The sequence below is a fragment of the Camarhynchus parvulus genome, chromosome 2, assembly GCF_901933205.1.
Source record: "Camarhynchus parvulus chromosome 2, STF_HiC, whole genome shotgun sequence".
Classification (NCBI taxonomy): domain Eukaryota; kingdom Metazoa; phylum Chordata; class Aves; order Passeriformes; family Thraupidae; genus Camarhynchus; species Camarhynchus parvulus.
In genome coordinates this window covers 106100677-106161624 of record NC_044572.1, presented here as the reverse complement: position 1 = coordinate 106161624, position 60948 = coordinate 106100677, and the positions used below count along the sequence as shown (strand labels likewise).

Sequence of the window (60948 nt, the reverse complement as noted above, 5' to 3'; positions counted from 1 at the left end):
TTTCATTATTATTCCATACAATAGCCAATGCAGAATGGAAATTACAAAATTCTGTGAAAAAAAACCCCCAACAATAAGGCAAGAAGCTGGCAGAATAAATTCAAGACAAATTTATTCTGTTAGCATCATCCCTTTTAGGAAGCAAAAAGAACCATTTACCCTAAAAACCACTCTGATATTGTTGTGTATTTTGATAACAAGTTGCTGGGTTTTAAACAAACAGAATTTGAACATCAATCATTTACATAGGCAGACCTTCAGGTGCAAGCTTCATTTTGCCACAAGATGAATTAACACAGAGACTGGGCATGTAGAAAATCCCAAAAAAAGTTATGAGATCACCAAGTTCAGTTGGTAAAGAAATACTAAACCAAAAATGGCATTTTTTCCATCTTCTTTTTCATCTGTAGGAAGACCTTTCTTCCTTGGGATCTACTCTGTTACCTGATAGTATTGTTGATCATACAAAACACCAGCATAAACACCCTCTCTCTTTTTTTTTTTTTTTTTATTTCAAGATGAAAAAAGAGTCTACCCTGAAAAAGAGGCTCAAATTCACCACTATCCTATCTATTAGCAGTAGATCCTGAGTTATCATCCTTACTATAAAGTGGGTGGGTTGCTGTCAGTTGGAGTGAGGTCACAAAATTAGGTGCTCTCACCAAAAAAGATGTTAAAAGCTTTGACTAAGAAACACCTGGCTCACTGGAAGAATCTTTAACTTTCATATCAAGACTTGTAGTAATGAAGGTTTTTAAGCAAGAGTTACTACCACAAAATTCTTTGTTGTCCCTTTCTTGCATTTATAGCTTCATAAATACTATGTTTAACTTTTTTTAAATTTTAAATGTAGATTTGAAAATGTTAATGAATCAGTGATGATTCATTAACATTTATAATAATGAATCTAGTGGATGGAAATGTCCGTGACTCAGTGGAAATTCAGATAATACAAGTGGCAGAAAACAACTTGTTACTGAGAAATATGAGTTGGAAACATAGGAAAAAGTCTTTCAGAAAAGGACTGATCCTCCTCTGTCTGAATTCTTCTCTCTCCAAAAATATGACATACTCAAATGCAGATCAACAAAAAAGAAAGACTACACTGACAAAAGTTGGAATAGAGGTGGAAATAAGATCTCATTGAAACATATTTGCATTTGAAACTCTTGATGATGACTGAGATTTACGCATCTAAATTACAATTAAATAATGTTAAGGTTGTGAGTAACTCACAAGAGCAAAGAAATGCGCAATTAAAGGGAAAATGTACCATATGTCCTTTTATATCCAGGCATATTGCAGTGCATTAAGGAAGTCATAAAAGAGACACCCTGTTGTGGTTATGTGTTCTGAGACATGTGGCACATTTCCATTGTAGCTATCTATTTCCCTGCTTGTATGCATCTGGCCATTATTTAAATGTTGATTTTGAATGTGAATTTCCCTTTGCATGGTAAAAAAACCCCAAGAACCCCAAGCTTCAGACCGGCTTTTTTTGAATGTTTGTTTAGATTTGTTGCTATTTATGAATGTGGCACTCCAAAATGTTAAACATATGAATGAAAAAACGTCACAAATGGCAAAAAAAATTATTTTAATCCTCAGACAAAATGAGGCAAAGGAGATAGTTTTAACTATGAATGAATGATCTTATATCTTCCCTCTAGAAACTGACAGAGTTGCATTCCAAGCACTGCTCTCCTGTATTTTGCATGGAAATAGGAATGTACTAAAAGAATTCACATATTTAGTTTGGATCATTTGTGGAAATAAAATGGGAAATTACTCCTTTCGTTTTAAGGTTCCTCACCTGTGGCTTCTCACAAGCTTTTTTTTTTTTCTTCCTCAACTCAAAAGCCAACCTGAAAGTGTGGAAGAACAAAATGGAACATTCAGATCCTAAGAGCAGTGTTTATGTGGCTGGCATCTAACCCACAGTGTCTCAAACACTGCGATCACCAAGACACCCCAGTGCAAAATCCTTTATACACAAGGGTCGGGTAACCAGAGCATGGCATCTGGACGTCACACTTAAAAACCATTTTGTGGCATTCCCAGTGTTCAGTGTTATTTCATGGGAACATGTTTGCTATGCCTGCAGCCTTGGGACACTTTCAGACACCTCACCACTTCTCTAGGGACAAGTATATGCTAAAAAAACCAGTCTTCATAGTTCTGTTACTAACTGGATGGGAGATGGTTGGTTCTGATTACACTGACTTAGCCATGGCCGTCATGCATTAACTCATAGGGTCCTTTGCTGCTGTCTGCAGTAACTAAAAAAGCACCAATTTGAGCACACAGGTACTACAACAGTTACTCTCTAAGCTCACCCCAAGACCATGTAATAATAACCACAGATCACCATGAAGCATATCAACTTTAGAAAAATATTCTAAAGTTTTCTTCAATTTTCTGAAGTATTCTTCAAATTTTCTTTATTTATTTTTGGTTTCCTACAAGTATTATAGTAGTGACTATGATGATGATGGTGATGATAAAGTGTGTAGCAGACAGAAAAAAATGGACCAAAATAGTCTAAAAAATGGACCCCAGTGATGAGTGAAATGGTTAGAAACACAAAGTAATGGACACGCTGGCATTGCTCCATCTTAGCATAACCTACAGAGCGAGCACGGAGAGTGCTTTCTTGGAGAAAAGGAATCCAGATTAGCATCACATCAACTCTGGATCCTGTATAATCTGAAGAGACAGGGAAGAAGAAGTGTCATTCTGGTAACACAGAGCATCAGGCCCAGGTGGCGAGCCCTTGGGGAGTGGGATGCTGTAGGAATGCAACAACAGCTTGGAGCCAGCGAGCCTGGGAACTGGCTGCCAAGGGGAAAAAGCAAGGGTCAGTCACAGCACATCCTCAGACAGCAGAGCCAGCACAAGTAATCATCATGGGGCTGGGGACAGGAGGCAGCCTAGACCCAGTGCGAGGAGAGAACATGCCAGTGGGAAGCAGCTGCACAGCCACGGGTTGGCCATTTATGCCACTGACAAAAGCGGGCTGTGACCAAAAGGGCTGGCTAGGGCTGGAGGGAAGAGCCAGGGCCTTCCACCAGCACTGCTGAGAAACAGAGCAAGCAAGGAAGGATCAAGATTCTTGTGGCTGTGGTATCCTGTCAGTGTCCTGCCAGTGAGGGAAGCACACACACTTCGGCCAGCTGCAAGAGCAGCCCCCAGTTGGCCAAAGGCAAGGGATTCTGTACCCACAGCCTGTAGTGTGGCACGGGAATGCCACACAGGCTGAGCAATGGATGTGCCCGGGAAAAAGAAGGCTTAAAATGCTTTGGCTGGGGACTTTCAATGTCCCTGTACCAACTGCCCGTTGCAATTCTTCATTCTTCCAAAAACTGTCTTAGACTTTGCAAACTTGTTCATGAAGCTCGGCGGCGACACCAAGATTCCCTCCAGTGGCTGCACTGAAACAAATCAAGGCTGATTTCAGGGCTCCAGCGTTTGTAATTTTATGTTTAATGTTGCAGCCGAGCTTCTTCTTGCTCTGTGTCACTTTCAGGGCAGGGAACCTGCAGCTGCCCAACTCATCGGGGAAAGCCGTCCCAAGCCCCTGGGCAGCCTGTTCCCGTGGTCTGCCACCCTCCATGTAAAAAAGTCCTTCCTCATGTCGAAGTGGAAACTTCTTGTGTTATAGTTTATGGCCATTGCTCCTTGTCCTGTCGCTGGGCACCTCTCTCTTGGCACCCTACTTTGAGATGTGTAAATGCATTAATGAATCGTCTCTTCTCTAGACTAACAGGGCCAGTTCCCGCAGTCTCTCCCTAGCAGAGATGCTCCAGACCAGGTCCCCTCCAACTCCCTCCACCGCCTCCCTTCAGGGCCTCCCGTCCCGTCCCGCTCCGCCCCGCGCCGCCGCCAGAGCGGACTCCCCGGGTGCAACCAACTGCGGCGCTGGGCAGAGGGGGGAGTAGAGACTGCCGCCCGGCACAGCCCGAGCGTGTCCCCTGCAACGTGCGCGCCACAGCACCTTCACCCCCCTCCCAGTCGACCGTACCACTTCCCTGCTAGGAGGCTTGTCGGGCAGGAACGTACCAAGGCGGAGGAGGGAAAGGGATAGACAAGAAAGGCGCGTGACAAGGCTGTGTGTGGGGGGATCACTTTCGAAGCGGCTTAGGGTCGGCTCTCGGTCCAGTTGTTCTGGCCGGGCCGTGCGGAGCGGCCACGGTCTCATCGAGGCGCCCCCTCGCCAGGGGGAAAAGCAGCGAGGAGCCGCCGGTCCTCTTTAACCCCTTCCCCCGGCGGGATGGGGATGGGCCGTCCCACTGGGCGCGCGCCCCCGCCCCCCCGCGAGCCGCGTTCTTTCCGGATCGCCGCCGCTGCTGGGTCCGCGGGGCGCGCGCGCGAACGGGCGGGAGCGGACGCGGAGGCTCCCGGCACCCGCCAGACATGTCGGTGGCGTTCGCGGCCCCGAGGCAGCGGGGCAAGGGCGAGATCACGCCGGCCGCCATCCAGAAGGTGAGGAGGGCGCGAAGAGGAGGGCCCGGCCCGGCCCGGGCGGCCCCGGGGGCTGCAGCTGCCGCTTCCTGCCGCGCGGGGAACGGGGGCGGCGGCGGCGGCTCAGGCCCGGAGCGCCGAGGCCCCGGCGGGGAAGGGAGGCGGCCGGGCCGCACTCGCTGTGCTCGGGGCTCGGCCCCGGCGGGGCGCTGCCCCTCTCTCTCTCTGCGCTTGGACACTTGTTGGAGGGTCCCGGGGCCGGCGGGAGGCGCCGGGCGGAGGCGGGCGATGTCCCCGGGCGCCTCCAGCCCTCATTTTCCTTCCTCCACTCGGGCTGCCCCGATCGCCCCCGCGGGCCTGAATTAAGCCGAGAGGACTCGGCCTGGAAGTGGAGGAGTGGAGTAAGTGCTTCCTGCGGGGGAACTCTGACAGCGGGACCGCAGCCCGGGTGTTCCAGACCCTCTGCTTGACTCCGCTGGCGCTGCGGGGTAGGAGGCGGCTCCAGTTCCCAAACTTGGTCGACCTGGTAGTTAAGGCTGCCTCCCAGTAAGCCTTAGGTGTGATTGAAGAAGAATATCGCGTTCGGAGCCAATGACAGCCGCTCCGGACGACTCCACCTAAGCTTGTGTGGGAGGGAGCAAGTTAACTCGCTAAAGCGATCAAAGAAGAGCACATACAGAATTAATAATAAAGCACAGCAGCAACAGAGGAACATGTTCAAGTTCACTGGTAACTGTGTGGTATTTAGGAACTTAAGACTTGTACCATCATTGATGTGGGTGGCCGTGGATCAAGTAGATTTCAGATTGGTACCAGCTCCTTATGTGAAGGAGTCCTTTAGGTAAATAGAGCCTCTGATTTAGTAAAGAATTAGAACTTCTACAAAGCAGCTGTTGCAGTGATACGGACCTCAAAGAGACCCTAGAGTTGTAATGGGAACCTCCGGAGTACTGTAGGAGAAGTCAGTGCTTGGGAGCTATAGATGAAAAATACATATCCCTGGGTGGAAAGCTGCGCAGAGGTAGTCAGTAGAGGCTTCAGGATGCTGAGGTGCACATGGAGAATACAGAAGATGTTCTCCTGGGTCTGTAGTCAAACCATTAGTTCGATGGTGGTGTGCTGGCAAAACCCCAGTGTTAAAGTTGAAGAATTTTTGTAATGTACCTAAGTTGTCAGAAGCCCTGAAGGTATTTTCATCCAGCTGGAAACTAAATTCTCTTTCAATGGTAGGTGTTTATAACTATCCCAATTTTCTATCAGCAAACACTCAGTTAAACTTGTGAAAAACAGTTGTCTGCAGCCCCACCAAGGATACAGTTATATTCCTTCTTGTTCCCTTTCCTCTTAGCCCTAGCATTCCTGCCCCACTCCGGTCCTTTCCTCCCCAAGAGGTCTGGCTTACATGGCTATAATGAAGAATGCAACCATCTAATGGGCAGTTTCAAGGTCTACTTGTCTGCTAAGCCTTAAGAATCTGCTGCTTCCCTCAGGACTGTGGGAGGTATTCTGAGGAGAGCCTTGATTCACAGCTTCCTTTGCAAGTGCTCTATTAGACTTTGATATCAGAGGTATTATCTCCTTTTTTCCCTTTTCTGATGAAAATGGGCACTGTGTTTCTTATAAAACTTGAAGTTAGTACATGTGCTGTGTGCCAGTGTAGCAGTGGGTTTGTGATCCTCTTCAGAGAGTGCAGTTGTAGCTTTGCCTGTTTTCTGAGGCTCACATAGTAGCTGAAAATACTGCAGTTATGTCTGTGCTTAGTGCATGTGTTTCCAGATCCAGAAGTTTCAGGCAAAATACTTGCACTGGGATCATTCTAGTCCATTCTGGTGAATTACTGTTTAAAGTTGAAGAAAACTTGGCTGACTGGCTCATTCTTACTAGATAGAAGTCCTGAGCGAACTGCATAAGGTTTCTGACTCCATACTCTTTTCATAGTAGACATGGATTAGGTACAGAAAAAAGTGTCACTACCCTTTTTTTTTTACCCCCTCCCTGTAGAATTTGTTAATGAAATAAAGGTTGTGGAATGATGTTGTGCTTTCCTTGTGGAAGGATGAGTCTAGTCATGACTGGTTTCAGCCATGTTTTGAAGAAGGAGAAAATCTGTGGGATGTTGTAAGATTCTGCTAGTTTTGTGAAATTCAGCAGCTGTGTAAAGGGATGTAAACTAGTGTTCCAGTGAGAGAAAGCAAAGGAGTAAATTGATGCTAAATTTTGCATTTGGCAGTAAATATTCCATTTCTGTGAGTTCACTTGGATAACTTGGCTGGAGGCTGAGATTAGCCATGGTTCTGCTGAATCTTGCCTGATCAGAGTGCAGAGCATGAGCTAGAAAGATGAGTGTGGGCCACATGCACTCCAGGATGCCAGGTTGTGTGGTTTTTCCCTGTTTACAGAGCTTGGAACACTCTGACTTCGTGAACATTTTGTAGAAAGCTGTGAAATTGGCCATTGCCCATGATTTTTAGAACTACTCTTTTTTGGTGAGAAAATTAATTGGCAGGTGTTTATTTTCATGGACACTGCTGAAGTATGATAGATTTATTGTATCCATTTGTCCTGGCTCTGGCCACCACAGGATTAATTCCTGCAGTAGCCAGGAGGGCTCATGGCTTGGACCCGGTGGTTATTCTGTAGCACCTCACGCCATTTTCCAGGCCTGGAGGAAGGGGTCACATATTGTGATGTCCTCAGGTATTGTTGGGGGCTATGTGTGATGAGCACTTGCATGTGAATCATTTGCCCTCTTGTATCCTCCATTAGTAGTATTTTTTGCTGTTATTGTTTGCTTCTTATCTGGTGATCTTAACCTTTTGTACCTCCAGTTCTCTCATCCACCCTACCAGAGGGGAGAGGGATGCATGGTTTGGAGTGTTTCAGTGGGAATACTAAATTGGGCAATACTATTCCTAAACCATAATGTGCCATTATACCAAATATTTATAAAATGCAGCTTAGTTAGAGATTCTTCATGTAAATATTGCCCGGCTTTCCAGTGCATTTGTTTTGAACAAATCTGGTCAGCTCAGTTTTCATCAGTAACGATTTTGATGCCTTTTAAAATTAAATTTATAAGCAGTTGCAGGCTTTAGAAGGAGAAGAGAAGCTTGGTGCATAGACTTCTAAGTGAATTTCTTGTTAGCAATCAAATGAAGGAATGCAGAAGACTTTTAAAACTTTCTAAGAACTTGGTGCAGAATCAGCATAGGTGTTTGAACAGGACACTTCACAAACGTGGCTGCTGATGGTAACACTGTGAAACCCTTAAGCCAAAACCTGTAAAATTGATCAGAGGGGGAAAATGGGAGCAAATCAGTGTTCTGCAAATAGATGAAGTAGAACTTTCTGGATAACAATATTTTTTGTTGTTTTTTAAAACTAAGAAGAGGAGCATTACTCAAGACTCAAACTTATCTTCAGTTTCTTTCCAAAAAGAACATGGAATTTACTTCAAACTTCTTCTTTATTGTTTCAGATGCTGGATGAAAACAACCATCTTATCCAGTGTATAATGGACTATCAGAATAAGGGAAAGACTTCTGAATGCTCTCAGTAAGACCTTAATCTATACCTACTGTGGACTGGGTGAATTTCCATCTAGACCATCATTCTTGATTTGTTTAGCTTACCTTACAGGACAACTGTGCTGTGAAGAAAAGCATTGCTACGGATACTACACTTGAAATTCTTGTGGGGGGTGGATGGGTTTTATTTGCTCTATGAGTATAATTTCTGTCACTGAAATGTTGCAACTTGCCTGCTGCAAGTTGATGTCATGATGATGATGCTCATAAAAATAAGGACTGTCTAACAAAGATCTTTTTCTTCTGTCTTGTAATTACATTGGTGGAAAGACGTAGTTTTGTTTGAAAAATTCTCAAAATCATGTAGGAAAATGGACCTTTCTGCTTCCTGATGGCATGTTTGAAAACTACCTGCTTTTCATGTGCCCAAGAACAAACAGGCTTGTAGAAGTTTGGCTTGCCAAAATATCCACTTGCTGTCTAGTGGGGTCTTTGGAGAGTGATCTGAGAGAACTATAGAAGGAGTGAATTGTTAAGGAGTGTTATTTTCCCATTACTCTTTACTGGCATGACGTGATGATGGCACCCATGTAATCAGACAAATATGGACAGATAGGACGTCTTACTCCCTTGCCAAGAGAACTGGTAGTCTGGGAATAGGAGTGGGATCATAAACAATGGGTGCTTTTGTTTTAAGGGACTATTTTTGTTTGCAAGCCTGTAGTTATGTACTTGTCATCTGCTCCAGCTTTCAAGGTTGTTTTTGTGACTGTGGGCTAGGTACTGAGAATCAGGACTGTGGTTCTCTAGCAGAAAAATTATTCCATAGGAAACTTCCAAAGCTCAGGATCCTGATGAAATGTGGTCATGTGAATCTATGATATCTTGAATATGGGGACATAATAAACAGCTCTTTCTCTAGTGTTTGTGATGCAAATTACACCAGACACAAACACACTCCCTGTATGTATTCCAGTGTTTTAGTTTAAGGCAGGAAGTGAAATAAGTGAGAACAGTGTCACTCAGCTTTAGATTTTTTTCATAGCAAGACAGTAGTACAGTTAGGCACAGATATGATGGAGACATTGGGAAAGATTGGATAATAGATACGTGTGAGGCAAAAGGCTTAAGATTCCTAGTAATGGTACTTTTGTAAGTCTCTTGAGTCTCATTTTGCATAAGTAGCTTTCTTTACATTTGTGGAATTAAAGTAAATTCTGATGTTACTGTATTTATGAATTAAGATTTGTTTTGCTTTGTTTATTTTGATAGATACCAGCAGATGCTGCATACAAACTTGGTTTACTTAGCCACTATAGCTGACTCCAACCAGAACATGCAGTCTCTACTACCAGCAGTAAGTACAAAGTAGTGTAAGAGTAGGGAATATATTTCATTTGGATTCCTGAAGGTAAAAAAAAACCCACCCAAACCAAAAACCAACAAACCAGATGTTTGAGATAATGACCAAACACTTGGCCTCTGATACACTGTATGGTAAATACATGATACTGCCTCTTTATGCTGTATGCTGTATTTGGAGTAATCTCACTGCTTAGGTTTGCTTAAAATCTGACTTGTTTAAATGTAGACTCTTACTGTGAATTAGATATGCAATACTCAACTATCTGGTCTGCTTCAAAGACAGAATTTTTTTTCCTCTTTTGTTTTTCCCCGTCAGCTGAGAACTCTAGTGATATGGTTCCTAATCAACTCCTACAGCAGTACTCTTTTTCCTCTTAGATTAGGGAAAGGCGAGGGAATGGGATTTTTTGTCTTTTTATTTTTCACTGGAATATTATCCATTCTCTTGCCCCAGTGGAATGAGGCTGGGTAAATTTTTTGCTGCTTCTCCACCTTTAGGTGAGTCTCAAATTCTTTGCCTTTCTCCTGTATTGGAAAACAACCTTGTTTTAAGGTGGATTCTGATAATATGAAAGAAGTAAGAGCCCAAAGGCCCTTGAAACAGTGCATCACTTTACATGTCTTGGATATTACTTGCTATCTTTTTTAGTCTGAATTTTTTCTGAATCTGTATTCCTGAACTCTGTATTTTACAAGATGCCTCGAATTTTGCCTCTTTTCCATTGTTTGTGCAGCAGTAAGAAAAGAAACAGCAGCATAAAGATAGCTTGCTGTCTGTTTGCTTTTTGTGCTAATCAGAAAGCTTGGGGAGTTCATTGTGAGTAACACAAGGAAGTTCTTTGTTTTTTGGCAATAAGACTTTTCTTGAATTAATGTAGTCTTGATTCATTTCTGCAAAATGAAGCTAAAAAAATGTCTATAAAACAGCCATTCCTAGATACTAGTTTTCACCAACTGAAATTGAATTACTTTTTCTTTGGTCTCTGGAGAAGTGTTCTCCAATCATTGCTACTAGCGAAGCATCCTTTCAAGTTGGTACCTAGAGGACTATAGAAACAGTGCTTTATTATGTCCAACCTGTTGTGCCTGTAGAGGTTTCTCTTTTATAAATCCATGCTTGTAGCTGAGGGGGAGGGAAAGAACTCTTTAAGAGGGTTGTGTGTGTTCCTCAGCTAATATGTTTTTGGAGGCTTAATTCATATCGTGGTTCTGATGACGACTGGAAATGAATTTGACCTTATCCTAGTCCCTGGTGGACAGCCCTGTTGTTAAAGTTGAATGTGATGACATTCTCTTGCTAAAAGAAAATGAAGATAGGGCTGGGAAAGGCTTTTGCAGATCTGGACAGAAGTGTGTTTCTGATCTTCAGTGACAGGAATATTCCATGGTACTGAGAGAAATAGCATAGTGTGTGTGTTTGAGTGGCTAGAGGAAGTCTCTTTTGGACAGGTGAGGAAGGGAATAAAGGTTTGATGGCAACAAAGGTTCTTGCGTTTCTTTGGGTTTTCTTTCAAAAATACTAAAAGAAATTTAGATCTTCAGTCTTACCTAAATGTAGATGCTCTGACCTACAGCCTTTGAAGATTGTCCCAAAATGTAGCATAATCAGATTGTAGCATAATGATTTTTGTTAGGGTTTATAGGAAAATATTCTTTAAGTTCTTTCTGTCTTGCTAGTAAATTTTAGCTAGCAGAATTTGGGAACATGTGAAATACCATGTTATCTTTTCTCAATGCAAGATGAACTACTTCGGGGTCTTTTCCTCCGCTGGCTTTCCATGTAGGAGATGATGAGGCTCATGCTGACTTGGAGGTAGTATGATTCTCTTCACCATGCTTATGTATCAGCAGTTGATCAGTCTTCAAGATGTGGATGGTAACAGTAAATACAGAACAGGATACTGTGTGTGTGTAGACATCTACTATTTTTAATACTAAAATATATCAATTTTATGCTACTACTATTGCAGTTTCTTTCCACAGAAGTTAGGAGACCTTGAGTTTGGATACCTTCTGAAGTTGAGTTGTGTCTCATCTATTCATGTCTGGAGAATTGTTCCTCCTGGTAGACTAAATTTTCTTTTTTGCTTAAGTTTTATCCTGTTATTGTTTTAATCAGGTAAATAAGCTCTCAAGAAATTTCACAACTTTTAAAGCATTTCATAAAAAGTAATAGTTATGTGTTAAAGTGAGGTTGGAAAGAGAATGCTTCTCTTCAGATATCATTCACACTGAACAAAAGACATAAGTTACCAGGTTAATTGAAATTTTTAATATGAGCAAAAATTACTCAATGCTTTTTATTGTTAGGAGAAATGCTTGTAGTCAGCTGTTGTGCCTTTTCCCTTGCCTTTCAGAATTCATTGTTCTAATGGAATTACTGATGTTGTTTCTGAAACTCTGGTGTTACCTTAGAGAACAAAAAGTGTAGTGATCCAATAGTGCTGCACAGAGAAATGTTTATATAACTGGGACCTGGAGGTGTAGAAAGGTGAAACAGATGAAGCAAGCACTGCAGAGTATGGGTGAAGGGAGCCAGGAAAACTTTGATAATCCAGTGTCATAACAAAGCTCCTGTGGTCTTGCATGCCTACTAGAGTACTAAATTATTACTTTTGGGTAAGACACCTTCTTTCACATTAAAAGACAGTGTGAGGTTCTTGATTCAAGTCTTTTCTCAGCTGTGTGAACAGCAGTGTTCTTAAGGGCAGGGGCTGTTATGTGGCATCTTTCCAGCTGGATTAGAGCAGTGGCTAAGTTCACATGTTAAGTTGATGCAACATTTTGCTGTCTCTTTCTGAGTTGTGGCAGGTATTCTTGGATCACAGTCAAGAGTCTCTTTACCATCACCTTATGAGATAAGCTAGCTTCCCAGAAAGGGCTTTTGCACCATGAGGAACACAACGCTTTCTTGTGATTTTTCACTGGTGCTGCTTTGGAGGGAGGCCTACAGCAAGACATTGATGTCCTTGAGCTGTAGAGAGCAAAGATGCAATTGAAGTGGTGGTGAGGTATTGTGTGTTTTTGTTTCTAAACACATGAAATTTCAAACTGCAGAACAAGCATCCTCCTTGACTTATATTTTTTTTTTTGTTTTCTGAAGTGTTTTTAGTACCCTTAAAAAGTCATTGAAGACTACTGAATTAAAAACCCCCAGCTTTTCTATTTGGACATCTTCCCTCTCTTATATGTCTTCATTTTGCCAGATATTTTTAAGGAAACAACCCATAACCGTCACTTTATTTGGTATGTAGTGGGAAGCTCTCCATTTTATAATGGGTACATATTGAGATCTGCAGGAATTATGTGGGAGCACTGGTGTGTGGGTTTTTATTGGTTTTTTTGGGTTTTGTTTTGTGGGGGATGGTTTTTTGGGTTTGTTTTTTTTAGTGTAGGCAGTGATTTTTTTCAGTTTTTCTTACATTTTGTCAGCATTCAGAGCATGAGATTTCAGTGTATATTTCAAGGTGTTGAAAATAAGTGCTTCTGATTATTACTCACTTGTGTAACATAGAGCTTTCTTTTATGTTGGAAGTGCCAGTTTCTTCCAGTACTAAGTTACAGTCTGTATGTGTAATGACTTCCAAGAAAACTTCCTGTGTCCAAGTAATAGAAGAATCTGGATATTGCATTAAATAGTTTTTCTAAATTTCATAATGTCGTAAAGGTTATTAATAAACTTTCTAATTACAAACCAGAAATATCTTTTTTTCTTGAGCTATTTCTTTAAAAAATTAAGCTTTTTGTAGCACTTGTGAAATCTCTTATTTTGTGCTGTTCCCAAACTTGTCACAAAGATTAAGGAGGAGTCCATGTCACTTTAGTTATAAAATACTTCTCTAAAAGATAATGATAGCTTTTTGTAAACACCTAATTTCAACAAGCACTGAAATCCTGGTTCTTTCCAAAATAACTGCTTCAAGAGATAGGAAAAAACACAAACCACAGCAAAGCAAACTAATGCAAAAAAGTCTCTCAAACCAAAACTAAAGACAACCACTGCCCATACACAAAATAATAAAATACTTCAAAAAATTAACTCGAAGACAAGCTTTCATGAAGTGTTAGTAATTTTGTTTAATGGTTCTAAGTTGTGGAGCTCTGCAGGCTAAATAGGAATCTTCAATATAAGCATGGTTTCACTCAAACAATGAAAACTCATTATTTTACACACTTTATTTTTCAAAGGGGTAACGTTCAATCTGTGGTTTTAATGTACTTGTGTTGTGGTTGTAGAAAAAAATGTGAGTCTTAAGAAATGAGCTGTACACTCTGGTTTTTTAGTAGCCATTATTTTGCAGGCAAAAGTTGTCTAAAATATGTGTTAATTGAATTACCTTGACTTGGCTTTTCTTGAATAAAGCAAGGTGGCATCCTGAGAATAAAAATATAGTTCAGTTTTCACACTTTAAAATGAAATTGTGGAGTAAAACTTTTATTACTGATGATGAGAGGAATCCTAAATTAATGAGATTCTTGTCCAGTTATACACCAAATGCCTGGTAAAGTTTGATAGCTATGGTGGTGGTGTAGTTTAACCCCAGCTGGCAACTAAGTACCATGCAGCTGCTTGGTTATCCCACACACCTTCCTTCCCCTTGCAGTGGGCTGGGCAGGAGAATCAGGAAAAAAGATGAAACCTATGTGTTGAGATAAGAACAGGTTAATAATTGAAATAAAATACTACAATAAGATTATAATTGTAATTAAAAATGAGACAGTAAAACCACAGACCAGTGCCCAACCTGAGTCTGATGCTCTGTGGTGGGGATTATCCCTTTGGCCAGTTTGGGTCTGCGGTCCTGGCCATGCTCCCTCCTGGTTTCTTGCACACCTTGCTGGCAGAGCCTGGGAAACCAAAAAATCTTTGATTGCAGAGTAAGCACTGCTTAGCAGCAACTAAAACACAAGTGTGTTATCAACATTATTCTACTGAATCCAAAACCCAGCCCTGCACCAGCTACTGGGAAGAAAATTTACTCTATCCCAGCAGAAATCAGGACAGGTAGCATAGCAGAAAATCTGTTTCTGGTATGTGGAGTATGCTGCATAATTTTGCATTAACCTTTCAAAGCACAAGTCCATGCCCAGTTCAAGTTCAACTATTTGTAAACTGAATTAATAGAGAACAGAGCAAAAGGAAGGTTGAATGTTTCCTGTCAAGAGGCAAGGGAGCTATTAGTGATTATTGGAGCTTGGATTTTGAAGAATAATTGCTCTGATTAAATGTTAAATAGTTTTGAAAAAAACCATAATTTCTTAAGATGTTACAAAAGAGAAGGTGGCTGTGTTGGCACAACTGAAAGGGTACTGTTGGAAATGAAGAGTCACTGGTGGGAGCTTCTCAACCCAGCAACTACCCTAAGAAAGAAATAAATACAGGAATTTCTGTTGAGGAGTGAATTCAGAGCCCAATAGCTGCCATTTTAAACCAAAGGGTTGCTCTGAGTTCTGTAAGCTACTTTGCATGTATTGTTAATCAGGTGTGTCCACACGGGGAGCTAGTGCACTGTACACAAAAAACTATTTCTATTGCTGCTGAACTTCTGTGGCTGATTTAGAAATCAGTAAAATTTGCTGGCAGTCTGAATGAGGAGTATGCTCTAAAGTGTAATTCTTTCATACTCACAGATGTCATTTGCCTCTCTGTAGTGCAGTATCTGCACAATAAATACATTTTCAGTTGTAGGCTGTTTCCTGAGAGCTGTACCAGGTAGTCTGGTAACATAGGTGCAGAGTCTGTATGGTTTTGCTCTTTCCCAAATGCTTTGCTGTGAGGGTTCTGCTGGATTCTTTCTGCTTTAGGTGAGTTTACATAAAGCCTTTTAGGTAGAACAGAGGTGGATTTTTTTTTCTCTTAGACTACTAAATGCAAGCAAAACCTGTGAGTATCAGACCAAACATTAAACCATCTTAAAAGCAAAAGAGGCAAGGGCTGTGGAACACAAAGCTTCTGAGGACAGATAGGAACTGCATTTTATGAGGGAGTTACAGAGGATCTCACAAGTTGTCTAGTTTCTATAATTCAGTGATCCTTGAGTTAACATCCACAGTTAACTGATTCATGGTCACTTTTAATAAACCCATATGAATCAATACAGTTTTTAAAATTTCTGATTTAAGTAATTTTTAGTTCTACTGAAGCCTCCCAAAAAGATTTTTAGGGGATTATTTTTGTAAGTATCAGAGTAGCTATTGCTAAGAGGACATCAGATATTTTAGGGTTAAATTTTGTTTGTTAAAATTTTGTTTAAGAATATTGGGACAGCAAAATATTTTTATGCAGTGACATATGCAATTTGAAACAATTAAAGATTCCAATTTTCTCTTTAAACAGAATGTTTAGGTACTAAGTCAGAATTTCTCTCATTTTTGAAGGTGCTGATGTAGATCAAGATGTATTAACTAGTTGTCATTGTAAATTTAAAATTCCTTACTCTGAGTCACAACTGGTAATCCAACAGTGAGAGCACAAATTACATTTATAATTAACTTCACTATTTAGACATGATTGTAAATGTTTTTCCTGTAGAAATCCTCCCTACCCTCAAATATTTCACTAGCTGAAAATTGATACGGGGTCTTTATTTTTTCATTGAATACACTCAGTACCAGAATACCCTGTACCTTGTAGAGGAAGAATTGTAGCCCAATTAAATCTCTGCTTTTTCAAATCTCAAAAGCATATTCCTTTACGATCTTATTTCCCAGTCTGACACCTCAGTAAGTACTCCACAGGTGCCATCACCACCTATCAACAGAGTACTGCTCTCTGAGACTGGGACAGGTCCTGTGATATTAGCAATGTGATGTGAGCAGGGCAGAGTACCCCCTGGGAAGGGGTGTTTTGCTTTGCAGAAAATGCTATTTGAGAATTGAAAACAAAGATGATTGATTAAATCCTGAGTTAAGGCTTCTCTTGGAAAGAAAAGAAGGCTATTTATGTTTGCAGTTCCTGTAGCTTTTAATTGTTATTCTGAGAGAATTTCAAGAAAATTGTATTTTTGGTAGTGTACTTTAAGTATCTATTGCTAGTTGTATTGATTAGCAATATTGTGTTTTAATGTGCTTAACAGTATTCCATGGTTTTTGCCTTTTTTTTTCTTTTTTGCTGACTGAGTTGATACTCCTCCTCAGTTTTCATAACAATACATGTTCCCTAAACAAATCTTTGAACCTGCTGGTGCTGGTAAGAAAAATCTTACCATCTTCAGGTGCACATTTTCACCCTAGGAGGTTTTATTGTTGCATCTTGTATTTGATCTATTTTATTATTTAAAAGAAAATCCTCTAAAAAATGCAGTATAGCGGTTGTCTTTAATGCATGCTTTCAAATAACTTTTGGATTTAGTAGGATTTTGTTTGCTGGAACTTGTCAGTTAAAATCTAATGTTTTTTCATGTGTCTTTTTTTGTTGCAACTATTGGGTCAATTTCAGTCTTTTTCCAGTTAAAATTTCTAGAGTTTCAGTAAATAGCTTATAATTATTTTTTTTCATGCTCTGCTAAATTTTAAATGCTCATAGCCACTGTAAGTGTAATCTGTGTGTTTGGGGAAATGAGCCAAAAGTTAGCGTTTAGCAAATGAAGCTAACATTTTCTAAGTCTTTAATTTACTTTTTACTGAAGTAAAATATTTAACATTTTCTGCTACATAATTGGAATAAAATCAACAGTGATTTTAATTTTTATTCCTTTTTGTCACACTTCCAGGAAAAGGAGGGAAGTAGCCTTTCCTTTGGTTCTGTTAACCTAACTGTGTTTGGTTGTCATTTAACCCTTTGTATCTAGGCTTAATGGCTAGAATTCATTTTGGGTAGCTTTTCTTTTGCACAGGGTGGGTTGTTTCGTTTGAATACTGTGTGATCGTTTTGCATTTTAAGAAGTCTTTGCTATTTGTAGTGCATGTTCCTGGGGATAGTAAATTTTCTTAATTTCTGTAAGGAACAAAAAAGCTTAAATAATCTAGTTTATGTAGCTGGGTGGGCTTTTTTTGTTGTGGGATTTTTAAATTGAAGTTAATTTAAAGAAGTTTATTATCTGTAAGAGTCTGGACCAAGTCCGATAGAAATCGAGAAGTTACCATTTAAAAACAGTTTTTTCTTGTTTTCTTCTGTCTGCATCCACTACAAAAATACTCTGGAGGAATTTCACTGGGGAATAATTATATCTGCAGGAGACATTTCACTATCAGATAGTGATTGGTTTATGATCTGACAAAAAGGCTTGTAATGCTCTTTTAAAATATCCTATATAATATCCTATATAAATGTTTCTATTGCATATATGTATGCGTAATTATCTCTTAATCTTATTTAAACTTAGTTCTAGCGTAGTGTGTTGATGAATAACTAAGATTTCTGTGATTTATGGCATGTCTTGTATGTTTAATGTTATTCTTCAATTTACTGACTATTCTCCTGAGGTTTTCTTTCTTGTTAAACCATAAATTGGATGATCTACTTTTTGTATGTATCATACATTAAATTGTCTTTCTGTCATATCCTCTTAAGTTATATTCCTTTATATGCAAAAAAAAAAATCTGTCCTTTTTGCTGTTTCAGGTGTAAACAGTCAGAGTTTTTAATCACTGATTGCCTCTCTTTAGAATCCTGCTATTTTTACAGTATCTTTTTGAGATTATTTTGCCCAAATCGAATGTGTATTATGGTATCAAAAACATCGGCATTTTTTCTTTAGTATACTACCTGACTTTGGATATTACTGAAGATAATCAGAAAGTGACCACAGGTATTATGCATAGATTTTATGGGGTTTTGAGTTTTCTGTTTGTTTTGTTCAGTTTTTTTATTTTGGTTTGGGATTTTTTTTCCCCACCAAACTCTCTGGATTGTGGTAAAATCTTTTTTGCTTGTTACTTTTTTTCTGGATCAATGGCAATAGGAGCTTCCTCTTTCTGAAGAAAGTGGTTTACAGTTCCATGTAGTTGCTATATATTTATCCACATCACTTGGCATCTTCTGCTTATTCTTTCTTCCACATTTTCAGTAACGTTACAGTAGCTTCATATGTTGACATTTACTAAAATATTTTCAGGAGAGCTCTGTATGTTCCTTTACTCTTTGAACTTCCCTTTGGGCAGTTTCTGATCAGTGCCATTGGACAATATATTGCTCCAAAAGGCTTTGTCAAAAAACTTGTGTTAAGGGGCTTCTGTTAATTATGCAGCTAGGTGGTTTAATTTATATTTTTAAAAATTTCTAGTAAATTAGAAAGGTTTGACTTTACTAAATTGGTCCTACTACTTTTCTTATAAGTAGTGTTTGTCTACCTTCTATTTATCTGATAGGGTTGTTTCTTTTAATGGAAGATTGATTTTTTTTTTTAGCATCTTCGACCTTTTTCTTGTATTATTTTCAAGAATCTGATATGGATTCACACAGGCCTTTGGGCTGTTTCCATATCCAGAAGCTCCTCTTGATGAATTACTTTCTAGTAGTACCTCTTTGAGTGTTTTTAGTTGCTCCCTCAATTGACTTAATTCCCTGTGGTTTGTGAAGTCTCTTGCAGGTTTTTGTATCTAAAGTCTTTAACAATTTTTTGTTCCCTGTCCTTGCATGTCTACAGTCTCTCATGCTGTCTTTTTGATAACTGCAGTGTTTTTCTTGAAGGATAGTTGTTTTGAAAACTTCAGACTAAATAGAGTTGGAATATATATAGTTTTGTTTAAATAATCCTTGGAGCTTTCTTTGTCCCTCTTCCCACAGATAAGGCATGCCCGTGTTTGTACAGTGCAGGATAGCTGAAACCTAGGTATGAGCTGATCTTCTTTAGTACTTCATTGGATTTCTAATGTTTCATACTTGGAATTGAAGAAGTTCATTTTAATTCTAAAACCATTTCAGCTTGGATGATTTTTGACTTTGCTTTCAGTTTGCTGGCATGGGACTTCTTTGGGGCTGACATGGGACAGGCTCTGAGCTCTGACTGTTCACGTGGAGGTTACGAAGTGTGTTGGTTTTGATAGTATTCCTGAACATACTTTGCAAATAAAAATGAAAATTGTCTGTTTGTTTTCTTTTTTGTTTGTTTCTTTGTATTTCAATTTTAGATCATTTCTGTTAGATTCTCTTAAATGCAAAATTAGGATAATAGTGAGTTTTGAAGGTGAAGGGGCAGAAGACTCTTAACTGAGGGGAAGCAGCCTTGCCTTGGTTGCTCACTAGTGGAGGAAGAGCAAGCAGAATGGAGCAGCATTTCAGTCAGTGTTCAGAGGGTAGAGCTGCCTTTCACTCTTACCTTCTTTACCTCCTGCCACTTCTGCTATAGGCTGAAGAAGGAACTTTGCTTATAAAATGTTATCATCTTCATCATGGAGGAATGAAAGGAATTTAGTAAGAGAAGTTGCCTACTTGCTTATATTTTTCTTTCTACTTCCTTCTTCCTGCTAAAAAAAAAAGCCTTCACTAATTTCCTGAAGAATTTTTTTAAGTACTGCAGGGAAAATAATACCTGCTTGAGGTATTTGAAGAAATGTTGAGACAGCAAATTACTGCCATTCACTCCCTTCCCCTGGCAAGTGAATATATGTGTGTGTCTGTGTTACCCTGCTGTTACCATCTCCAACATACGCTCACTGGGAAAGCCTTATTCTTTACTACTGTATTGTGTTTTGTCTTTATGAACCTGATGAATAGTGTAGGCATAGACGGGGACTGGGCTAGAGAGGAACTTAGGGTTCACCTGCTTGGTTCTGTCTGTGAAGAGAAATGTTGAAAAATGCACATGTGGTTGTCTCATGGGGACAGTTTTTCATGAATAGTTATAACCTGTAGGCAGAGTCCTCAAAAGCCAGAGGGCCAGGAATTTGCTCTCACTGAGATGATTTTTACTCCCCTGAAAGTGCTTGGCTAAGGTATGTGAGAAGGATCGTAGAGTCTCACAGGTGTTTTTAGTAGGAAAACAAAGCTGGTTACTAGCAGTTTCTCTGTCTCCTTACATTGCTATGAGTAGAACCTACCAGTAAATTCCCCCTTGTATTTATTGTTTTTCTAGCTCTCCCTCTTTGCACTCTCAAGGTTATTCAGTTATTTTCCTCACAATTTCATTAGGAAATTTGCCAAAAACATCCTTTCTAGGCAGCTGTCTCTGGACCTTTGGAGGCCAGCACTAATGTGCTTCCAGTCTGTAGGGGGTGTTTGGCATGGAATTATGAACTAGGCCTTCATTGCTTTGGGGGAGAGCAGGGAAGAGATCGCTAGTGTTTTACCACACCCAGGTGCAAATTTTTTGCTGGTCTATGAGCATTCAGAGGCTTTCATCTCATGTTGTACCTGTTTTGTCCCAGTGCAAGGTCTGTTAACAGCAACAAATAGTTGATGTGAGAGAATTACAGAGAACACTTATTTCTCTGTTGAATGAAAGATTTTTTTGTCTGTATAAGGGATTGACTCCAGCAGTCTTAAACTGCTCAGATGTAATTTTTTAATGAGGCATTGATTTGGTTTTTTTTTATTTTGAAGTGGTGCTCAAAGGTGCCATGGTGTTGTCTGCATGTAATACTTCATGTGAAATTGATTAAAATGTTAAACGTTTTGCCAGAATTAATGTCGGGAGGAGTTAAACATATCAGATAGAGAATGAAATGCGTTTCAGTGCTCTCTTTCATACACAGCAATATAGGCAAGTGCTGTACCATATGTACATATAATATATTTGTCAGACTAAGTGCTCCTCGTGTTTGACTAAACTGTCTCCTTTCAGCCACCCACACAGAATATGCCTATGGGTCCGGGCGGGATGAGTCAGAGCGGCCCTCCCCCACCCCCGCGCTCGCACAACATGTCTTCAGATGGTATGGTAGGTGGGGGCCCTCCTGCACCACACATGCAGAACCAGATGAACGGCCAGATGCCTGGTAAGTTTTTCTCCTCTAAGACATTAACACCAGCGTTGCCTGGCAACTGAAACGACATGGGGGCTCAAGGGATACTAGATTGTTGATGACAAAACTGCTTTGAATGCCCCTGAGTACAAGCTCTCTTAGAGTTTGTTAGCTACAGAGCTACGTGACCTGTATTCAGTGTTTATCAGGCTGCCCTTGGGCTTTGATGTAGCTGACACACAGCATTCCTCTGATGAACAGAACTGGCTAAATTTAGTCTGTTTGAAACCATGCAGTACAGCTGGCTTTAGAGGGCTTACTGGGGAAAGGTATTGGCCTGTGGCTGAGCGAACACAAATCCTTCCATAAAAAGATAATGTGAAATCATTGTAGCTAAATAATTAGATAATAATAAAATAGATAAATCTGAAAGCGGCTGTTTCTGATTTGGGTAAATGTTTAAAAGAAAAAAAGATTGCTTTTATACAGCTTCCACTAATCTCCTGTGTTCTTTATTATTGAAGATGTGTTGAATGGTAAGGGATTTGTAAAGAAATGGCCTCCAGATTATTGTTCTAGGTGTAAATTTTAAGTCAGTTTCTATGCCATCCTGTTTTGTAATAAAAAGAAATGTACTTGGGAAGACAGAAACAAAGCAGAGAAGATGATAAAATTCCACATTGTACCTACCAATACTGGCTTCGGGGTAACTATTCCCTTTAGCAGTCAGATCAGAGTGGAGTAGGCAATGGAAGAGCATGCTTTTTATATAGAGGCTATTTTCCTGAATTTCCACTTGTAAAATCATACTGCCTATTTCATGTGAAATGGCTTTCAGCTTAAAATTGCATTCCCAGGATTGCTTTTGTTCAGGATCCCTTCCTTTTTTTTTTTTTTTTTTTTGGTTATGGAGAAACTTTTCATACAAAAGCTCCTCAAGGCATTGATACTTTCAAAAAAGGAAACTACTGTCAAAGGCTCTTTGAAAATTAATCTCTCACTGGTGTCAAGGATAACCTTCCTGACAGAAAACACAGTAATAACTATGCAAAACTTAATACAAAGTAAAAAATATAACGATTGCTGTAGTCTCTAATTTCTGTGCAAATCTTAATAAAATGGACTTGATAATGGTGGCTTTTCTGAAAGAGTACCTTGAATAGCCTCCAGAGGTTGTGTGTAAGAAGTGCAATAAAAGATCTAGAGAAGTTAGTTTCATCATATATGTTGGTCATGATCTGCATTTGGAAGTGTAAAGAGCAATATATGCTGCTCCCTAAGTAGGGCAGAGATATTCTGATTATGGTGTCCTTTATCCATGTAAGATCCATCAGTTCCCATGGAGAATAGCATTGCCTCTCAAAAATCAGTCTCTTTGACCCTCAAGTGTAATCATATTATTGTTGTTATAGTGATCTTTTCCAAGGAGAAGGATTACTAAGTCACAATGTGAGCATAATGACTTCACTGCAGAGCCACGGGGGAGAAAAGTCACTCCTTAAACATACATATTTTGTAATTAGATAGAATAAGAAAAGAGCTCTTAGGAAAATATATGAAAGGTAAATAGCTTTGTTTTGGTATTCACCTAGACAGGTACTTAAATACAGTTTCCAACTAAGCTTTAATTTAGCCTTTCCTCCAACATACTCCCTTTCTTGAATGTCTGTTCTTTCCATCTCAGTTTGAAGTTTTCTCTGAGGATGTGAAGATAAACAGCTTAGGATGAGGGCATCTCTAATATCAGAAAGGCTTGCTAAGATAATTTCATAGGTTGGAAAAAGGGAAACAGAATCATCTTGGTAAGCGTGTAGCTGAATTACACATAACGTTTCAAGTGTGTGTTAGTTTACCTGCTTGTGAGCCTTTCTGTATTTCACAGATAAATTTCTCTGTACTTTCTCTGTTTCTATTTCTAATAATTTCTGCATTGTATGCATTTGATTTCTGGTTTTAGGGCACTTACTCTGAGATTACAGAAAACATTTGTACTAAAAACTAGATACAAAATCTTAAATATCTGTAGAGATCTGTATAAAAGGAGTAAAGTTAAGAATCTTAAACCAAGAGAATCCAGGACTGACATCAGTTGACCAGCATGGAAAAAATAAAATGCAGACTCTTAAAAATGCCAGCTAAGGATTTCAGGTATTACCCGAGTAGAAGCTTCCACACATCTGAGTATGGGCAGAAGAGAAGGGTTGATGAGAGGATTAGAAGAACTGCCTAGTGATCATCAGGGCATGAGTAATTTAAAGTTCTACTACAGACCTGTCCCATTGCCTGAAGGGCAAAGGATGATTTTTCTTGTACTTGTGTCCTGGTTAATACAGAATCAGAAGTGCTGTTGGGGCCTTTAATTGCATCCCCTGACAAATGTGTGTCTGTATCCTCTTGCCAGGGAAGACAGTTGTGACAAACCTTTTTCAACTGGTGATACACTTGAGTGTTATTTGTACCTGTGACAGATTGTGGTTTTTAGCTGAAAAAACTGCTGTCTGAAGAGTTACTTTGACTGAGTTTATGTGATGCAAAGTAAGGGTGGTCTTCTGGATTTGGAAAGAGATGTGCTGGGGGCAAGTTTTCTTCCTGATTTCTTCAGGTTGTTTTCTTATATATACAAAGTTGAAAGGTAAGACTAGCCATGGGGGTCTTCATCCTTTGTCATGGCACTAGTAGGTGACCTTCCTGAATAACAGATTGTCCTGGTTCCAACCAGAACAGGGTCAAATTTTGCAGTAACCAGGAAGAGGCATGGCCAGGACCTGCAGGATATTTTGGGGATTCTGTGTGGTGAGCAATTGCCTGTGAATCCTTTGCATCTTGTACACTGTTATTAATGCTGTTGTTGTTACTATTCTTTCACTTATTTCATTGCTGTTTCCAGTAAATTTTTCTTATCTCAACTTGTAATCTTTACTTTATTTGCCTCCTGTTCACCTCTCCAGCCCAGCTCAGGAAAGGGGATACAGGGGAGCCAGCAAAGTGGTGTGTGGTTTGGAATGCTGGTAAACTGGGGAATAGCATTTCTAAACCACAACACAGGTGTTTGTGTGTTCCCAACAAGTTCTTTCAAAATCTTTCCTTCCTGCAAATGTAGTCTCAAATGTATTTAGTTTGGATTACAGCTTCTTGGAGGTAAGATGTGTGCATAGGTGGTTAAGAGGAAAAAGGACTTCTGTTTATACTCAGGATAGATAGTTACTCTACTAACTTCATTGTAACACAAGTCTAATTATAAATGTATATATCTAAGTGTAGCATTTAAAGCAATTACTTTAAAGTGGAGATGCATACTTCATGCCTCATTAATTCACTCTCAGTTCATTCATATTCTCTTCTTCCTATTTCATTTATCTGTGTAAAAAAGAAAATAAATTCTTTTGTCCTTATATGCAAGAGAACTCAATGAAGTGTTTTGACAAACTATAAAAAAACTTATATGTAAAGTGTGTTTTTATTATTTTTCATTTGCAAGGTTTTTGATCCTATGGTCTTAGCTTTATCTCTGTTCTTGTTTTCTAGCTTCTCACTAACAAACCCCTAGATTTTCACCACAGAAAATACACATACTTCACATTTCATATGACAGCTTTTTCTTATGAGTGCTCTCTTCTGTTTTAATGCTATCTGAGACGTGAATATAAACCAGCCTTTTAGAGAAGGTGTGTTATTTTTTCAAGCTATCTCTTGTGATGATTTTTGCTTTCCTCATTTTGCTTCTTACATTACCAGTTTTTGAAAACTTGCTCCCTTGTGTGCTTGCCTAACTCTCTGAAGTCTATCACTGACAATCTTCCTTTAATCAGAAAGAAACAAAGCTACTCCCAGGCCCTAACTTTCTGACACTAACCCTAACTTTACTTAGGAGAATAGTCTTCTAGCAGCTCTGCAACAGTTGCTTGGCACTACAGTAGGAAGCTTTTCTTCACTGTAGCTTTTCCTCAGAGCACATTCATGATTGAGCTCATGGTTAGAGACAAGCTCACTTTTTCATAATTAAACTGTCTCCATGTTCTCATTATTACAGAATTAAGCAGCGTTGGATTGAAGAGGGGCAGCATAGGCATCTGTAGTACTCTTGTGGGCATAATCCTATTCACTGAATTACTTTTTCTGTATTTGTGGTGGATCTGCCTTTGTACATATCAGCAATCTCTGCTCACCTTGTTTAGCACAAACAGTGAACTGCATGTTTGATGCCTTTTTCAGCTTTGACACTTTCCTTGACAAAATAGGTTTGTGTTTATTTCAGTAAGGTGTCTTAAGGGCAAGAGGATAAGCATATTTTAAAACTTATTCTTTGCTTCTTTACTTTGACTTTAGTAGCCATGTTCATTTATCATTGTTATCTTTTTCTTCTGCATCTTTTTGTTTCAGTCAGTTAGTATTGTATCTGTGACCTTGTGTGCAGCTCTCTGTGTCCTTATTTCTGCCTTCATTCTTCCCTAGATTAGTGCATTTTTTTTTCATTAGCCAAGGACACTTAGGAGCTGTTTACATCTGAAGGCAGAGGGGTGTGTGTGTGTGTGTGGCTCTTTTTGTTTTTAAATTTTCACTGGGAGATATGTAAACAAATCAGTACCTTCCTACAGCTCTACTAGGAAGGTACTGTAGAGCTTTCTTTTAGGTTGCTCTTCTTAGACTTTTCTAGCTGAACAAAAATCTGTATCATGTTAAGCCACAGCAGCATCTTCTTGCTGAAATCAGCATTTGCCTTGTTTACAGTTGACCTGGTCTGTCATGTCCTCAGGTTCTACATACTTTCACAAGGTGTTCATGTGGTGCTTATCATGGCCATAATCCATGCATTTCGTCTACTTTTTTACTTGTCATAGTTATATCCAGTCCCACTTCTTACTAATTTTAGTTCTAGTAGCTGTTCACCTGTTCTACCTAAAGTAATGAGTTAACTGATCAGAGAGTATTATAATGTTGTACTTGTTAAAGTACCCATTGAGAGTAGATTGAATTCAGAGAATCATCTGAATTCATCCTCTGTTGTCAGGAAGAAGGGAAATAAAAGGTGAAAAGATGTTGTTGGCACATGGGTGTTGGAGCAAGTTGCTTTTCCTTTTCATCTTCACAAGCTGAACTGATAATTTGTAGACTGTCCTTCCAGTCATCATCCCCCACTCTAGAAATCTGCAAATACAGTTGCAGAATATCGGCTATATAGTACATGATAAAAAATGTTAAATAGTTCTTCAGCCATTTTGATTCTACATTGTTTCATACTGTCTGAATCACTGTAATGCTAGGTCCATTAGAAATGAAAATAATTGATTTTGTGTTGTGTTAAATTTTCCACTTTATTTACAAGTAGAGAAGATGCAGCACATTGCCTGTAACATTTTCCCTTTGTTCCTTTTTTCACACCTTTCTCTGATATCCAAGGTTGTTCTTTTATGTATTCACAGCAAAGGTGATGTGTTTACCAGCCTAGGTCACTAAATGCTTTCCATTTACATGTCATTCTTATAAAAAAGTCATGATTGAAGTATTGAAAAAAAAGTCTTGATGTCTTTCTAAAAAGATTTGTTCTCATTCCTATCTCAGGAGATGAGATAAACTCAGGAGTTGTCTCCTTGTCATGAGCAACTTTTGGTTACATTTTTATCTACAAGGGCATTAAAACACCTGTGAAGAATGAGTTTGGCTCACAGGAGTGTTTGTCACCTTCTCTTTCTTCTGTGGGTGACTGTATAATAATGTGAATGAAAATTAGCCTAAGTTAGCCTTTTGTGGTGGACTTGGCAGTGTTAAATTTGTTGTTGGACATGACAACCTTAGTGGTCTTTTCCAACCAAAGTGTTTCTATGATTCTATGTAATTATACCATGTCAATGTTAATACTGCCTGCATTTAAAAATAATAATAATAATAATAATAATTGTTAGTTTCAAAAATTGTCTAACATGGGTTGTTTGAATACACAGAAATGTTACATCCATTGTAACAATTACAGGTCTGATGAAGTTTCAAGCTCTCTGTTACACTGGTCATCTGCCATTCAGAACGAAATTCAGGCTGTATTATGCAAGTACTAAAAAGACTAGTTTTGTGTGTGATATGGATAGAAGATGAGCTATATGATAATTCACCTTTGTTTCAGTAGCTTCACTTACTCAACAAAAAAAATGTGTTTCATAGTAGAGATGAACTTTATTGTTCACTTTGTTTTTTATAAAGTGAGGAAATCATATGCAAACTGTATTTTAAATTTATTTTCATGTAATTGTATTTAATGACTTCTGTTTAGTTTTGTGATTCAGTATGACTGTTTGCACCTGCTTTTATGATAGTTAATGTACAACTATTTTCCCTGTTTTTCTTTCTGAAGGACCCAACCATATGCCTATGCAAGGACCTGGACCCAACCAGCTCAATATGACAAACAGTTCCATGAATATGCCTTCAAGTAGCCACGGATCCATGGGTGGCTATAATCACTCAGTGCCATCGTCACAGAGCATGCCAGTGCAGAATCAGATGACAATGAGCCAGGGTCAGCCGATGGGCAACTATGGGCCCAGACCAAACATGAATATGCAACCAAACCAAGGTAAGTGAGGTATCTGTTAGCTTCTGTAAAAGGAAAACATCTTGGGTGCAGATTTTTTTTAAAGGTCTTATCTTGTAGATTTCCTTCTCTGAATGTGTTTGTACCCTGAGATTGGCTCAGTTGCTTAGAGCATGGTGCTAAAGACCAAAAATTGTGACTTCAGTCACCCTGTGGGCCATTTACCTGAGATGTGGATCCTTGTGGAAGGATCACCTCAGAATACTCTCTGAATATTCTGTACTCATGTTTGGAGAATTCTACACCTCTTTTCTCCCATATATCTGTGACTTGCTGTTTATTTGCAGACATTTAACCGTTCTCAGGTATAATGTGAGAATCTGGAAATGGATCTTCTTTCAGCAGTTATAGCTGGAGCTAGTTTGTCTTTTTCAGACATTACACTTCTAGCTACTGGTTATTGTCATGCAGGTTGATAAAATACATTTCTACTTTTAAGTCTCTTGGTTAAATGGAAAAATCAAAGTCAGGTAGCCCTCACATAGACCATAGTCTTTGTTTTCTGCTGCATGCTGTTTCAGCAGTTTTAGCATGGAATGTCTGTTTAGTCTTACAGAAGCAAAATTCAGTTCCAGGAACAAATCTGGTACTCCCTACTGTTTTCATGAGATGTCCTTGTGTATATAGTAAAAATCAAAGCTAATTTTGTATCTAAAGTATTTCCATTGCATAAACTGATGGTGTTTTGATGTCCTTGTTGAAGTGCAAGGACATCGTGGAATTAAAATATTGCATTAGAGTCAGAGCACAGCAAATTACTAAGTTGTATATGTACTGCATATTCTTACAGAGATGCTTTACAAATCAGCAATCAGTATTTTCAGCTTACCTGTTAAGTCTGTTACTGCATTGGATCTGTACATGCTAGAAGTACATTTGATCTAGCACCTGCTAGAAGACATATGACAAACCAAGGCTCCACTTTTTTTTGGTGTAGATACCATCTGTTCCTGAGGTGTACAGACAGACCAGGTCATACTGATCAGTTTGATTATTAGGTTACAGAAAGTTGCAAAACAGACAAAAGACTAACTTAATGAGAGGCTAAAAATAAGTCATGATGATAGAAGCTGTTTCTGCCCTTTTCTTATCAAATCTGAGGCTTTAGCATCCACATAGTTAATTGCATTTTTCTTAGTGTATAACAGTGGAAGAAACAAAAAATTGTACATAGTAGGGGAAATCATAAGTGGGAATACTTTTGACTGTCTCTCTGAACTGGGAAGTTATCTCTGTATTCTGGGCAATACATAGTGTAGTAATTCTGTTGTAAGATGCTTTGGAAAGTCTTAGGCTGTTTCAATTCAGAATTTTTAGTTGCAGAGTTAGCAATAATTATGTAGCAGTGTATGTGAGGGAGCGATCTAGTAAGTCGCTCTGCAGGAAACATTGTTGTGTGACTAGCCTAAAATTTAGGAGATGATTCTGTCTCAAAGTAGCATTCTTTACTCTTCCACATAATATTCCCCCGTTGTGTTTTCAGTACTCTGTCAAACTTGAAAATTGGTCATTAGAAACTAAGCAGAAATAAACTTAAAAGATTTTTATGCTGAACAAATAGTGGTACTGAGGTGACTTTGGGGAATAGAGAAAAAAACAGTATTAACCAAATTACAGGTTCAAGAACAAGAGCAAAATCTTTACTTAGAACAATGGTACCAATGCCATTAAGGCCACAGCAAGCTTTTGCATTGTGTAACTCTAATTCTGCCAAGTTTTGACCCTTTAGGCTGAGTCTTTTCCATTTCAAGTGTCTGCTTCAAGGCTGGTTCTGTTCTTTGCAGAGGTTTCACAGAAGGAGAGGCCAGTGGGGGGAAAACCATATTCTTTAAAATGTTTCAATGTCTCACAAAAACATTAGTAAACAGAGCACTTCATATATGAATGTAGGAGTGCACGTGCCCCTTTCTTTAAAGCAAGGCTTTGAAACTTACCTGTTATGCAAACAAAGTTTTATTTGCTGTTAAATGAAAATACTGTTCCAATTACCTGTGAAAGAGGAAGTCATGTTTGAAGATGGGGATGTTTGTTATTTTGATCTAAGATGATTCCCAATCAGGTCTGCTTAGTACATTTCCTCCATTTTCTGCTCTTAGTTGTTCCCTGTGTATTGATGTTTGATGACAAATTAGAGGAAGTATTTTTGTATCTTCACTCTCTTGTGACTCCAAGACAGCTGGGCAGAGAACGACAGCAATCTGTGAGACCATGAGAAATTTAGAGGTAGATTGCCAAGCCCCAGTCTGGCTGGGCAGGTGTCTCAGCCAAGCATGGCCACTTCAGGCTTCTCTCCTAAGTGAACAAACAAGAGTGAGCTGCTAGGAGATGCAGCCAGTGCAGTTTAACAAAAGGGGAATAAACAGATTGGGACTCAGCGATTTCTTAACTGGTCATATGTACAACAATTCAGAAACACAAGTGAACCAAAATTTCTGAACCTCGGTGTTGTTGGTCAGGAGACATTTGTGAACCCCTAAGTATGCTTTGTTTCTTTGTCTTACCGGACTGATCCATACTGAAAATGAGAGATCCTACTACATCTGTCAGTTAATAACAGCACTAGCTAAATATAATGCTAAATATTCCACAAGATGAGGTCTTAGCATCTCAAGTTGGCTGTTAAAAATCAGTAGATGTTTTTGGCATTAGTCTTTCCCTATGTGGGTTCCTCATCTGTAGAGGAATTAATCTGATGGTAAGATTACAGTACTATCTGATTTCACAGGAGAGTTGTCAAAGTATATTCATTATGAAGATTTGGACAAATTACTTATGGGTGCTATAAGAAAATCTATGAATAAATTAATAATTCTGTCTTCAGTCTTTGACTAGGCATCACATCTCACATGAACAGAAGCAAAATACTGAAATAGTTTTTCAGCGGGTAATACCTACCATGTACTGAATGAAGCCAGTGCTTCAAGGGGAAAAGAAACATACTTCTATATAATGGATAAAACCACCATAACACTCAGAAAGGCTTGCTCTAACACTTGGGTTATGCTTGAGCATAACCTCTTTGTGTGCACTTGCTACCAAAACATCTTGCTGTATATACACCTTGTAAGGCAGATGGTGTTAACAAGAAAAAAATGAAAATGTGCTAATTAAGAAATAAAATGCATAGTAACAGAACTGTTTGCTGGATTTACTTCCTGTATCCACTCTGTACTCATTACTGCTTTGTACTAGTTATAAAATGCTATCCAGAGGAATACCTTAAATGAGAAGCAAAGTTTTCATGGTATTGATTTTATATAGTCAGTTCAGTTTAAAAGTGGAATTCTAGTAATTTTGGCCTTAAAAAGCAGAATATTTGAAGTGGAAGATTCTGTAGATGACTCTTCATTGAAAAGTGAATATAGCAGCCCAGGATATCTGCAAGGAATATTGGGTACCTTTTTGGAAAAGATAGGAAGCAGAAGGAACTGAATGAATATTGAAGAAACTATGTTCTTATGGGTTGATTTCTTCTTGTGTATGGTAAACTACTTAGGTTGAAAAAAAATGTCAAGTGTTGCCAGTTTTTGACTTTTCAGGGAGGAAGATGTAGGCATAATTTTTCTGAAACCTGAAACTTGCATGGAAATTCCTCTTTTTTTATGTTGAACAAATCTTTTACACTCAGGGAATAATGTTTAATAGTGGAACTAATACATTTTATAAGTAAGAGCCAAGCAATTGTAGCTTGGTTATCTCAGAAACTCTGTTTGGTATGCATGGCCATCCCAGAGACTGTTTCTCATTTGTCAGATCCCTTTGGTGGGATTCCATTCCTGTGCTAGAAGAGCTTGACACAAGGTTGTCAAATTTCCATTCTTTCCTGAATGAGCATTATATGTTTCCTGTGGTAAGGGAGGAGAACAAGTTTACAGGTGTCTTCTACAGGACAAGATCATGTTGACTCAGTCACTTGCAGTTGTCAAATCTGGTGCTGAAATTTTTTTGATGATAGTTTCATTTCTATAACCTTGGAAAAATTCCATTAAACTTTCAGAGCTCCTTCACTTATAAACAAATACAGAGATAAAGAAAGAGTAGGGATGAGACAGATGCAGATTCTGGTTGTATTGCTGTGCACATAAAGAAAGGAACATAAAGATAGGAACATCCAGTGTGAGCTAAAATATAAACATATTCAGGGTATGGCAGATCAGGATAAAGTGATTTCTGAGTTTGACTACCTTTTGTAAATGTCTTCCCATCTGTTCACTCCCATATAAGCTGAGACTGTTAGGTTTCAGTACCTCGACTGTTTACAGTAGTCAAGACGTTATGGAAAAAGCAGGGCAGTCTCAATTTTTTTTTGAAATCTAGCATATTAGAGGGAAATAAAATTGCCTCCACATTCTGAAATGCCATCATGCTGTAGTTGCATTGTGTAGGATACCTAGCTGTAGAAGACGCTGTAGTTTTGTCATGAAAAAACAAAAGATATAAACAGCTGCCACGGAGTTTGTACTTTCATCTTCTTTCCCTAGAGTAAAACATGAAAGGCAGTGTTGGTAACTAAGGAATTTTTTTCTATGACATTTTGTGTTCTAGTTCTTTTTAATAATAGCTGAAATTGTGGTTCAGTTTGAGATGAGAAATTTGTGGTGTAATAAAGTATGGAGAAGTGTCTACTGTCTTTAATTTGCAACCTGTCATATATTAGGAGTAGCAAAAAAGTTTTGTATCCTCAAAGTCTTTTGAGATAATGTTTAAATGCTCCTGGTGTTAAATTTAGGATGGTGGTTCATTTGACTAAGCACATCTGAATTGTAGCGTTTGTCAAGTTAAATTGACCCTCATTATAGTTTCTAAGATAGCTCACAGAAGGCTTAAAACTGTCATTTGAAAAAGAAGCTTTTTTTGAAACATGTGGAAAAACACCAAAAAAGCTTTGGTGAGGGCTGCTTCAGTTTGTTGTTTGGTGTTACCTGATTGGGAATTCAAAAGCTGTGTTTTAGGGTGCTTGTAAAAATCTATGCCACAAATATTAGAAGACATAGAGTCATTGAATGGTTTGGGTTGAAAGGGACCTGAAAGATCACATAGTTCCAGCCTCCCTGCCTGTGCTACAACTAGCCTAGGTTTCCCAGAGCCCCATCCATCCTGGTGACTTGAACACATCCAGGGATGGGCATTCACAACTTCTTTGGGCAACCTGTTCCACTGCTTCACCACCCTCACACTGAAGAATTTCCTCCTAATATCCCATCTATACCTACCCTCTTTCAATTTAAAACTATTGCCCCTTGTCCTGTCACTGTCTGCCTGTATAAAAAGTCCGTCTCCTTCCCTTTTATAAAGCCCCCTTAAAATACTGGAAGGCCAAAGTGAGGTCTCCCTGCAGCTTTCTCTGCTCCATGCTCTCTTAGCATTTTCTTATCTATCTCTCTGATAATCCTTGTGGCCTTCCTCTTGACTCGGTCCACCAGGTCTTTCTGTGTCTTTCTGTGCTGGACCCCCTAGAGCTGGATACAGCACTCTGGGTGGGATCTCACCAGAGCAGAGTAGAGGGGCAGGTTCACCTCGCTTGACCACCTGACCACGTTTTTTCATGGAACTCAGGATACAGTTGGTTTTTTGGGCTGCAGGCCCACATTGCCCAATCAGACCCAGCTTTTCATCAACACAAATCCTCAAGTTCTTCTCAGGGCTGCTCTCAGTGAGTTTCCCACTCTGTACTTGTATCTAGGTTTGCCCCCACCCAGGTGCTGCACCTTTGACTTGGACTTGTTGAATTTCATGAGATTCTCTTGGGCTCACTTCTCAAATTTGTCCATATCCAAGTAGATAATGAATTAACAGTCTTATTTGTTAAGTTTTGGGATTTTATGTCATATTAAGTATTACACAATTAATAAACATAGCTTTCTCCTAGGCTAGATTTTTCAAATGGAAGAATAAAGTCTAAGTTCCCTCATCCCTCAAAACCACTGCATAAAATGGTTAAGTTCCAGGAGGCAGTAGAGACCATGATGGTTCTTTTAGGTGTCTTTTTAATAAGAAGAGCCAAACTGGAAGGAAGCCAGGCCGTCTGTTATGAACACAACACACAGCCTAATACAGGGTGGTGAATTCTCATTGTGGCTCTACAAAGCGTTAATGAAGTTCTAATTTAAAAAGCAAACAGAAAATCTCTACATTGCACCACAGGGACCCAACACATTTTATCACATTGTATTGTGACTAATATTAATATTGTTAATTAACAAGCTTTCTTGAGATCTAGGAATATTATGGCAACAAGTTTCTATTTTTTATCAAGACTGCCTGATGTTTCTCAGTACCTCCAAACAGGGGCACAGTGAAATGGAATAATCTAAATTACCTACTCATTTAGAAGATCAAAAAAAGGGTATTTTGCCAATAATTAAGATAAGTACATCTGAATTTAACCCTTTTTTTTCCCTTTGAAGTCAGGACGTAGAAACTTGCCATACTGAAGGACAGAAGCATAACTGGATCTTCTTAAGAGTGGCCAATATTTATCTTTAGAGGAAAATGAAGCTTAGGCCACTTTACTTCTCAGTGAGAGATCCCACACTGGGGTTTTATGGGATTTAACTAATGCACTTGGAGTTCATGCCATTAATTAATTTGTCATAACTTTCCCTCGTAACTCTGCATAGACAGTATATAAGTGACTACATATTCCTTTGCCTGTATAAATCCATTGTTGCTTGGCTGTGTATCTAGGTATTTTTCCAGTACTGCAGTTTCACACAGGACTTTCTGCTAGTGCTTCAGCAGCTAGTTATTCAAAAATACTAAATGGAATGGAAAAATCTAAGCATACAGAAAGAAGGTGATATCTTCCTTTTTCTCATTGGATGGCACTTAGGAGTGGCTCTGCTAGTTTGATGTTGGATGTCATGGTTTGTTTTAGTTTTTAGTGAGGCTGCTAGTTTCTTGTTGTCTTTGTAGTTTATAAAATAAATTATTTTTTTAAAAGGCAAAAAAAAAGCTTAGGGTTTCGCCATTATAGACTGGGCAGTATGTGTGAAGTGGTTTGAATTAATATATTACAAAAATCTGTTGTTTAAAAAAGTTTAGCTCCTTGTCATAACTTTTTCCTCCTCATGTTTTTGATACTGGAATAACTCTTTTCTGAAGTGCTACTACAGAGGAGGCACAGAGGCTGTTCTTTGTTAAATGTTCTATCAGTCTAACCTGCAATCTCATATAATGAAATAGTGTAATCATCATTTTCATTGCTGTGTGGTGTCAGTAGGGTGCTCTTTAACTGTCTGTTTTCATTACTGAAATTTGCATTTCTCCAAGTACATCCTTAATCAGATTTTGTCAGTTGATAAAACATGGACAGTACTTGATCTCTCCTGGTCTCTTCCTGTGGTTCATAGAACTTGGTGCAACTAAATATGAAAGATTTTTTTGTTACAGATTGTTTAGGACTGTTCAGTATCAGGCCTGTGTTCTGTGGGCCTTCTGCATATGCCTGTTGTGTAATTGCCTGTCTGGTTCATGTGGTTTGTCTTCACAGGCTAAATAAAATTGTTGAATTTGTGATGGCGGCTTAGTGGTTTGTTGGTGGAATATAACAGCAGCTATGTATGTATATTGAAACTATGCTCTGACGAGATCACAAATGTTAAATAATTTTTCTATGACTTACCAAGGTTTCACCATCAGGTTTTCACCTACACTTTTTTTGAAGATATTTTTTAATATAAAAAGTTGTGAAAGTGTTTCAGTTATCATTGTGCAGGTGTAAACTAATATCTGTGGTTTTGAAGAAAAATCATCTAAAAAGCAACCTTATTTAGGCTGGTTTCTGTTTTGTAGTTTGGCTGCTGAATTGTTCACCTACATTTGCATAGGTCCAGAAACAACAAACTCTTACCAGAGCAGTGGATATACTGAGCTTTTTTTAGTCCATTTTTAAAGGTTGAATTTTCCATGTTCTTTTGGAAAGGTTTAATCACAAATCATTTTTGTGTATTTGACATTTTTGCTGCTTCTCCTTTTGCAGGTCCAATGATGCACCAGCAGCCTCCCTCCCAGCAATACAACATGCCACAGGCAGGTGGCCAGCATTACCAGGGGCAGCAGCCACCGATGGGAATGATGGGCCAAGTTAACCAAGGAAATCACATGATGGGGCAGAGACAGATTCCTCCATACAGGCCACCACAGCAAGGTAGGAATTCACTTCAGGATTTTTGCATTGATTTTAAATAACCATGTTTAAAACCATTTTACATCTCTTTCTTGCTTACACCAAATTTCTATCAAGTCATTTGGTGTGACAGACTTCGTTTGTACACTCTTTTTGTTACCCATTATAAGGGTGGTTCTTGCAGCAAGAGATTACTGCTGTCACCATGAAATGTGAAGACAAGTTTGTTTTCTTTTTGTTTTGGTTCTTTCTGAGATTATACATTGTGAAATTGCACATCTCAGATATGCTGATGCAGAATTTTATATTCTGATATTTAAATGATAGGTACAGAAAAGGAACAGAATGCCTGCTTGGTTCTGGATTCATTCAGTTACGAAAAAGGAACCATGCTCCACGATTTTGGTTATCTTTTTCCTTTTTAGTCCTTTTCAACGAGGAATAATTTTATTTTAACACCCTAGTCTGTTATACACATATTCCTAAAATGAGCTCAAAACTGAAGTTTGATATATATATAGTCTCAGTCTAGTGCAGCCAAACAACTGTGTGTTTGTATATGTATATAGATACATTTACTTATTTTTTTAACTAAACCAGATTACATATGTTGTCTGTAATGCAACAATATGGGTGGGGAATACATTTGAGAAATATTTCTCATACTAAAATCAGAAATTAGCAGGCTTTATAACAGACAAAACAAGTTATTTACGTATTGACTGGTTGTGGTTTTTCAGGCCCACCACAGCAGTACTCAGGCCAGGAAGACTATTATGGGGACCAATACAGTCATGGTGGACAAGGTCCTCCAGAAGGCATGAACCAGCAATATTACCCTGATGGTAATCTCTCATAAATGTTAACTTTCCCATTTTCTATACCTGCCCAATACTAATGTAGTCAATGCCCAAAATTAGGGGATGAGGCAAGAATAGTAATTGGATATCATACCTCATGTTTAAAAACCCTTCCAAATTCAGAATTATTACTACAGTTTTAAGTTACTATGACTAGTTAAATTTGCAACGTAAAGCATGTAATTTGTATTACTCCTATTTGAAACTCTTAAAAACAGTTTTAGTATTTCAAAAGAATGGAAATAATTTGTTTCTCTCAAAGAATGGAGAGTTCCTTAGCATATCTAATATGATTGACATGAATTTAAACGGTCATAACTTTGTTATCAATAAGAGAGGGGGCGATATCCTTTTATTAAAAATTTTACTGAACTGAAAAAACTTACTAAAAAATGTGGGTTTTTTCTGTAAATACTTTTTTTAACTTAGTGTTTCATTTTCATGTAAGTCTCACAAATGTGTTATTGCTGACATGGTATGGGCCTTCAGTTTAACATTTATATAGGAATAAAGTGGTCCCTGCCCTGAGGATATTGAAAATGTGAATCCTCTTTAGATGTCCCCTCAGCGCTTTCAAGACAAGACTGAAACTTTGAATTTCATAAATCTATCCTCCTGCCTCTTGCAATATGGAGTGCTGAAGACTATTGGATTGTGTTATAAGTTAGAAAAGTTGAAATTAACTTGTTTTCAGGTTGAGCAGAGACTGGGAGAACAAAGATGCTAACTCCTGACTACTGTGATAACCATGTGTGCAACTTAATGGTATCTTACGAAGCTCAAGAAATGTGGTAGATGTTAATGTTTAAAAAATATATACAAAGCAAAGCTGTGTAATTGCCAAAGCAACTGCTCATAGCAAATAAAGGGATGCAAGTCAGTTGTTTGAATTTGATTTCCATCTAATTGATTTTAAGGTACATCAGGCCTTATCTGTATAAGCTTACATGTGTTAATTTCTGGAGGTGTGTGTGCAATGTTATTTTACAAGTTGCATTAACTGGTAATTATTCAGATTTCATTTTGGAACATTTATGTATACACTGGAACACTAAATTGTTACAGGCAGTTTACTCTAGTAAAGGCATTTTGATGTTACCATCAACAGCTTTGTGGCAGCACAGATGACTTCTAGAATCTATTCCTTCTGAAGAGTCATCTTTATCATTACCTCATTATTACTGTTATGTAGAACACAAATAGAATATTTTAAGACTTGTTTTAATGGTTATGTATGCATGTAAGATTCAGTCAGTGGTGTATTGTACAGTTGCAGACCTGATGACAAAACCACTGAGTTTCAGAACTGTTTCCTCCTTTCCTTACTTGTGTCTAAAAATTTTATTCCAAATTTATACTATTTAATTTCAAATGTAAACAAAATTTTGGCATGTAGTCTTGACCAAGTTAGCAATAAGATACATTTTGATCATCTGTAACACAAAATATATGTATGCTAAATACAACAACAGGTGGGGTGCTTACTTCATGTATTGGTTTCTTAATCAGAGATGCTTGTAGTCTCTGAGTGGAAAGGTTTGTTTGTAATGAATCTGCTCAGGACTGGAATGTAAGAGGAAAAGTTTTCTTAAAACTTTAAGTAGGAATTCTGTTTGTAGGGAAAACCTTGAGAGTGTTGTATTTCTGTCATTCAAAACCAGAATTTAATGTAGATGATGGTTCATAACTTCATTGAGCTTTATTTGTTATATTTCACACTGCTTTTAGCATATGCTTTTGAATTGGAGATCAGCAGAACAGGTGTTAGACAAAGTATGATAATTGCTTTCTTTGTTCATTCTAATTTAATTCAGGTTATTTACATGTGAAAGGCCTAAATGCTTTCATTTTTTTTTTGAGTGAAAGATGAAGTACTCTCCCCCCCTCCGACTCCCCCAGCAAGGATTATTGGAAGGTTAAGACCATCCCTTACTGTGATGTTTCTAGAACTGCTGCATTAAGCCTTTTTTTTCCCCTGTCACATGTTAATTCAATATGAAAGGAAATCATATTAATAAGTCTTTGGCTAATACAATTGAAAATTCTTTTTCATGTATATCCAGTTGAAATTTTTTTTTTCATTTTTCTGAGAAATGAAATATTTTTAGGGTTTTCACTCAGAGGCCATTAACGTTTCTTCCTGTCTCTTGTCGAATTGATGTAGGTCATAATGATTACGGTTATCAGCAACCGTCGTATCCTGAACAAGGCTACGATAGGCCTTATGAGGATTCCTCACAACATTACTACGAAGGAGGTATCTATATACCTTCACACACATACGCACAGACATTCCCTCTCCTCCCCCACCCTCAACGGGAACAGACATTCTTGCACAACACAACTTATACCCATGCAAAGCTCTTGTAGAATACTAGTTGCTGGCTGTCTTGGAAATGGCAGGGAACTTGGAGCCTTCAGAATAATTTCTTGCAAACACCTTAAATATATAACCACAATTTGCCATTCTAACAACAGTAAAATGACTAAAACACTCTAGAGATTTTTTTTTTTACCTCAGTGGAAATTTTTATTTTAACATAAATTTGTTGGTTCAGTTATATATCTTTTTGTGTGTGTATATATTTTGTATAATTATAGTGCCATTAGGAAACAGCTTGCTGATCTTGTGTAGCTAGTCTGTGCTCTTGTAGCTGTCCTTAATTTTGTCTTTTTTTTTTATTTTTTTTTATTTAGCATAGTCATGATCTTATGACTGTGATGTTCCAGTAAATGTAATGCTCGTTTGGCAGAGATGCTGAAAATGCTGCAGTTCAACTTTGCAAAATTGGCTTTAACTGCAGTTTGTTTGGCCGAGTTCCTTCTGTTTGGTTTGAGTTTTCTTTGTTTTGTTCAGTTTTTGAAATCAATATTGCATTTTCATTTTGTTCTTGTGTTGTTGGCTGTGCATCTTAGAAGGAAAAAATAATAAAATAGGTATCTTTATGAGTTTTTGCTTTCTTGCAATGATCTTACAGGAAATTCGCAATATGGTCAGCAGCAAGATGCATATCAAGGACCACCCCAGCAGCAGGGTTATCCACCACAGCAGCAGCAATATCCCGGCCAACAAGGCTATCCAGGACAACAGCAGGGTTATGGTAAGAACTTGAGGACGCAGACAGCTGTCACAGAAAGGACTAAGAGAGACCCTTGTTGTGTGTTACTCCATCCCTGTTTGACTGTGTCCAAAGGCCAGGCTTGGACAGAACAGCTCTGTGCCTGCAATTTCACTGGGCTGAGACAAGAAAACATAGAAGGCAGTGTCTTTTGGGCATCAGATCTGTTTAGGATTAGGCTGTCTAGGAGAGTGTGGTAGCACAGAAAACTGAGGGTGACTAAACAGCATTGCAATGGGTGTCTGTGATTTAGAAAGACCCAGAAGGATTCTGCTCTTTTAAAAACTGGTTTAAAACTTCATTCAACATACATGAACCATTATTTTCAAATTCTTATATTGATCAGTAGAGAAATGACTGTAAGCATTGACAGCACACCTTTAAAGAAACTGTGCCTTAAAAATTTGCACTAGTAGTCAAAACCTTGTGGTACATGGCAGGAATGAGAAATCCTCTGCCACAAGTCCCTGGATTGAAGGAAAAGCTCCCAAAAAGGAAACTTAAAGCACTAGAATGTAATTTTGGTGAATTAATTCTAAAAAACTTTGTGTCAGAAGAGCATACTGAAACTCTTTTAAGTTTTATTTGCTTTCATACTGTAAAGCAATATACATAAATTTATGACAGAAGAAGGAATCTCTGAAATTCCATAAATTCCCTGTATTTTAGCTTTCAGCTCTTTTGCAGGTTTAAATGCTAAAGCTTTCAGCATTGTGTGTATGTGAGGAAATGCATGGGTAATTTGTTTGCCATGTAGATAAATGCCAGATTCACATGAAATCCAGTTATGTTGAGACAGAGTTAAGCTTTAAGAGGATCCACTGAGATTTACCAAGTTCTATTTCTGGAGTTTATGGATAAATTGATAGTTCTGGAGTAATACTGGTACCTACATTCTGTTACACATAATATAGGAATAGACTAAAAGTCAGAGTAGAGGTCATGTTGATCACTGCTCTGAACTTTGTGAGTAAAGAAATCTGATTTATTCAGAAAGTTTAGGTTAAGAAATACTAGAAGAAAAGGGACTAGGAAATCTTTTGGAGCCACTTACCTAATACAGTTTGTAAAACAGAATAACATATTTTTCAGTTTCTGGTTTTTAGCCAGAATTATTACTGGAGTTCCATTTTTTTTCTGTGAAATTTGTCAATGATTATTTAGAATTCAGCTATAAAGAATTACCATGAATAAATAAACCTATGTTCATTTATCAGATGAACACAGCACTTTTAGGATGTCGTGTTCTTGCTCAATTTAATATTTAATTGCTTTCTAATTTTCAGAAATAAATCAATATCTCAGACATTATTATCAATCTTTAAGGTTTTGTTTCACTGTGGAAAGCTGAAACTGCATAGTTCAAGGGGATTTGAGGCCTGAGGAGAATGGTAATAGCTTATGGAACTTTTCTTCTCCAGGTCATCTTTTCCCTATCTTACAGATCCAGAATTACTGAAGGAGTTATCAGCTGATATCATCTTAATGTCCAATGCCTGTAGCTCAAACTAGCCCTCTCTAGCACTGAATCACTGTTGCTAAAAACACATCTGTTTCTTCTGAAGGGAAGGAAGCAAAAGTGTTGGTTTGTTTAAAAGAAAAGCCCTTCTGAAAAGCTGCAGATCTTCAGCTCTGAAAAATAGAGACCCATTTTTTAAGGGGTGTTGTTGAAAAACCTAACAGATCCACTGCAGAGGATTCATAGGGTGTGCCACTGAAATACAGAGTACATCTCTCCCAGTGCTGGGGGGGATGGGGATGATTTTGTTTGGAATATGGCTGCACGACCTGATGGTGTTAACGTGCAGCTTCCAGTGGTAGGCCAAGTCCTTGTGAGTAGTAACAGAGAGTTATACGTGCAAAAGAACTACTTCTTTTACAGACAAAAAAGACTGGAGTCCAAGTTTTGGGTTTTTTCTTAACCTTTTTCTGGAAAGTTAATATTACCAAAGGAGTGTGGAGTAGAGGGTGCTTTTTTCCATCTCACAATACCTTTTACTGCTTGTCACATCTCACGTTTTATACATGTGTGGCTTGCTTGCCTGACACCCCATTCCTGATTACCTGCTGTGGTGTGGGACTTCACTTTCTGGCAGCACAGTACTGCTGGTCTTCAAAAAGTCCAAATGCTAAACACAGCTGATTATCTGGCCGCTCTAGGCATTAGAATTCTGGAACTGAAGCAGCATACATCAGGAGACTGCTTTCCAAAATCCTGGAAAGGGCTCATGTTTATAATTTCTTGCCTTGTTCTTCTCTGTCCTGTATGTGGAACTGCATGCATTGATATTAAGTAATGAATATATAAATAAAAGTAAATGTTTCTGTGTTTGGAGCACGGGCTCTGGCAGCCAAGGTGCTTTCCAGGGAGAGGGAGGTGGGGCACTCAAAAGACCTAATTGCATAGTAGTGGTATGTCAGTCCTGGTTAGCTACAAAATTCAGTGGGTTTAGCTGTAAAATTCAGTGTTTTCCCTGTTCTCTTCTTTCCAACATCTTAAACACACTTTTTAAATTTATTGATCCCCAGGTCCTTCCCAGAGTGGTCCAGGGCCTCAGTATCCTAATTATCCACAGGGACAAGGACAACAGTATGGGGGATACAGACCCACGCAGCCGGGGCCACCACAACCACCACAGCAGAGGCCTTATGGATATGACCAGGTATTCTTCTGTTTGATGAGAAAGTTGTGATTCTTACATACTTATTTGATAATCTTAGATTCTGGACACTTAAACTAATCAATTTTAGGACATGGTCTTTCAGGTATGTACGTACAATTCTCATAGAGTTTATTTCTTGGTGAGTTATCAAGAATCATTTGTATGGAATTCTGATTAGTCATTCTCTCCTGAGTTTGCTAAGTTTTAATGCAATTTGGCAAATTGAGGCCTTCCCAGCAGTGTTTTTGGATGTTAGAAATTAAGGTGATGTGTTTCATAGCCTTATGGTGAATGACTAATATGAAAGATGAGGTTTCTAAATCTCTCGGTGGATAATTTTTCATTACTTCTTTGCAATAGAAATGGTTGAATTTATTTTCCACAAACACAGATCCTAATCATAATCTTACTCTTCAGTTGCAAAAGCACCTGAGGTGTGCAGCTGAGGTCTTTCAGCTGCAGAGCTTATGGGGAGACATGAACTTGTTTTTGCACAGATTTTCTCTGAGAAGTATAAGGGGGCAGTAAACATGGGAAGGAAGTGACCTGAAAATCAACTGCTTCATTCCTATCATTGCTAAGACAAGATTAAAACAAACAATTACCACCAAAACTTAAGACTGAAGTTGTAGTGAAGGGCTCATGTAAAAAAGCTGTCTTAAAATTAAAGGATGAAACAGGTTTTGTTCCTGTAAAAGGTACTAACTTGTAAAAATCCAAACTTTTCATTATGAATCATTCAGAAACATCATTAAAATGCTTTATTACTTTCTTTGGTATAAATAATGTTAAGATGAACTAAATGATAAAGTTGAGGTTCTAATGTTTAAATAAAGTCCTGTTATGTCAGTAGAAGATCAATTGAATTTTCAAGAAAAACTTCCATGAGGAAGTGAGAATTGCCCACAGTTTTGAAGAACAGTTGGCTTTCTTTCTAGAGAAATTAGAAAAGACAAGGAAGAAGCAACAAACTCTCTGTGTGGTAGTTTAGAGATGCAGTTACTTTTAATTATTTAACAGATAAAATGTTTATGCACTGAATGAGTAGATTTCTCTGAAAACAATAAGCTACAGGAGAATTCTTTACTTGTGGCCAGTATAGGGTCAAGGAAACTTAATCACAATTTGCTGAGTTTTTGCAGCTTTCCTTGCAGTAGAGGTGGATAACCCTTTCTGTTGATAGGCTGTGCTCCTCCAGTTTGTGCACTTTTAAGTTCCACTGGGAAACTCAATTATAGAAGACCTCTCTTTCATACTGGCCATTCCCATAGCAATTGTGCTGCTTAAATTCTCATCTGGCAGCTGTTGTGAAACTCTTCTTCTTCATGACTGATTGTTATATTATAATGGAACATAACTGACATTGCAGCTAAAACTAAAACGTAAAACACTGCCTTGTTGTGGTAGTACTTGACATGGAACGGTGGCAGGATCAGTTAGGAGCATGTTCACTTCCTAGCACAGTACATCTTTCTGCAAGCCTTGAACCCTGTGGTGAAGGATCATGGTAAGCTTATAGCATTGATGATTTCACCTCTGTCCATCTCTGCAGTACATGACTTTCTGTCAGAAGAAGTAGAGAATATCAATAAGGGTGGTAATTCTGTCTGTCAGATCTGTGGAATAATTGCCTCCTGTAGGATACATGGACTGGTTGTTTGTGTTCACTGGGATGTGCCTTGGTTTTGAAATACGTGTAATGCTTAATAGATAATTTTAGGTACCTTTGTGTCGTGGTTACTTTCCTAAATTACTTTGAATTTCGGTGACCTTGACTTTTTGAAATAATTTTCAAAGTTTAGGTGGGAAGTAATCCCCATCTTTCTTTTTTTTTATGATGGTCTGCTAATTTCACAGCAGCCTGTTGAATATAAAGATATATTCTTTTGATCAAACTAGGCTCCTGGCCTTAAATTCATGTCTTTGGTCTTCTACATTAAAGCACAAAATATTTTTGGTGAGATGAAACTACACTAGTTACTCATTATCAGTATATAATTTACTTGTATTAGTTTCTATCTTTTAATATCACAGTTTATTTGGATGGTCTTCCAATTACAGCTTTAAATGCAGGAAAATATGCCTTGTAGTCTAATTATGTATTTTGAATTTTTTTTTAGGGTCAATATGGAAATTACCAACAGTGATAAAGTACTCACATTCCGGTAGGCAAAATCTATTAGCAGCCATATTGTCTCCTCAGCACTGTGGACATCTTCCCAAGATGAGAACCTCCCATTCCATCTAGATTTTGGAAAAATCTTGTGGCTGTTTTATGGTATACAGTCTTTATGGGTTAATTGTTAAAGACTGTAGATTCTCAGAAACTAGTTTCACATCTCTACTCTAGATGGCAATATTGGACTGAAAATCTGTGACATAACAATTTGCAGTGAGTCGAGAACTGTATGTCAAATATACTGTTACAGACTGAGAGGTGCAAACAGCTTTGTATGTTTATGAAGGTTATGGGAATTTAGTATTTTTTCCACAGATTTTTTTTGTAGGGGGAAAGGGGAAATGCACACTTTTTACAGCAGCAATATTTTGTATATTATGTTTTACATGTGATGAATATGCAAGACAGTACACTACTGTGGTGGTTGTCACAAGGGTTCTTGGGTGAAGGAAGAGACGAGATCTTTGACTCCATTATCAGAAGGCTTGATTTATTATTCTATGATATATACATATGCTATAACTATACTACAAAGAAAAAGCAGGAGAGTTCTAGAAGCTTGCTAAGCTAAGAAAGAAAAGTAAAGAATGATAACAAACCCCGCTCTCTCGGACTGTGTCTGAGAGAGCTCGCAGTTCTGGATTGGCCATTATTTCTAAACATCTAAGATGGGCCAATCCAGACTGACTTGTTGCATTCCACAGCAGCAGATAACCTATTGTTTATGTCTATCTCTGAAGCCACAGATTCTCAGAAGGAAAAATCCTAAAGAAAGGATTTTTCACAAAGAGAATGTCTGCGACACACTACTCGCTGGGCAGGATAACAAATGTTAAAATGGGTAGGGCATGGTAAATGCTTGATTGTATTAGTCTCGAAATGGTGTACAATAAAAATAACAGTGAAAAAAATGGAGAGCATTCTATGTCACTGATGGGTTTGCGTACAAAGATTGAGGGGAACATAATTAAGGACAGTGTAATATAGTCTTGTGCAAAGATAAATTTTTTAAGCTTTCCAATTTTTCTGAGTGAAGCGGTTTTGTAAAAATTGTTTCTAACATAGTTTGACAATTTTCTGCAACATTTTTTGGGTAACAAGATAAACGTTTGGGTTTTATTTCTCAAGTGTTTTGTCAGAGCTTTGCATAAGCAAGCTGTAATCCTTCTTAATAATTGCAATAACAAAGAAAATGACAAGTGTTAATTTTACTTGGCTTGAATATGCAAAGAACTTGAAAAAGAATATGGAGAACAGGACTGTATTGTATAAGTGTATTTTAACCTTTAGTTGAATAATTTGTATGTATCAAAATAGCCTAGAGAACTTTGTAAAACCTATCTAAACTTTTGTCATGGTTTAGGAATGGTGTCCCCCAGTTTAAGTCTTCCCACTGACGCACTCCAAGCCATGCACCGCTCGCTTGCTCCCCACTCTCCCTCCCCTTCCCTTGTGGCAGGCTGGAGAGGAGAATCAGAGGCACCAAAGGGAAAGATCAGGGCTTGAGAGAACAATTTACTGGGAACGGCAAAAGGAGGGTAACGGCTGCAATACCAGTGCCAGAGGGTGCAAGAAAGAGGTGAAGGCTTCACACGTGGTTGATTGCTCACCATGCAGACACACCATGCTACACAGCCTGGAAGGGTCCCCTGAAAATGAGGTGTCCCCTCCTGGCTACTGCAAAAGTTAACCCCATCCTGGCCGGAACCAGGACAGCTTTCCTAACTGGGAGTAAATAACTTTAGAAAAGGGGCATTTTGGTTTGTGCCCATTTTTCTTACTGGTTAACATGAGACCAAGGGGATGTTTTATAACATTAAGTATAAAACCTGTTGGTGAGGCAAATGCCAAATTTTGTTTGGAATTGCATTAATGCTTATAGTGTTGCATGTGAGAGAGGCAGCACCTTGATCAATAACAACAGTACAGAAAAAAATTGGTTTTGAAACTGCCCTACAACTGTGTATCAGATAAATAAATGGATATTCTATTCTGCAGAAATATATGCATTCAGGAATCCCTTGCAACTTTCATAAATGATAAAACCTAAAATTAACCCAGGAGTAAAATAATATTTTGTTTTTTCAGTTTGCAATCAATGTTCAGGGGGATAAAAAACAACTCGTGTTCCTAGTATGTGTGACATGATATATGGAAGACAAGATTTTCAATTTGTGCATCCTTTTTAAAAGGAAAACGGTTTTCTTAAAGTCAATAGAAAATACACATCAAGGTTTGAACAGATATGGCATGAGGAACATTATTATGAATTAAAATCTTGTAGGTTCTGTGCCAATTTTCCACCACTGTGTACTTCATTGCTATTTAAAACTGTACTCCATCAATTCTAACGGAAGAATAAATTATTTGTGATTTTAATTTTCTCATTTGTTTCTTTAAATTAGATCCCTATCACTCTGATGTCTCATCTGGAGACTCTGCTGTGGGTTTTGATTTTAAAGCTGTTTGGCCAGAATAACCAGATCTTATTTGCTGTCTAGGACTTTATCAAAATTCTCTTGCCATAGCCAAGTTAATTAGAATTAACTGTTCAGTAATCAGCATGTTGTGTAGGTTGTTTGTTAAGAAATTCTTTCTCTGAAAATGAAGGTCCATGAGGCTATAATCAAGATGACTGAATTAGATAAATGAGTTGACGAGGCAAAAATGTGTTGAACCCAGCCTGGTGTAGATACGTTATCTCATTTGAAATAGGCTCAACTGACATTAAGAAATAATTTGTCTTGCCAACCCATCTTCTGTTGTCTTATTCTCCCTTTTAATGGAAACTAAAATTGCAGTTTTAATAAGCAGAATTTCCTCCAGGGTTTCCCTCCTAGAGACTACTGCATTTGCAAGGTTTAATTGTTTTATAACAGTCCTGTTTCGTAAAACTTTTTAATTGGTGGTGACAAAAATTACCTTATTCCTCTGATACTATGCCAAAAGAACAACTTGAGAGGAGATAGCTCCATGCAGAAGTATTTCTACTAAAACTATATATTAGAAAGGAATGTGTGTTCCCTAAACATAAGAAGAAGCAGAAGTGCATGACAGGACCAGGAGAAAATGGCAAGATACAAAGTTCATTTTAGTAAGTCTTCCTTATTAAATAAAATCCAGCCAACAGGAAACTAGTAAAAAAGGTGTTGCAACTGGCATTTTACAGTCAGAATATAGAAAATAAGAGGGGGACTGACATAGCAAATCAAACACATGAGCAGAAGTGATACAAATGTTAAAAGAGTAAAGAGAAGGGGTTAATGCATTCAGTGACTTCTAGTTATCATAGGGTTATGATTTTTGCCATTGTATGTTTTCTGTATTCAGACTGTTTTATTTCCTTTTCTGCTCTGTGAATGACTTGCAGAAGGGAGAAGCTGGATCCTTGTTTCAGTTAAAATTGACTTCACAATGTTGGCCATAAGAAAGCAAATGTACTGCTTTATAGGCAGGCTAAATGTATCATTTTGCAAAAGACACACTTCTATTTTCATACCTAAATTACTGTAAAATGTGTAAAGTAATAGATTCTTTGAGAAAATGCACCTGATTAAAGAGGGGCAAGGACCTCAGTGCAAAAAATACTGGTGTATTTCTACAGTTTTCACCACAGAGGATGCTAAAAGACTACAATGTGATAAAAAAATCAGATTTTAGATTTAAAAAAAGAATACTTAAATTTACAAAATTAAGAAAAACTGTTACTTCAGCAAGTCTAGGTGGAGTTCTGCTAGAAGCCCTGAAGAAGTTCAAAAAGAAAATTGTAGGCTTTCCCTACAGGAACAACAACGGCTGTATTATAAAACAGAAGCATAAGAGTGAAATCCTGTAAAATGAAGCCAAACAAACCTTCTGAGATGAATAGATACCTGGATAAAGTAGTAAGTAAAAAAACCCCAACAACCTAAGCTAAATATGTTCATTTCAAAAAAAAAAGATACAAAACAATAAAAGCTGACCTTCAGTCTGGTAGAGTTATGGTAACAACTCATAGCACAGTCTGATGGAATTGATCTTTATGTTCACAATGCCTGAAGTTCTCTGAGAAGATGCTATCATAAAAATAAAGCATGGAGTAAGGTTAACTGTGAAGCACTAGAAATGGGATAAGACAGCAAAAGGGGTGTAGGAATACATACTAAGTATCACAAGTAATAGAGATTGATAGTAAGTTACTCTGCAGCTCTCTAGGGATCACTGATTAACACTTAAAAATAAATTGGAGAAAAGAATATGTATTTCAACAGCAACATGAGGTGGAAGTGGTGCTACTTAGACTATGCAGGACTTAAAACTAGAAATGCAATGGAACATACGTAGCAGAACTTAAGAAATTACTGATGTTTATAAATACAGTATTGGGTGAGATAATTCCTTTTTACTCATACCCAGCTATTTAGCTGTCAGGAGTAGTCCAGCAGCTAACACAGTAAAAGTTCTGTTCAGTGGATGTCAGGAGTCACAGGGCTACCAAAATACTCAAAAAGCTGTGCTGTGGAATGCTTAATGAAATACTCAAATATTGATAAGAATTATTTTCAGAATTATTGTTCAACCTTGTCTCTCCCACATCAAAAAGATAGCTCAGGTGTAAAAGGTAAGTGGGTAACAAATGGCCAAGGACAAATACAGTGTGTTTGAGATTATTTCAAATGTCAGTATGTGTAAACCAGCAGTAAATAACAAATAGTGTAATTTTTGTGTGGATACAGACAACATGACCAAAATTAAAAGCAGCACCTTTGAAATTGGTAAATGCTTCTTATGGCATGCAGAACTGCAGACTCAATCCCATGGGTTTAGTAGGATTAAAAAATGAATTGGATAGATGTACAATAATGTAAAATTGGTTAGGATGGAAAAGACCTTTAAGACCAGTGAGTGCAACCATTAGGCCAGCACAGCCAAGTCTACCAGTACCCATGCCCCCAAGTGCCACCTCTCTTAAATACCTCCAGGGATGCCAACTCCACCACTGCACTGGCCAGCCCGTTCCAACACTTGGCAACCCTTTTGGAAGAGAAGCTTTTTCCAAATACCAAATCTAAATCTCCCCATGTGCAGTTTGGTAAGTTGGTGAGGGGAGAATAGGACTCTTGTCCTACCAGCTGTTAGGTGGAGAAAAGCCTGACCCCCACTTTGCTGCAACCTTATTTTACATGAACAATTAAATTAGGGCAGATGAAAAGCTTAGTTTGAAAGAATGTTAAAACCTCATGTTCCACAGCTTTGTGCAATAAGCAGTGTTCCAGAGTGTAGAACTTTGTTGGTGCCTTGACAGTAAGTGTTGGGAGTATATTTTGATTTTTTTTTTTTTTTTTTGCAATTATCACATTTAGAATGTCACTCTGCAAAACTTGGGAGTAGGCAGCACTAGCAGAAGACTTGGTGTATGTTCCAGTATCAAACTGGAGCTGAACTGGGCTAGCAATGTTCTATTCAGAAAGCTTTTTTTGCTATGGTGAAATATATCTCCAAAATAATGTGAATAATTAAATACTTAGATTTCAGTCTTGCAAGATGCTGGCTGGGTACTTTCACTGAACTCTCTTAAGCTTCCCATGACATAATTTTTCAGGAAAATTCTGACTAATCCAGCAGAATGTCTTTTTCCCTGCTTGAGATCTGATGATTTTACAAGAGATTTTTCTGTTTTCCATACATAAAGTTTTCTAATTTTCTCTTAACTATTCACATGTTGGTCTTAGGAAATGAAGGTAATTTGGTGTGTCAGTGGCTTCACATAGGTACACCTTAGGTTTTTGGTAGGAAGAGCTGTGGGGCTGGAAAGGAAGCTGCTGGAATAGCCAGACCTAATAGTCTGTGAACTCTTCAGGGCACTGTGTTATTTTCACTTGCCTTGGCACTTTTTATACAAATGGTGTAGGTGAATTGCCATATAAATGCTTTTGCATTTTGGTTCATAATTTTCATTTAATCTCACAGTTAATTTTACACAGCATAAATTCTAATCACCTACTGCAGTTGGTGTTGCCAGAAGTGCGCTGGCATCTTGACACAGGTTCATTACAGATACTTTTATAGAAAAATACCATTTGTGAGGGCAGGCTTGGTAAAAACACACATTTTGTTTTTATGAAACTAAGTTCCATCAGTTGTACTTCCTGATGCTTTTAGAAAATTTCAAGTCAAGAATTTTTGGTCTCCGGTATTAAGTTGCCACGTTGACATTTTGCCACATGTAGCTCTTCTCAGCCCAGAGCCTTTAGACTTTCTTTCCACAGGGCTACAATGTAAACAAGTGCTGCAGTTCTTAGAGTTTCTTTCTAAATGCTAATTGTGGCCTTACTTGTTAAGATAGTTTTTTTGGCAAGCTGATGCAGTGTCAGTCTCAAAGATTAATGATCAGAATCTCTGCATATTTTTTTTCTTCACCCCAGTAAGGATGCAGATTATTTAAGAGCTAGCTCTTATTTGGGCACTTAGGTAAGTGTAGCTATCTACTCACAACACTGTTTCCAGTTTGGCAAAAATGTTTGCCTTCTATCCTGGAATACCTTCTTAACTTACTGGTGTGTAAAAAGGGTTCTGCCTATAAACACCAGGGTTTCTGATTTCATAAGCACAGAGATCCAGCCCATCTAAGTATGACGAAGTATTTGCTAGAGTGACACTGGCTTAGGATTTATTTCCTGCTTCAGTGTCCATGTAGGCTCAGGAAAAGTGCATTTGGCAAACCTGAGGCAGCATGAAGGTTTCTGTTGTAACCCCCAGCATTTTTGGTTGATGGCAAGAAGTTAATTTAGTTGATTAGGACCGAAATAGATATGTGGTGAGTATGAGGCTATCTGTCACAGCTACAAGCACCTTGTGTGCATGCAAACATGTCTAATGGAGCCTGTGTTCATTGGTGCTTGTTACAGCTGCTGCTGCTGTGGTGTGCTGTAAAGACAGCACCAATACTCTATTGCCTCAGAAACTTAGTTCTTAGTTGCCTGTGTTATTTGCCCATCAGTTTCACATTGCTTCATGTTTTCTGCCTGTCTGGCTGCAAAAGAGGAAGGCAGAAAAGCAGGAGTCTTATGTGAGACTCTGCTGATGAGGAACGTGAGACTAATTGATTTGACTGCTTCAGTAGTTCTTTTGACTGTTTAGAAATCTGGAGTTTAAAATGTGGCAGGCCTGAGAGCTGTGGGCCAGGCACGATAGAGGTGACTGGCTGTCCAGGATTTTTTGATACTATGCCCCATTGTCACTGTTTGAGTGACCACTGACAGCAGCTGGTTACTTGGCACTTGGCTGCACGTCCAGGTTGTATCAGCTGTTTGGTAAGAGTGAATTTGTGGTTCAAAGCACCTTTTGGGCTGGTTGCTTTTCACTGAGAGTTGTTTCAGGAGGATGCTGGAGTGTGGTGTGGTGCTGGTGAGTGTCTGGTTGTGTCCTTGCAACAGGCTGATCCAATCACTCAGTAACTTGTAGGCTACCCCATGTTATGGCATCAGTAGTACAGACAGTGTATATATATAGATCAATATTCAGAAGCTCTCTTCTTTGTTGCTGTTTCTCATACAGCAGTGGGACCATGTTGGTCATCTGTTTGTTGTAAGCCACGACAGCTTACCTTTTGACCATGCTCATCTTCTAGAAGGGTAACAGGCAAGACTCTGCTGGACGAAGATGCAAAGGCAGAATTGCTGCTGGAGATAGTGGGAGATATCTGTGACATGGTGTGTGTTGTGAGAGTGCTTTCTCCATTGTTGTGAGCAGGCTCTGAGCCCAAAAGATAGCCATGGATTAGTGAACTTACGTTATATTTAGAATCAGGGCCTTTGAGTGAAGATCTCTATAGTGAACTGCTCCCCGAGTTTTTCTAAAAGATCACAGCATCTTAAGCACCAGTGCATGTGAGGTAGAGGGTGCCCATGAGGTTTGATTCTATTGCTCACTGACTGATGACTTAGGAGTGGGAGAGTCTACTGCACGGAAGATGGACATCAAAATCTGCTTTGGCAAATTTTGCCTGAAAAAATCTGTAAGGTTGTGTGGAACCTATCCCAGCACTGAGTACTCCATTTTTAGTGCTCTGAGCACCTGTGACTCCATAAACAAGAAGAGTTTGCTACTCCTTTTATATGAGGACTCCTAGATTTTCAGATGCACTGACTGACCTCACTGGCCCAAACTGGGACACCTTTCTTTCCACCATCTTCTGCACAAGTATATCTTGATAGTAGGAGGGATCAGTGCTGTTTTCTCCAGAAAAACAAATGTCCAAGGAGAGTGGCTCCTTAAGTGCGCTCTGGGAAGTTGTGCCGCAGGTGTGGCGTAGGGTCAGGAAAAGATTCCATTTATCCACCATACTGCACACTGATGAAACTGAGAGCTATGTAGCCTCTCAAAGCAAAAAAATCATGCTTGAGTAAAAGGAGGGTATAGAAAGCTTAGGAGAAGGAATAGATAGTGAAACTTAGAAACATCAGTAAGCATAAAGGCTTCCTTAATGTAACCCAGGACACTTGCAAGGACAAGGGAGAGTCTGTAGCACCAGTGCCAATACAGATGGAAAAAGGTTTACAACAACTTTGATGACTGATGACATACTCAGAAGGTAGCAAGTCAGATAATAAGCTACTACACATTGGAAGGGACCTAAGGAGGTCTCTAGTCCAATCTCCTGCCTGGTTCAGATCAGGTTGACCATCTTCTGAGAACAGAGACTGCACAACCTCCCTGGAACCATGTTCTGCTGACTGACTTTCCTCCTCCATGTGAAGAAATTTCTTCTTTTAGCAAGTCTGAACCTCTTATGCTTCATCTCATGTCTGTAGTCTCTTGCCCTCCAGCCATGCACTGCCATGACATTCCTGGCTTGGTCTTCCTGCTAGCCTACCTTTATACACTTAGAGATACGCTGCTTGTAGGTCCCATCCCAAACCATCTCATCTCAGCAGGACAAGCCCAGTGCCCACTACCTCCTCTCAGATGGCAAGTGCTCCAGCCTGGTGAGTTTGCTCCTCTTCATCAGTTCCTTTGCTGAGGGTGGGACAAGCCTGGACACAGCACTGCAGGTCCTCATGCACAGTCAGTCCCCAACAGTCAAAGATGCCCAGAAACAAAGTGTCAGGTACCAAGATTTTTTAGAGTGAGGTGGTTTATATTATAAGATCAGAGGATCAACAAGAATGAGGATATTGAATTGATAAGCTTAAAACTCCAGTTTTTTGTGTATAAATGCAGTAAGTGCAGGAATATACAGGAAGATCCATAAATGTATGATTGAAACTACAGCTACATAGGCATAACAGATACACAGTTCTATTTATTTATTTACTAGTTTTGAACATTAACATACACACATCTTTTTTTACAATTGAAGAGAGGAGATGCTTTGTCAGTGAATAAGGCATTTCTCTGAGGCATGGAAGATTGACCAGTTGAGAATGCATGGCAACAACAAGTTGGAAAAGACCAAATGCAGCCCCATCATGGTGAGATTTTACCCTAGGAAACTTTAATTGAGGGAAAAAAAAGTCTAAAAAAGGAATTCAGAAGAGCTGGCAAGTCCTTTAAGAAAATTACACTATAGTAGATGTACAAACTATCCCAATATAGAGGATCAAGAGTTCATCAGTGCCTTCAAATGAAGGAGCACTGAAGGCTCTCATTGTTAGGAATTGGCTTAAAATAACAGTAGAACACACTGAAACAAAATCAAGGCAAGCAACAAACTGAGCTATCATTATTGAGAGATGCTGGTTAAAAAAAAGGGGAGCTGATCCATTACTTCTGAGAACAAAAGCTGTAGACAGTGTTGCTGAAGAGTATTCAAGCTTAGGACATTGTTCCTAGACTTAGGTAGGAATAATCAGTTACACAGATTCCACATGAGGAGAAATTCATTAGGTACATAGAATTTTACTATTGTTGCCATGAAGATTGCTAGCCCTATTCTAGGATCAAGGAACTAGTAAAATAACAGCAATAATAGCAATAGAGTTCAGATTTGTTATCTTATCAGGCCAATTTATGACAGAAGGAAAGACAGTGGGCACATTAGAGGTAGGATCTTGGTGGGGATAATTATCCCCAAATGACTACTGGCAGGAGGTGAGTATGGAAAGATGATGGTGGGGGCATCTCAGAGGGGGATAACATCTATTGATCATATTTATCAAACACAGTGAGCTGACCACAAGATCCATAATAGTATATTGGCTCATTATAGTACAAAACATATATTAGTTCTAACATAGATTACACCTTTACTTTTAATCCCCACCAGCGCTGAGGGAGTAATGAACTTCCAGCAAAGGAGAGAGATGGGGAGAGCGTAAATAAATGTTCTTGCAGGGAACCTGCCAGCTGCCACATCCCATGGAAATGGGTGCTGGGAAACCAGCACATAAAGCCCATTTTGAACATCAGTTGCCGCTGTTATTCAGTGGCACTCTTCCTCTTTTCAACTTCAGAAGACATCCTTTAATTTTAAACTTTGCCTACACCAATTTGTAATGTTATGATTCAGTGCATCCTGTACTCCTGAGTGATTTTCAACCTTACTAAACTTTATTCCAAGTTTCCTAACCGGTGCTAAGAAATGGTGATTTTTGGGCAGGTGAGAAACCAAGGTCTTTACTAAATAGGCTGTTCTTGGGCACCATCTTAGAATCAAAGAATAGCTTGGATTGGAAGGAATCACCACCTATGGATACTCCTTGTCTAGTAAGCACAGGGATTTGGGAGCAATGGAGGTGGGATACACTGGGAAACGGAAATCCTGGTATTCATATTTTGGGCACTTGCTGCCACATCTAAGACCACAGGAACAAAACAACTATTTGCATGTTACCTCCAATCCCCTCATGCTCTTAAGACTCTTCAGAATCCCCTTAAAGGTTTCTGAACAGAATCCCAAATGCTGCAGCTCTCCTCAGCAGCTGTAGCTCTACCAAGTTACCAAGACCTAGTTCTTTAATTTCAACATCCCATCCTAGCAAGTCATGGAAGCTTCGTAGCACAAGTTGAGTACTTCAAACCCTGCCAGTTAGAGCTCAGTCCTCATTCCCACATAAACACAACCATTTTGCAAACATGATCTGATATTAATTACCCCCCTGGCACCAAAAGTCAGGATTTCCTGATGCAGCCCGCTAATGTAAAATGCATTAGTGAAAATGCTGGCTCCAAGGGGTTAGGTTCTCTAAATAAACATAGCAAAGTTCTTTTTTATTTGCAACTCCCAGGCTATTCTGAAAGACTGATTTCTCCAACAAGAAAAAAAAAAACTAAAATCATCCTTGGGTTTTTAATAGGTTATAAATGCCTTTTTTCTATACAGTTGCAGGAACTGAATGTCAAATTGTAGATCAATGAAATCTGTGTCTTTGCCTTAGAATGAAGTTTGTCCAAGCTCCTTTCTGCAGCTGTGTGCTTTGTGTTGTGTCTTTCAGCAGATAGCTGAATATCAGCAGGGCAGGACTGCAGCGCTGACTTTTGGGCTAAGGTGACAACGCTAACATTTGTAGATAAAAAAGGTAAAATTGTGCAAGAGCTAGAGAAGATTATTATGTAAAAAACCCCCAAAACTTAATTTCTGAGGCAGTAACTTAGAATTGTTTTTCTTCCACTGAAAATCAGAAGTAGGACTCAAACAAAGCCAGCTTACAATGAATGAGAAATGTTCAGCTCTGTTAACAAAATATGGCTGTGAGGCCAGTGATTTCCATCTGAGAAATTGCCCGTGTCCTCATTGGCAGTACCAGCTTAAGGCACTGCCACCTTCTGCCAGTACTGCAGTGTCTTGCCTTCACATTTGTGCCAGGACTTGGACACAATCTGGAATTTCATCTGGCTTGAGCAGAAAAATAAAACCTTAAAAAAACCCTAAACCTAAACAGCAAGACAAATCTCTCAAGCTCTTGCCAGCAGTACTGTCATGGGACACCTGACAGGCACAGAATGGCAAGAATAAGAGACAGCAGATGCAGGGCATAACCCAGACAGGATGGCCCAAAGCTGCCTATTGCTGAGCTGCTGCTGCTCCCCAAGTGCCAGCAGCAAACAGCTGGGGCTGGAGCCTTGTGCTCTGCAAGGCTGGAGCTGCCTGTCCTGCCTGCACAGAGCCTGGCAGGCTGCGGTTGACTGGGGAAGATCCCAACATGGGCAGGAGTGGAAAGGATCAGGGAGAGCTGTGCTTTGTGTCCAGAGAGGTTCTCCTGGCTGTCTCTGGCCAAAGCTCCTCCAATGTCCCATATTGTAAATTTTCCACACTGGCCAATAAAAGCATCCCTTAAAAGAGTGTGGGAGATGCTACAGAAGTCATCATACCCCAGCAAGTCTGGGCACCTCTGCTTCACTGGGCGCTGCCCATCCTAATTTGTGTCCCAGCTTTTAGAAGGGTCTTTGGAAATTAGACCCAAGGTATCCATCCTTACTCTGCTTCTGTTTGTACATCCTGTTCTTAGGGATGAAAGCAAGGAAGTATGTTGAAGCCCTGGTCTACCTTCTCGTGTGATAAAATGAGGCTGAAACAGTGGTGGGGATTTCAAGCCAGAAGCATATACATATTGCTAGTACCATGTAACTGAATTGCTAAAACAAAAAAAGTCTACTCAGTCCTCTTCCTATTTCAAAGCAACTAAAAATTTGTGCAGTGGTATGATAAGATCAGGTACCAATAAAAGCATCTCATCCTCACCTGATTTGAAACACAAACACCTGTTTAACATTACTCCACTGCAAATAAATTTGTATCTGAAATGCTGTTCAGCACCTGTAATAGAGTCTATTCAGATAATGGTCCCTTCATATTTATAAGAAAGGCTGAAAACTTCTTGTATGTTGAAAGAAAATTCAATTACAATTTCAAAAGAACACTTGTCCAGGTCAAATTTTGTTTGAATCATCTAACAAGGCACACTTAATCACTGGGAAACTGTAGCATTTTTTAGACCAATTTTCAAATGTTAATTCTAAGAGTAAGTACATCTTTGTATTGAACAGTTTCTCTTTACCATGTTTGGTTATAAATTTAACTTTCTTGATTTCAGCTAAAACAAGACCTGTTTCTGTTTTGGTGGTCTAACCTTGCATATTCTGTTCTTGCTTTGAATCCAATCCTAGAAAATATTTTCCTTTTGTCTTCTATGCTTGTGGAGAGATGAGTAGAATGCCAGCTTCAGTCTACACCAAATTTTTTTAATAAAAATAAAGTTTGCTGTACAGGTTTTCTACCAGGGTCAGGATCTAGGGGAGGGGGTAGAGGAATCTAAAATTTCAAAACTAAGTACCTCTTTTCTACCCAGAGTTTTCAGAATTCATTCTTTGTCTTGCAGGTCCAAAAGGTTAAAAATAACAGTACCTCCTGAGACTTCTCCCTGGGCTGTGCTCTTCCCTGGGATTCTGTGAGCTTTTTCCACCCAAACTGGGTCAGCCTCGTGCCTGATTTTAAAATCTCTGGGATCCAATGCTTTATAAAAATCAATGAGAACTTTCCCATTATATAATCCCAGCAGTCACACATGATATGCTCTTGCCCGATTCTGCTTAAACTTGATTTTATAGATTGAAATGATGATTATTAGTTTTAAAGAGCTGTGAGTTCTCTTGAAAAATTATGGGGAAAATTCTTCATGTGTGGAGTCTTTTCTCTATCTCTTTTTGCAAACCCTTCCCTTTTCAGGCAGGAAGACTACTGTTAAAATGAGAATGTTTCCTCATTGAACTTAGGAAATTGACTTTTAAGCTAAAAGGTTGAGAAAGTACATTTTCTTATATTTGCTCTGACTGTGTTTGCAATCTCTTTCACTCTCTGAAAATGTAATTACAAGAAATATTGATGGAGTTTACAAATATCTCTACAAATCTGTTTCTCTAGACATTTTGATACCCAAGTTATTCCTGCAGCTAGCCTGCAAGGTCTGGGAAGAACTCAAGCAGAATTAAATTATATAGGGGGCTGTACCCATCAGATCAATGAATAAACCAAAATAATTTCAGTATTTAAGTAAAATACCTCATTGTTTTTTCATTCTCTGCTCAGACAGACTCTTCTTTGCTATAATGCCTACAAAATATGTGACAACTTTTTGAGAGCTTGTATGCTGCACCAGTGTCCATCATACCCGCCTGTTGCTGTGCTCTGGCTTTCCTGGTAATATCCAGCTGTTTCTAGACTTAGACTGGGTATTGGAATAAGAATTTTTTTGATCTTTTATGCAGCACCTAGCACAGTGTCATCCTGATGCATGGCAAGAACTAGAAGATGCTCCTGCAAAGCAAATTAACAGTGTCTTTGGGATTTGGAAATGACATGAAGAATTATTCAAGATCCGGCTCCAGAAAGTAAATCACTAAGTCAAACTGTTAATGATAGCTGTGACAGCAACGCATGGTTTGGAATTTTATTGGAAAGAATTTGACAAATGCTTTAGATAATGAACAAAGTAATAAAAAATCAATGTCTATTCCCAGATAATTTGTGAAAAGGAAAAGGAGTTTATTTATCAAATATATTGTTTCTGCAAATAGTTCACCTCATGATTTCAGAGGGGAAGTAGGTAGGAAGAGAAAATGAGCTTAGCAAAACAAACATTGGTTTATCTGTCAATATTCTTGTAAATGACAACGACAAAAGGGAAATACAGCTAATACGATATGGGAACAAAATAACTTCTAAAATGAAAATTTTGTTGTGACTCTTCTAAACCTCACCAGCTCCATAACAATGATAAATCCAAGGACCACCTACTGTGCTCTGCTATTGAACATGGGGCTGCAGGAGAGCCCTGGCTATGCTGCCCCAGTTGTGCTTCCCAATTCTTCCACTCTCTCAATCACTTTTTGGTGCCATATATTTGCTTTTACTCAGTTTGTCTGCAGCAAATGACTGTTTGGGAAGCAAACAGACACATTTCTATATTCCAGGGGAATAGCAGGCTGATTTACAGCAGATTTCCTTATGACTTTTTAAGGACAACATTAATATCATTTATAGTCAACATAATCATTCCCTTTGACAGAAACAACTGCAGAAGAGGGAAACTTCTTCTTGTGACTTCTACCTTAATTAGGAAGCCAGAGGTGTATGTCTGAAACCTATCTAGGATGGAGCTGGGCAGGTTAGAAAACCCCAGGACATCTATTAGTTCAAGACCCAGCTACCCCCAGCCCTAGCCAGGGGTGCAGGCATGTCTGTGTGACCTTCTGCCACATCCCTTTGGCATTGAGTTTCATGGCAGCTCCCCTCCCTGCCTTCCAAGGTTTTAATTTCAGTCTGGTGAATTCCTGTGATGGTTTTGGGTGGGGTAGAGTTAATTTTCTTCACGCTAGCTGGTAAGGGGCGATGGCTTGGGCTTGTGCTGTAAACAGTGTTGATAGTTCAGGGGTGTTTTAGCCCTTGCTGAGCTGTGCTTACATAGAATTAAAGCTTTTCTGCTCCTCATATCACCCCACCAGTGAGGAGGCTGAGGGTGCAGAAGGAGCTGGGAGGGGACACAGCCAGGAGAGTTGGCCTCAGCAGACCAGAAGGGTATCCCAGCCCATATGGGATTATTCTGAGCAAAAAGAGCTGGGGGACGAGGCAGGAAGGGGGGACGTTCAGAGTGATGGACTTTGTCTTCCCAAGTCACTGTTAGGTGTGATGGATCCCAGCTTTCCTGGGGATGGCTGAACACCTGCCTGCCCCTGGAAGTGGTGAATGAATTCCTTGTTTTTCTTTGCTTGTGTGTGGCTTTTGCTTTACCTATTGAACTGCTTTTATCACAACTGATGGGTTTTCTTGCTTTTACTCTCCCAAATGTCTTCCCCATCCCACAGGGAGAAGTGAGCAAGGGGCTGTGTGGGGCTCAGTTGCCAGCTGGGGTTTGCAGGCAGAGGGGAGCAGCTGCTCCAGAAAGGTACAATAACTTCTTTTGTTTCCAACTGGAGTCATCACGACTTTTTATGGCTTATTTTTAGTCTGATCAGATGTGGGAGAGGAAACGGGTAACACCATAGCAGAGACCAGGATGAAAAGCAAAGCTTGGGGAGTACAGAAAGCACAGCTGAGATCTGTCCCCCTCCTGCCTGCAAAAACACAAGTTTATGACCTGAGAAAGCACAGCAGCCAAGTGTGTGTGTGTGTGTGTGTGTGTGTGTGTGTGTGTGTGTGTGTGTGTGTATACATGTGGGTGGTTTGTGGGGTCCTGCCCATTTGCTCTCCCCTCGGTGCAGATGCTCCTCCTCACCTCTGTGGCGGACAAAGAAGAGCATGAAT

General features: G+C 38.8%; 1 protein-coding gene across 3 annotated transcripts; it reads left to right on the top strand.

Moving 5' to 3' along the window:
* The first annotated feature begins 4064 nt into the window (after window positions 1-4064).
* SS18 (SS18 subunit of BAF chromatin remodeling complex) lies at window positions 4065-45273 on the top strand. Of its 3 annotated transcripts, XM_030971016.1 has the most exons (11): window positions 4065-4482; window positions 7940-8016; window positions 9261-9345; window positions 21077-21230; window positions 27541-27762; window positions 35762-35929; window positions 36649-36753; window positions 38933-39025; window positions 39747-39869; window positions 42417-42550; window positions 44671-45273. In XM_030971016.1, the coding sequence occupies exons 1-11, from the start codon at window positions 4414-4416 to the stop codon at window positions 44695-44697; spliced, it is 1257 nt and encodes a 418-aa protein (XP_030826876.1). In that variant the 5' UTR covers window positions 4065-4413; the 3' UTR covers window positions 44698-45273. The 3 variants fall into 3 exon arrangements, with proteins under 3 accessions (XP_030826876.1, XP_030826878.1, XP_030826877.1); XM_030971017.1 differs by lacking the exon at window positions 38933-39025 and having other exon boundaries at window positions 4069-4482; XM_030971018.1 differs by lacking the exons at window positions 36649-36753; window positions 38933-39025 and having other exon boundaries at window positions 4067-4482.
* Window positions 45274-60948: the final 15675 nt, after the last annotated feature.

Excerpts from the sequence above, each read along its gene's own strand:
- SS18 (XM_030971016.1), top strand. The coding sequence starts at position 4,414 with ATGTCGGTGGCGTTCGCGGCCCCGAGGCAGCGGGGCAAGGGCGAGATC. Across the intron at positions 39,870-42,416 it reads AGGACAACAGCAGGGTTATG|GTCCTTCCCAGAGTGGTCCA; the intron begins GTAAGAACTTGA and ends ATTGATCCCCAG. Across the intron at positions 42,551-44,670 it reads GGCCTTATGGATATGACCAG|GGTCAATATGGAAATTACCA; the intron begins GTATTCTTCTGT and ends ATTTTTTTTTAG.